Raw genomic sequence first — 64093 nt, 5'->3', positions numbered from 1 at the left:
TAATAATATATATATATATAAATTAAATTAATTATTATATATATATATAGTATATATATATATATATATATATATATATATTTAATATTTATTATCCATATTTTACATAAATCTAATATTTTATATAGAAAAATAAATAGAAAATTTAGAAAAAGATTTAATTGAATAAAAATAGGAAAATAAAAAAGAGATTGAAAAGACCGAAAAAAGATTCTTATTTTAGAAAAAAATTAGAAGAAAGCCTTTTAAATAATTAAAAAGAAAATGAATAAAAATAGAATAATTTTTTACAAAAAACACTGAACATTTTATAAAGTAATTAAAAATGGAATAAAAAGATCTCGAAATAAAATATTTTGAAGAAATTGAAAATAATAAAAGCCTTCATTTATAAATTTCTAAATTAGAGGCAGATTTTTAAGATGAAAAAAACATTCTTAATAAATAAATTTGGGAATTAAAATAAAATATCAATAACAAGTCTTTTTTATAAGAAAGCTAGAGGGAAATTAAGCTTGAAAAATAAGAAAATATACTACTCTCCTAAAAAAATGCATAATTATAAGCTCTATATAAAGAAAAGGAACTCCTATAAGATTAAATAAGGCAAATAAAATAAGAAAATGAAGATAAAAGTTCAAAAATATTAATTTTAAATTAAACTTATCAAAAGATACTTAATTTTAGGCTTAAATAAACCAAGAACTTGAAGAACTGAAATACTTTGTAAAAGAAATGAAAAAATAAAAAGAGTATATAGAATTATAATTACAAATGAAAATTTAAAACATACAAGAGAACGTATAATATATTCAAGAAATGTAAGTTTTTCTAAAAACCTAACAAAAACAATACGAAGAAATAATAAACGCAAAAACGGAAGAAAACAACTAAAAAGAATAAAAAATAACTGAAATATAAGAAAAACTGGACATTATAACATTCCAAAACTAAAATTTAAAGTAAAAAAACACCCAAAAAAATACCGAAAATGACCTTTTGAAAAAAGGAAAAGAAAAAACATTCCAAAAATAATCACAAAATGAAAATTTAATAAAATAATACGAAGAAAAAATAAGAATTTTGGAGTAAAATAATAAACAATAACTAGAAAATTTCCTAAATGAAATAAAAGCCTAAAAAAATCACAATTTCAATATCGAAGTTATACGATAGAACTTTAATAAGTAGATATAACACAAACATATATATATATATGTATATATAAAATAATATATATATATATATATATATATATGTATATATATATATATATTATTTTTTATATAGAACTATGATAAAATTTAATTGCTTATGATAGATAGTGAATAAATATATAAAGAACATTTATAGATTTTAGAAAAGAAATTTGTTTAAGATTTTCAATAGTTTTTAAATTAAACTACTAATAAAATTAAATTTTATATTCAGAAAAAAGACTAGATCGATCTCAAAGAAAAAGTTCTTAAAACCTTCAATGAATTTCTGAAAATAACTCCATAAATTACCGAAAAAGACGCCTAAATAAAGAAACTTTAACAAAAGCTCCAAAAAACAACTATTCAAGATTAAAAACCTCCAAATTAAACACCAAATGATGCCTAATTAACCTTATATTAACAAGAAATTGATAAAATTCAATTAGAAGCGAATAATATATAACACTTATTGGATTAAAAAGACTTACAAATCCAAGAAATGAACGAAATATCCAAAAAAACAAGCGAAAAAATCAAAAGCCTTCTCTAAACCTAAAAAAATATTAAATAATAAAACGAAGACCTAAAAAAAACCATATAAGAGCTCTTTAAATAGAAAAGCCAAGCGGAAAATACACAAAAAGACCTTGAAAATCAACTAAAAAACAAAGGAAAAATCCTCCAAAAAAAACTTCAAGAAAATACCCATTTAGAAAATTTCCAAAAAACAGAAGATTTTATCCAAAAAATTAATTTTTTACTTAATTTTCCTTCCGAAAATAATGACTTCTAAAAAATACTAAATTTCATAAAAAACCTCCAATAATAACAATAAGTACTAAACTAATAAAATATTCTCCTCTAAAACGATAGTCTTAGAAAAGACCTTTAAATTTAAGCTAGAAATTATCCATATATACCACAAATAAATACCTAAGAAAGCAAAAATATACTCGATATTCTGATTTTTTATCTAAAAAACAATCTCGATTTACTAATATAGGTACTCGGATATGAAAAATACTAATAAATATAAAAAGAACTAGAAGAAATCTAATAAAAAGGTGATTTTAAGACACTAATATAAGAAAAAATAGAACAAATAATACATTATAGGATATAACTAATATTTTTTTAAAATTGAAAAAAAAAAAAAATTATATATATATAGAATTATTAATATATATATATATATATAAATAAATGTTATTTTTGCATATTTTAGTCATAAAGTATACTTAAAAAATACAAAACACATAAATCTTAATTACAAAAAATAAATCAAAAAATGACTATATTATTAAATGATTATTATTCATAAGAATAGGATGTTAAAGATATTTAATTAAATATAAAATAAAAAATAAGATATTATGAGAATATATAAAATATTATAAAAGATACTATTTTACTATAAAAAGGTAATAAAAAGATTTTTAAAGGAATTATATGAAAAAAAATAAAGTATATTATATAATAAAATAAAAAAAGAAATTAATGAAATAAGATTTATTAAAATTATAAATAATAAAAAAAATTAAGATTTATTGTTTATCTTAGTAAAATTTAAATAAAAATAAAGAAAAATATTTAAAAATACTAAATTTAAAAATAATTTAATATCATTATATGAATATAAAATTAAATAATGAATTTTAAAAAATTTAATATAAAAATAAAATAAAAAAAAATAGTAATATTTATAAAAATATTTATTATTAAAAAAAATAAAAACAAAATTTAAAATTTAAAATAAAAAAAAAATTATAATTGTTATATAAAATTTTATATATATTATATAAATAAGTATATAAATAAAAATAATTAAATATAAACATAAATATATATAAATATATATGTATTTATATATATATATATATATATATATATGTATTAAGTTTTTTTTTTTATATGTTTTTATACACATAACAATAAATTATAAAATATAATTTTATAATAATATGCATACAATATATTTATTTAAAATTTATACAAATAATTTTTCTTTTTATGAAATTTATTATATTTTAATATTTATTTCAATAATTTAGTTTAATTATATATTTTTTTTTTCAAATGTACAAAATCTATATTTTTTTTTTTATTTTTAAAATTTAATATTATTAATTCATAATATCTATAATGATTTATAATTCATTCTAATCATAATTTTAATGAAAAAATATTTTTAATATTATTTTAAATATAATTCTAATAATAAATATATATATATATATATATATATATATATATATTTATATTTATATCTATATTATCATTAAAAATGAATGAATTGAATAAATATATAAAATTTAAAAAAATATATATAAAAATCTATATATGTATAATATTTATACTAATATTTATAATTTTATATTATTTATATAATATTTTTTACATTTAATTAATAAAAATTATACGATAAAAATAAAATATGGGAAAATTAATGCGCATGTGTCCCATGTAAAACCGATTTATAAATAGAAATAAAATCTTCTTAAACAGTAAAAAACAAAAAAAAATCATTTTCACAGAAAAAAAAAAATTCTAAGAAAATAAAAAAAAATAAAGGAATAAGTTGAATTACAATAATTATAAATAAAAGAAAATACTGAAAAAACATTAAAACATAATACATGCGATGAATAACAAATAAATGAAAAATATAAGGAATAAATAGATAATCTTCCTCCCCCAATCATCTCATTATAGACTGTTCAAAAAGATGAAAATATATAAAATTAAAAATTAATCATTGAACAAGAAGAAGAATAATAATCCAAAAGTGAACTCGAACAAAATTATTCGCGGAAAAACGAAAACTCTTTTTTCGAAATAATAAAAGAAACAGAAAAACAATCAGAAAACACAAACGAAAATAATATATGTGAAAAAAGGGAAAAACGTGAACCATATGTATTTAAAAGTGGAGCCATATATGATGGCGAATGGAAAGGTAGTATGAGAGACGGTTTCGGAATATAAAAATGGGTTGACGGTGCAAAATACGAAGGATAATGGTAAAACAATAAAGCGCATGGAAAAGGTAAATTCTATCATGTTGATGGTGATATATTCGAAGGCGAATGGTATTAAGATAAAGCTAATGGATATGGTATATATGTACATGTAAATGGTGCAAAATATGAGGGATATTGGAAAGATGATCTATAACATGGACATGGAATAGAAACATGGAAAGATAATTCTAAATATGAAGGAGAATATGTAAATGGAAAAAAAGAAGGCCATGGTGTTTATATATGGGCAGATTGGTAATAATATATATATATAATATATATATATATATATATATATATATATATATATATATATATATTTAGTTCAAAATATGTTGGTGAATGGCATGATAATAAAATACGCGGAAAAGTATATATATATCTATTTTTAGCAAGATATAAAAAATAAAATTTATAAATATTGTTTATTTGGGGATATATTTTAATTAAATTTTATATAAATTACATAGATAATAAAAAAATCTTTAATAAAAATTAATATATATAAAATTTATTTAACAACATATATATATATATATTTAATTATATTCTCTATTAAATATAGGGTATGTATTAATGGTCAGATGGAAGATAATATGATGGTGAATGGTTAAACAACAATATGCATGGTTAGGGTAAATATACATGGAAAGATGGTAGATCTTATGAAGGATAATACTTTAATGATAAAAAATAAGTATTTAATTTATTTAGAATTTATTTTATAAATATAAGTTTTTTTTATAAAGGGTTACGGAGTTTATAGTTGGGCAGATAATAGAAGATATAAAGGTGAATGGAAAAATGGGAAATAACACGGAAAAGGACGATATGTTTTAACTGATGGAACTATTAAAAACGGGATATGGGAAGATGGGAAAAGAATATAATGGATAGATGAATAAGATGAAAAAGAATAAGAATAAACATGAACATGAACATTTTTATAGAACATATATATAAAAAAATATAATATATATAATAATTTTTAATTTAAATAATATATATAGGATTATTTTTAAATTTTATTTTTTGTATATAAATAATTAATTTAAATCTTTCTAATATTTTTTTTATTTTAAATTTTTTTATTTTAATAAATTAATTAAATAATTTATATTATGTTTATAAATTATTTGATTATATAAAAAAGAAAAAAAAAAAATGGAAAATAAAATTTGTGGAATCAGAATTATTTCAAAAGAATTAAATACATAATAAGAAAAAGAAACAAATTAATTCAAAAAATATTTTGAATATGATGTATCTACATAATATTTGAAATTATATCATGAAGTTAAATAAAAAAACATTATTTTAAAAAATAAAATATAAGAAATAGAATAACTAAACAAATTTATTTAATAAAAAAACATATAATTATAAATAGTATAAAATAACTCTAAAATATAATGTGAAAATATAACAAAAATCATATAACAAAAATATAACGAAATATAAATTTTATAAGATAAAATAAATAACAAAATAATAAATTAATAAAAATATTAAATAATAATATAAATATGAATTATTAAAAAAAATAAAAAAAATAGATAAAAAAATAATATTGAAATAAAATATAAAATAAATATATATATATATAAAATATAAATATAATATATATATATATAATAATTTTATTTATTTTTTACAATTCATTAAATTTTACCATGACTAGTTTTTATTAAATTATCTAATATTGAGATTTTAGCTTTCAATTATGCAGTTTCTTGGGCATATTATTTTGTTTATCTTACAATCTATATTTTTTTTTATTATATTAAATTTTTTTCTATATTTTAAATACTTCATCTTATATAATATTAGCCTAATTTTATTTTGTTTCAATATCAAATAATAGCATTTCTTTTTTTTATTTATATTATTCATCTTTATAAAATAATTTATTTTATCTTTAAATCATTTCTTCCTTTACATTTAATCTATCTAATCTTTTTTTATTAAATTTATATAAAAAATGTTAATATTTTTATATAAATTATATATTATCTAATAATATATTTTAAAATGAAATTATTAATATAATACTCCATGCTATTTTATTCTATTTCCTATAATAATTTTTCACATTCTTATTTATATTTTTTTATTTCTTAAGGATCTTCTCTTATATATTCATCTTTTTAAAATTTTTATAAAGCACTTAAAGGTAAATCTTGAGAAATAGAAAGCAAACTTTCTATTTGTTTCTCTTTTTCAATTAATATATCTTTTTAATGCTATAAATATTTTATTTTTATTTCTAATTCTTTCGAACTTAATCTGTAGTTATTTTAAGCTTTTTCCTATTTTATTGATATTAATATATATATATGCAATATAAATTTTATAATATATAATATATATATATATATATATTATTTAATTATAAATACAAATATTTATAAATATATATAGTTTAATACTTATATCAAATTTTTTAAGTTTTTTATTATACTTTCTTATGATTTCATAGTCGAAATAATATTTTAAATTTAAGGTAATTAATCTCTACATCTTTATATATGAAAATCTTATTATTAAGAAGCTTCTTTAACTATTTCGATTTAATTTTTAATTTCTATTAAAATAAAAAAAATATTTAAAAGATTATAAATAATTACCTTCAGAAGCTTTCATTTATGATTCAATTTAAAAATAAGTATTTTTAAGATCTTAATAAATTTCTTATTCGAATTAAAGTTTGTTCATTAAGATTGCTAGTAAAAAAATTTAAAATTTACATAATAATAATTATAAATTTAAATATTATATTTAATTTTAAAATATTTTTTTCATTTTTATTAATATTTATTAAATAATTTTATTTAAAAAATTAAAATAAATTTGTATAAAAATATACAAATAAATAAATATATGTATATTAAATATATTTATATATATATATATATATATATATATATATATATATATATTATTTATTTTTTATTTTATAATTATTTTATTTACCTAACTTTTATTTTAATATATCTTATCCTTAATTAGTATTTTTAAGAACATCAATATGAATATGAATTTCATTTACGTCACTATTTCTTTTAATTTGATTTCTTAATTAATTGTTTTATTACTTATATATTAAAATTATTAATATATTTTAATATTTTTATAAAAATACTTCCAATGATTCGCATTCTTATCTTAGTTTTGACAAATCAAACGAAACAGTTTTATGAGCATTATTTAAAAATTATATTTTTTCTTAAACTTTAATATATTCTTCTTATTTTAAACATAATATTTTTTCTATTTTTTCACTTTTCTATGAAATTATTTTTATTAAATTTATATATATTTATATATTATTATATTTTATGTATTAATATTTAATAAAATTATTTTATACTTCTTTTATAATATATAAATCTTTTTCTAATGGGTCGTAATATAGATTTTATACTAATTAAATATCATCATTTATTTAATCTTAGAATTCATTTGAAATATAATTTATTTATACATGCACTCTTCCTATTTCTTCATTTTAATTATCAACATTATAAATCTTTAAAAAAAAATGATATAATTTATATATAAAAAATATATTTACTTATAAATCTTATTTTAATTATTTAGTTTCCCTTAACTAAGCAATCATTTTTGTTGTAAATGTAAATACATTTGTACCTATAACTATAGAATTAGTCTTTAAATATATATATATATATATATATAATTTAAAATATTAATATATAATTATAAAGTATATATATTTTTAAATTTATATATTTTTTTGTTTATTAAATACAATTAATGTCTCATTTGATCCTGGATCAATAAGTAATTTGGTTTAAAAAATTCCTATTTTCAATGTAATTCTTGAAGAAAATTATAAATTTTTAAATGTGAAAAGTTTTTTTTCAAATTCTGGTGTTTATGTTTTCGTTTATATTTCAGTTCTTGATTTTTATACTTTTTTGATTTAATCCGGAAATGTTAATTCGTCCAGTTATCCAACAATAAAATAATTTCCTTATTTTTTATAAATATTTTCTGTTTTTTTACATATATATAAAACCTAAAAATTTAAAATTGCAATTCATTATTAAAATTTAAAAATCCATTTTCTTAAAATATACTTATATATAAATATATATATATATATATATTATAATTTCTATTAAATATTTATTTAAAAAATATAATATATTATTTTTTTTTTAACAAAAAAAAAAGATTAATATAAATATATAAGACATTACATATTTATTTTAATATAAAATTAATATTAGTAATATCAGTTACATATATATTATAAATAATTATGATTTTTATTCGATAATTAAACTTACATTTGTATAAACTATAAATATATATGTTTATAAACTATAGTATTTTATATTATATTCATTTTTTCTTTTTAAATAAATCTTTAAGAGGATCAAAAGGATCTTCAGCTATAAAAATACATAAAAAAATATAATATAATATTAATCTTTAATATTATATATATAAAAAATACGTGCAGTCCATTTTTCTTTTTCCATCCTTAAGGCAACTTTCTTTCTTATGGTTTTAATTCAGGATATTTTTCATATTGTTTTCTGTCAATTTTAATGTTTCTAAATTTTAACCTTATCCGTAAATTTAATTACTAGTTTATTTTAAAGATTTCGTTATGCTATTTACTTACTGTTAATAAATGTATATATATATATATATATTTATTAATATATATATTCATATTAATTAATATATATATATCAGAATTACATCATTAACTTTCTATATTTATTAATCTATAGAATATAGTTTTGTCGCATCTTTTATATCTAAATTTTCAGCACCACCTGCTAAAAATCCCCAGTCTTTATACCATGCTGATGTACAATTTAACTCATTTTAAATACGTGCTATCCAGTTTCTATCATCGGCTACTGCATCTCCTCCTGTTTTTATAAACTTATTACCGGCTGCTTCTTTTGACTATTTTTTTTTTTTATAATTTCTTTAAAAAAATATTAAAAATTAAAATATTTTATTAATTTAATATGAATAACAAAAAAAATAAATAGCTTTTTAATAAAAAGGATGATGATTTCATATATCTCGAATAACTTTTATATTAATATTTAGGAAAATTATTAATTTAGTAAATATATATAATAAAATAAAAAGAAACATCTTTATTGTTAATATATGTTTAATTTATTTTCATTTTTTTTTTATTATATCAAACAAAAAAAATATATATAATACAAAAATAAATAATATATATATATATGTATAGATTTTTTTTAAAAATAACTCATGTATAAAATACTAAGAATATTAACACACATAATATTCCAAACAAAATAATAATTGTACAAATTTATCCATAGTCTATGTAATATTTATAAAAATATAAATATATAAAATTATATAGAAACCATTAGTTTAAAGTAATTCCCCTAATTTTTTTTATACAAAGTTCATTTTCGTTAAATTTTTATCTATATTATCATCTAAATCATTTATTTTCCTATATATATATAATATTAAATAAAAATAAATTAATTTCATTTATAAATACTATCCTTATTCATCTAACGCTATGTCTATTACTTTTACATTGTGTTTAAGCCTATTTGCTACATCATTTATTTCTTCTAAATGCTTATCTTATTCTGAAATCATTTCTTGATGGACGTTATACATTTTGACTAATGATTTTACTAATTATTATATTATGCTTTTTTTATTATTATAAAATTTATTTGATTTAATTTAAAAAAAAAATATATATATAAAAAATTATTATTATTAATATATAATTGATATATTAATTATATATACATAAATATAATTACATATAATTTTTATATATATAAATATATATATAATTATTTTATACTTAGACATTTTATATTTAAAAATTAAAAGTAAATTTATGGAAGATAAATAGAACGATTATTAAAAAAAAATTCTATTTAAAATAAATAGGACAAAAAAATATTTAAAATCTTATAATTTATATATTAAAAAGCTAATAATCTGTATTTTATTTAGTATTAGATATAAATTTTATCTTTTTAAAAAAATAAAACAAAAAGATTGACTTTTATTAATTAAAACATTATTTGGAAAATACAAAAAATGATGAAATATAAAAGTAAATATATTTTAATATAAAAAAGAAAATAAAAAAAAGTTATTTAGAAAATTATTACATTTCCAATTAATAATTCTTATAGGCTTATTTTATGGTATCATATATCTTAAAAAATAAAAATAGATAATAAATATTTTGTAAATTATTATCAGATGAAAAATTAATATGTAAGAATATATATTATAAATATATAAATGTAAATTTATATATAAATGAATATAAAATATGTATATATATATATTTATTTATATATATATAAATATATAGATATATTTATAAATATATATATAATTTTAGATATATAATAAATTGGCCAAATACTTGAAATATAATTGATAGCTTTAGTTGATATTTTTAATAAAAAAAAATTAAATTAAATAAAACAATAAATACTAAACACATAATAAATGTAATTAATAATAATAATATTTTATAAAATTATATATTATATATAAATAAGGTTCAATATTAAATAATTAGGTATTAAAAATAGTATTATTTTTATATATTAAAAAATATTTTTGAATAGATTTAATTAATGATTAATTTTCTCCAATAAAATAAAACAGATTGTCTAATAACGAAATTAATTAATTCGAATAAACATGTTAAAAAAAAATAAGAAAGATTAATTATAAAAAAATTGAAAATTGAAAAAAAAAAATTACTTCCAAATAAAATATATATTCAATTAATATTAAAAAAATAAAATATATTAATAAATTATACATTTAAAAAAAAATAAAACTTACAAACAAATAAAAAAATGTCTTGTCATTAAAAGTGTAAAATATAATAATTATAATTTCATACAACTTTTGGTTAAATAAACAGAGACTATCGATATAATAACAATTCAAAAAAGTATTTAAATATATATATATACATATAATTATAAATATATATATATATATATATTTATATTTATTTATTTTTAATTCCAAACTAATAGTCCTGATTACTAAAAAATAAGAGACATTTTATTTTAAAAAGGTAAAAGTTCTAGTTTATTATAATTAAATCCTCGCATAAACGATAATTTAGTTTTAAAAAAATAAATTTAAATGATACAAACACTTAAGAAATTTTTTAAAATCCATTATAAAAATATTTAATTACATATAATTAATATTATTGAAATTAAAAAAATAAAATATATATTTCATTATAATCTATATTTTAACATTTCCTCTTAATAATATTATTTAGCGAAATTATTAAGTTGAATTGATTCATTTGGACATTCTTTAAAATACTTCCAATCTAATAATTCACTAGCATTTGGCCTTTTATTAGGATCTAATTATAATAAAGCGTCTAAAACATCAATTAAATCTTAAGAATACCCTTATAAAATACTCAATTTAGATAAGTTTTTTGCATTACATTCCGTAAATTCAATCTTCCAAGGCAATTTATCATAACCTTCCCATATATCAGGGCTTGGTGTACCCCTTAAAGCATAAATTTTCTATAAAACTTCAGTCGAATTACCATTTATAGAGAAAAACAAATATTATAACTTCATTAAAATTTCTATAAAAACAACTCCGAGTGCCCACATATCACTCTTCGGGCCATATTAAGTGCTTCCAAGAATAATCTCAGGTGGTCGATAATTTACAGTGTATGTATTTGCTGTTAAAGCCCTTTCTGGAGAACCGAATTCTCTTGAAAGTCCGAAATCTGTAATGACAATATTTCCATCTTTGTCAATAAGGAGATTTTCCCATTTAATATCCTGAAATAATATATATGGAAATAAAATAAATTTATATTATTATATATTTAATTTTTATATAATATAATTAAAGATTATTTATATATTATTTATTACTCTATGTAATATGAAATTTTAATGAAGGTAACTTATTCCTTATAAAATCTATTTAAAAATAACTTTATAATCGTTTTCTTTAAAGTATTAAAAACATTCTCTTAATCTATCTATACTTATATAAATTGGCATAACTATCATAATATTAGTTATTAGTTTTTCATCTTTTTTATTATTATTGTTTTTGTTTTCTTATATTTTTTTTTGATCTAAAAAATATATCAACTGTCTTGATAATATATAAGAATAAATATATTATATTTATATATATATATATATATATATTATATAATTATATATATATTTTTCATTAAATACTTAAACTATATTAGGATGTTATAATAATTACATAAATTTAATTTCTCGAATTTAATCTAATTCTAATCCAGTTTAATTATGTTCATCTTTACTTTTGAATTTCTTTATTGCATAAATATCTCCTTCTTTTAATTTATGGTTTTATTTCTTAAATATTTTATCTAATGTGCATATATTATCTTAAGATTTTCCTTAATTTAATGTCTTTAATAATTTACATGCATAAACTTTTGCATATGCTCCTTATCCTAATGTACATATTTTTGCATATTTCTCATTATAAATAGTTTTAGGTTTATTAAAAGAAATCATTTTTTAATAGTTTTTATGAAAATATATAAAAATATAAATATATATATATACATACATATATAAATACATATATAAAAACATATATATATATATATATATATATATATATATATCTTTTTTCCTTCAGTATTATTACAATATTTCTAAAAAATTGTCTTTTTATATTTATTAAGCTAAAAAAAGCCAAATTTTTTTATAAAAATTATTTTCTTTTTCACTTTAAATATTATAAAAAGGTAAAAAATTCCAAACGTTTTCTAAAATATTTTAATAAAAACCTTCCGAATAGCTATTAATTTATAAATTCTTTAAAATAAAAACTAAGTTTTTTAAATTATTTTTCATAAAAAATATCACACTAACCTAAATCAACTCTAAAAACTATATTTTATTTAGTTCCAAGCACTAAAATATCTTAAAAGTTAAATAATCCTTAAATAAATACAAAATCTAATCAAAACTATTAAAAAATTCATCTAAATCCTTCATTTCTTCCTAAAAATTTAACATTTTTATTAATTTAATTTACCAAACTTCCTTTAAATATTTCTTTAATTCATATTTTTTACCTTTAAATTAAATTAAAAATTCCCTTTAATTTTCTAGACTATTTTCCTATATATTATTTTATATACTAAAATCAATATCATCATGTATAAATAATACATAAAATACTTAATTTACATTAATAATATATATATCTTAATTAAACTAAGAAACTTCTATATTTAATTTTAAATTTTCAATAAAAAACGACTTTTTTATAGTATTTTTTTTTATATTAATTAAATAAATAAAACTATCTCCATTATAAAAAACTAAAAAATCTTCATTTAATTAAATTATTCTATATATATGAGTATTATTTCCGATTTTTTTATAAAAATTATTAATTTAACACACTTATTTAACCTAAATATTATCAAAATTAATAAAATAAAGGACTCCTTTCTCCTCTATTGCATAAAACCCTTTCAAATTATTCTCTACGAACATTATTTTTTCAAAGTGTTCCCCTTTTTATAGCTCAAAGCTTTATTTTTGTTAATTTAAAATATTAAAAATATTGATTTTATTCCCAGAAGTTAAACAAATAATAAAATTCTAAAAAATATCGAAATAACTTATAAACTGATTATGAAAAATAAACGCTTTTTTATAATATTTATATTTTTCTTCAAATTATATATCTATATTTTATTTATTTCCTATATCTAAATATCTTATTTCTATTCTCTAAGGCTATATATTATTTAATTTAATATTTAATCCTTATTGAAGTTATTATAGATTTATTTCTTCAATCTTTTTCCAAATAATATATTTCTTATTTTAAACAAAACCATCTCTATATTCATTTTCGTTTAAAAAATTAGGAAAAGTTTCACAGTTTGTTAAAATTATATTTAAAGATTTTTTATTACTTGTTTATTTTAATTTCATTAATATTTTAATATATAATAAACAAAACTTAAAATAAAGATTTATATATATAAAAATTTATTTATATTTTTTCAAAAAAAAAAAAAACTAAATAAATATCTCATTTATTCTTATTATTTTCGTCATCACTATATTTTTTTTTATATATATATGTATACATATACATATATATATATTTATATATATATATTTTTTCTATAAATATATATATATATATATATATATTATATATAAATATTTAAAAATAATAAAATATATATTATATATAAATTTATTTATATACATGCTCTTTGTAAACCCGAATATTTTTTAACCTAATAATGAAAATATTTATTTGGCAACTTCTTTAGTAATATAAGTAACAAAATCATCAAATAACTACTTATTAGTCCAAAAGACTTAACTTTTAATATATTGTTAAATAATGACTGAGACGCCATTTAATCTCTATAAAAAATATATAAATTTATAGATATATGTATATATAAAAATTTTTAAATATATATATATTTATATATATGATTTTACTTTTAAGCTTGATTAACTTTTATAATGAATACACATTTTTAAATCTCTGAAAGTAATTTTTTCGAAATATAAAGGTGGTATAAATTATCCTTAACTATGGTTTATGTTAGATTTTTTCTGGTATTTATCAATAGTATTAGATTAATTATATTCACTGAAAAATATTAATAGAATGGCTCGTAAATATCTTCTGTTAATTTAACATTAATTTTAGGAATAATAAATCCATAGTTTTAATAAGATTTCCATTCAGTTTTATTCATCTATCCTGACACTTCAAAGTATGTATTTTCAACCCGAATCTATTATTCATTACTAGGATATTATATAATTTATTTATAATCACTTTCGTTATCTATTTCATATAAATTTAATATATTAAATTTCTCTAAAGTTGTTTTAAAATCTCCCTTTTTATAAAAAATATAAATAGTAATAATAGATATAAAAAATATATTAAATATAAATAAAAGAATATAAAAATATAAATATTTAAATATATAATTAGATAATATATATATATATATATATATATATATATTATATATAAATAAATTTATATATTTTATATATATATTTTTTATATTTATACTGAAAGATTTGAATATGTTCTCATTAAAATTTAGAAACCTTCCATTTATAAATTTAAAAAAGGCCTTTAATAATTATCAAGCATTTATAGACCACAAACTGAAATTTTATATTCTATATGTGTTAATTAATGTTTCTTTATAATTGTATTTTAATAAATTTATTTTTATATATTATTAATTATCTTCATCGTTCCAAAACTTTTAATTTCTAATTCTTTATTTTTTATTTATTACTGTAAATATTTTATTCTATTAAAAATGAAAAACATATATATATATATATATATTTATATATATATATATAAAATAATAATTAAATAATATATACTTATGTTCAGATTAAGTAAATAGAGAAATAAGTTCCATAACTTTATAAAAAGATTGAAAGCATTATGAATTCATTTTAGAATCTAAACTATCTATAATAAAACTAAAACCTTTAGACCTGCATTCCTATATAAATAATAATTATATATATAAATAATTTATATAATAATAATATTATTATTATTTAATACATCGTTCCATTTATATTACTATTATTATTATTCATCAAAATATCGATTATTATTTTAAGCATTATTTTATTATTATATATAAGATTTTGAAAAATTCAATATATTTTAATAAAAACTAAAATTTTTATATTAAATAATAACTTAATTAGCTTAAATAATATTAACTAAATTTTTTTAATTTTCTATCCAAAAAGCTTAATTACTTTAAATATTATTTACAAAGCAATCTAATTTATTAAAATAAATCGACCAATTTTTTTTTAAGTCTATATTATATTTATCAAAAGGCAAAACTTAGTCATTTATTATTATTATGCAATGTTAATTTTTTGAAGTTAAGATCATTTAGGCTTTTTTTTCTTTATAAAACAAATTAAATTATGGATTCTCAACTTATACTACCATATGGAGCCTATTTAAAAAGTTCCCTTAGAATTTCGCACTTTCAGTGTGCAGGTTTTTACCATGGAAGCTTTAATTATTAATATTTTATCCATTTTATTTACACTACTAATGCAATTACTAATAATACTATTAATTTAAATATACCACATTATTAATTAAAGTACTTAAATTAGAAAAAAGTAATAATTTACATCCTTTTAAATTAACAAAATTAGATATTTTTTAATTCTTTAGCATCTCGAATTAAAAATCGCCATTTTTAATGAAAAAATCATCCTCTTAAATTTTATTTTATTAATAATTGAGAAGTTCAGAAAAAAAGAAAATGCCAGAAGGTTCAAATATAAACTCTTAATTTTCTTATTTTAACTCAAAATCATTTAATTTTGCATATTTAAGATTATTTAATTCGATTTATTAAACTTAAGCAAATTATTTTTTAAAATTTTCCTATAATTCTAAATATATATCATATATATTTTTTTCTTAATCATTTTTAAAAAAATTCTTTAGTAAAATGTCATCTGCAAAATCTATAAAAATAGTATATATATATATATATATATAATATATATATATATATATATATATATATATATATATTATTTTATTTACCTTCCCTTTTCTTAATTTAATCGTAATCAATTTTTTATAAATCTCCTAAAGATTTAAAAATCAAACCAAAAATATATTTCGTTATAGATTTACAATTAATGATTTACCATTTTTATTTTTTTATAATTCTTATTATTAATTATGATTTATATTACAACAAAACTAAATGTTCTCGACTATAAACTAAAAACCTTTATTTTATAAATTATAATTGGTGCTATATATATAAATGTCAATATAACTATATTTAATTATATATAATTATATATATATACCTATAATTTTATCTATTTAATTATTTTCTTCTTCAATTTAGATCTCTTATAGTTAATTTGAGAATAAAAATTTTGGTTATTATAAAAAGGCTTATACATTAACACAAGATATATGATATAATATATTCTATCTTTTATTTTTCTAGTTTAAAAAAGTATTCATTGTCATTAAAATCAAATTAAAAAAACTTGTATTTTCGGATAATGATTCGTCGCCTATTTCTTATTAACTTTTTTGTTTCTTTGAAGTTTCGTCTTTTTATATAAAATCCATTTTTTTGCCAGAAACTAAATAAGCTGAATCATCTTCTTCATTATCTTCATTATCATCTAATAAATTCATATTATTTTTTTATTTTTTTATTCCTAATTTATATATAGAAAATGTATCATATCTTAATGAAGGTAATCTTTAAATCCAAATCATAAAATCCGTTTAATAATGAAAAATAGGAACTTCGCTAATTTTTATAAAATTTTTTAGACTCTTTTTTTTTATGAATTTAATATATATAATTTATTTATATTTATTTAAACATTTTCTTATTTGTCCTCACTATTCTTAATATTTTAAAAATTAACTTAAGGAAAGTTTATTTTTAAATTAATTTCTAATTTTTTAGATATAAAAAACATCATATTATTTAAATTAAGGGAAGCTTAATAATGATTTACAATTTCAGAATTCCATTATAAATCTGTTTCTATTTATACCTAAAACATATGGTAAAAAATATAATATAAATATGTTAAAATAATATATCAATATATCTTATTTTATTACTAAAGGAATCTTAAATACATAAGTTTCATGAATTGGTAAAGGATATCTTTTTAAATGAATATCTTAACAATAAAATTTAATATTATTTTCTTTTTAAATATAAATAGAATTTCCTATTGAGAACTAAAATAAAATAAAATTAACTATAAATAATTATATTGGGAAATATTACTTTTAATCCTTATTTAGAATAAGGGAAAATATCTGTTAATAATTTAAAATTTAATTTCGAGTTTTTTGACATTAAAATTTTTCCGTGATAAACTAACCTAATCTTATCCCAAAAAGACATTACATCTTCATTTTATCTACTTTCTTCTTCTATTCTTTCTAAAGATATATATTTTTTTTTTCTTTACTCTTATTATTATTTTTATTAATTGACGTTTTCAATATCTAAGCTGTTTTTTTCTACCTTTTTTTGTTTATTTTGGCAAATATTTTTTACTGAAAAAAGATTTTTGATTCTCTTTATTATTTCTAATATACCCGAAGATTAACATAATCCAAAATTAATATCCATATCCCCTAGATAACCAGTTATATTATAAAAAACTCTCAGACTGATATTCTATTTAACTCCTTTTAATTATCCAAAGACAAAAGTGCAATTGAGTTAACCTTTTTTAACAACAATTAGTTTATCTTCATAATCTCTAATTTAAGCTTAGATGTTTTCATAATATGTTTGACCTATAATATAAATATATATATATATATATATATATATATATATATATATATATATATATATATATATATATATATATATATATATATATATATCATTTTTTACAATTCAAAGATATAAAAGAATTATATAGGTGACTTTTTAAATTCTTGTCTGAATAAGAATCCAAATCTTAAATAAAATCTAAAATATCTTCAAAACTACTTTATTTATTTTTCTTAAACGGTTAAAATTCTATAGAAAATTCTTTAGCTGTTAAAAATAGTAAAGGAAATTATTTTTATTTTTTATCATTTAAATATAATATTGTATTTCTTTCATTATAACTCTATTATTTTGATATATATTCTCTTACAAAGCTTTAAAAATTTAAAATAAAAGAGTTCAATTAAGAATCTTATATAATTAAAACAGTGTTCAATAGTTTAATATTTAAAGAGTTTTTCATTATTTCTTATATTAAAGGAATTTATTCATTTAAATTATTTTATTAGTTAACTTTAATTAATTAAGATTATTATTCAACAAAAAACTAATAAAATAAATATTAATATATATATATAAATAAATATAAATATATATATATATATATATATATAATATATATATAAATATATATAATTTTTTACTTATTTTTTTAAAATTCTATAACTATTTTATAGTTCATTAAAATAACTTTTCAAATAAACTATTTTTTCATTGATATTAATTTACAAAGTTTCAGTAGAAATATTTTCTTATTTTAGTTAATCATTTTGCATTAATTATTAATAAGACATTGAATTACATTTTAAAAAATTTATTTGTTGATTATTTACTCCTATTTATATTTAAGTTCTTTTAAAAGTATAATTTTATTCTTTATTTTCACAATTCTCTACTTTCGAATATTAATATAGAACAATTTATAAATTTAATGATTATTTATTATCAAAAATGTAATTAAATATTAATTATTCAAAAATAATATCCTGTTTATATATTTATATTAAAATAATTTTAAAAAATAAATTACTTTTGAAATTTTATTATATCCTTAACTAGCCAAAGAATAAGGACTATTTAATTTCTTCTTTTTGGTTTCATAAAAATAATCGAATTCAAATAGAGAAATAAAATTAAAAACATCACTTAATTATTATTCTGTAAAGTTTGCATTTAAACCAATATATTGATCTTTTTCTATAAAAAAGAATATATATATATATATATATATATATATATATATATATATATATATATATATATATATATATATATATATATATTATATATATATATATTTATATAAAATACATAAGTATTCTTAATCTTTCTATTGTATAAAATAAATAATTTCTTAAACTGTTAAAATCTATTCATTTTTTTGTTTAAAAGTTCTCGTAAAAATACCATTTTTAGCCTTATACAAGTAACTATTATGTTATTCGTTTATCCTGTTTTTTCTATATATTAGAAATTCTCACATAAAAATAAATACTTATTTTATTCTTAATTAAAAAAGTAAAGTTCTAATAATTTAAATGAAATTTCTATTTAATATTTTTTATTTTAAACTTAAATTCTATCACTCATATTTATTATATCTAATAGTACTTTTTAATCTATATAAATATATTCAAAAAGTTTTTTATTTTAAGGATTTGCCAATTTTTTTTAAATCTCAGCAAAATACTTATCTAAATAATATTAATAAATTGAAAATTCGAATTCTAAATAAGGTCTTTCTAAAATATTTATATAATATTCATAAATCTATAAAATATAAGGATGTACTTACAATTTTGCAATTTCTAAAGACTATATATATATATAATATATATATATATATATATTTATTTATATATTTTTTACATTAAATTAATCTTATGTTTATTCTATCTTTAATGTCATCATATTAATTCTAGAAAAAGATGAAATTAAGGTTTTACGAATTTCTCCTAATTTAACACTTTCTTTATTTAAATTTATCTGAAGATTTTAAAAATCCACCTCAATTTTTTCCTCTAAAATATTTTCTTAAACATTCGTTAAATATGCAATATTCATATTATTAATATGAACTTAAACCTAATTAATTAAATCTTCTCTCTTTTTTTTATTTATCAAATTACTTATTTATTTTATCATAAGTTAACTCTTATTAATTTAAATAATTATTTTACTTGGCATACTATATTTAAAAGACTATTCAGACTTTAAATCATTTAATAGGTATTTATATATTTTACCTAAAAAAGTCTTATAATTCTATATTTTTTTAAAATAAAATTTTATAAATATATATATTAATATATATATATATATATATATATATATATATATTTATATATATATGTCTTTACTTTTAAAAATCTTATAATAATAAATGATTCTTTGTTAGCTTGAATATTCATTTATTAAATTTTCACTAAAATTTCTGAATTAATAATAGAAGTATAATTTGAAAAAGAAAAAGGAATCAAAAAATTAATATCTATTTCTTCTAATTCTATAAATTTAATTAATTTAAGAATCTATTGATTTTATACTAAAACAATAGAGCTTTTACTTTATATAGAAATCTCTAATTTTTCTTATTTATTAATAAAAGAACTAATTAAATTATCTCTAAAGCATAATTTCAATAACTTATTCATTGTAAAAAGCTTAAAAAGCTTATCAATTTACTATTCTTCTTCCTTAAATTATTAAATGACCTTTTCATCGTTATTTAAGATGCAATATATATTTAGTTTTTCTATTTAAAATTCGAATATTTTGAACAAAATCATCCACATGAAATTAAAAATTACTCCTTTTGTCTAAGAATGATATTGTTTTTCTCTTTTGTCCAAATTTTATTAGTCATTTATAAATTACCCTAATAACTAAATAAGATTATAATAAATTTAGCTTTTTTCTAATTTAGTATTGTTTTTAAAGCAATCAATTTATGAGTATTAATTTTTCTGAAAAAAGAAAAAAAATGATATATTATATATTATATATATGATATTTTTACTTTTAAACCTAAAAAAATCTTTAAAGTTTTTATTTAAATAATAATTTTTCTTCTCGATACAAATAAAATTTTAAAAGTAGGAATATATATTGCAATAGTTTAGAATAATTCATGCTTCATAAAGTTAAAAATGCTTAAAATTTCTGTAAAATGTGAATATTTTACAGTATTAAAATGAAAATAATGGGTATATTTATTAATATAAAAGCGGATTAAAGCAGGTATAAAAGCCAGAAATACAAAAAATAGAAGAATAAAGAAAAAAAATACATTTTTTTATTTTTTATAAAAAAATTAATTATTAATAATATATATATATATATAAATATATATATTATATATATATATATATATTAATTTAAATATATATTTTATATATATAATATATTTATTAATTTTTTTTTATGAAATTTTATAATATGTATATTTATTTATTTAATTTTTTTATATATAATATATATATTTTGATCAAATAAGCAATATTTTTATTTATTCTATAATAATTATAAAAATAACATAAAATATTAGCTTTTTTATACTAATTTAATTTTTTTAAAAATCTTCATTTTATTTTATAATGCTTATAAAAAACAAAAAAACAAAAATATATAAATTTTTCGAATTTATAATAAAAAGTATAACTGTATATGATAGTAAACCATTTATTTTAATAAAAAATATTTAAATTTTAATTTTTAAAATCCTTTATTAATAAAATAATGGTTAAATATATATATTTTTTGAATATATTAGTAATTAAATTGCTTATTAATATCATTTTTTTAGATAACTTTATAAAATATTGGTAAATAATGAGTTAATTCGGATATTATTATTATATTGTCTATAAAAATAGTGAAATTTTTATTTAATTTTATAATTGACTTATAAAAAAAATACAAAAAAAAAAAAAAAAAAATGTTTTCTAAAAAATCTTCAAAAAAAAATTAATAAATTCTAAAAATAAAAAAAAGTTATTCAAAATAAAATTGGATATTTTTTTTTTAAAAAGATTAAATATTTTCTATTAATTAGTATATTTTTGTTAGTTTTTTTAAAAAGAATTCAAAAATTTATAATTAAATAAAAAACAAGTATAAAGGTCTTTTTTTGATAAAAAACATAATATATTTAATCATAACTAAATAAAATAATTATTTTGAATATTTAATATATTATTTTCAAAAAAAAATATATAATAAATATAATAATAAAACTAAAATATATATTAATATATATAAAATAATATAAATATTTATTATATTATATAATATTGATAATATTAAAATAAAATAATTATAATATTTATTATATATTTTAGAATATACTACCATAAACCTTAATACTATAAAAAAATATATTCAATTAATTACTTATTTAATTTTTTTAATATAAATATATACATATTAATGTCTTTTTTTATATATAACTTTCTTAGAATAATATTTTTTTGAAATTATAGTAAATTTTTGTAGTAATCTATATATTCTAGATTATAAAAATTATATAATAAATATAGTAAATGTATATATTTAGCTGCAAAAGGAAAACATTTTATATAATAAATATATAATCTATAGGTATAAATTAGGAAAATTACTAATAAGGTTTAAACCGTAAATATAATAAAATAAGTTAATTTAAACTATTAATGATACATATTTTGAATTTCTAATAGGCGGAAAGGCTAATATTTTAATTTATCTTTATAAGTACTTTAAACATTATTATTTTTTATATATTTCAAAAATTACTTAATATATTATAAATGAAATAATATAATAATATTCAAAAAATTTATACATATTCATTATACCATTAAATATTAAAAAAAAATTGTTAAAAAGAAAAAAACCAAACAAACTTACAAATTATTAAAAAAATAATAAAAATAAATTCTATTTTTTAAAAACTAATAAAATATTAAGTAACAAATATGAAAGTAGAGATAGAAATAATTCTATTAAAAAAATATTTTAAATTATAAAAATATAATATATCAAAATAACAATGATATATATATACAATTAAATAAACATATATAGTTTAAAAAAAAAAAATTAAAAATATAAACAAAAAAAATTAGTATATATAATATATATTAAAAATTAAATATATGTATAAAATTATATATATATTTTATAAAAAAATATATATATAATTATATATTTATATTTATATATTTATATATTTATATATTTATATATTTTTATTTATATATAATTTTTTATTTTAATTTAAATTATTTTCTCCTATTTTTAAAAATTATAAAATAAAAATTATGTATTTTTTATTAGTATTATTTCCTATAAAAACATGAACAAGAATTAATTATTATTTATACATTAAATTTATATTTTATTTTATAAATAATAATTTTATAAATAATATATATATATATATATAAATATTTATTTTTATTTTTATTACTTTATTTTTTATTAATTTTCTTTTTTTATTTAAAATAAATTATTTACTTTATATTTAATATCATTTTTTTATTTATTTATTTTTTTATTCATTTTTTTTAAATAATTTAATTTTTTTAAAAAAAAATTTTATTCTTACTCTTTTCTTATATGTTTTTAAACATTTTTATTCAATTTTAATTAAACATATAATTTTGATATACAATAAAAAAATGTATTTATGACATTAATTTTTAAAAAATGATTTATGTCTATTTAAAATGTTGCTAAAATTAATATTATAAATTTAATTCATTAATAGATTTCTATTAATAACAAATATGTATATCGAATATATATTGATTTATCTTATATATATTTTTTTTTATTAAATACTATTTTTATATTATATAAAATTTAAATTTGATGATATAATTAATATTTTAAAAAAATTTAATGTTTTTATATATATATATATATATATATATATATATATATATATATATATATATTTATAATAAAAGTTATATTAATTGAATCGCTCATAATAAACTTACACAATTTAACTTATCTTTCCTTAGCTTTTTATAGTTAAATAATAGAGTCGAGTTGTAATAAATTTTAGCTTTATTATAATTAATGTTAAACTAATACAAAATAATTAATCTTAAAATTAAAGAATTACATTATTAAAATACAGTTTTAAAAGAAATATATATATATATAAAATATAAATATTATGATAAAATAAAAAATAATGAAAATTATAATATAAATTATAATTATAAAAAAATATTAAATTGGATTAATAAAGTAAAAATATTATAACTTTATATAATTAAAATTAGGATAAAGAAAATTGTTGGATTAAATAAAAATGTTGGTTTATAGATAAAGAGAATAATAATTTATATTTTTAAAAAGATTTTTAAAATAAATGAAATTATAATTAAGAAAAGTTATTTATAATAATTTATTTAAATAAAAATCTTTTAATAAATAAAAAATAGGGTAGTATAAATAATAGATATTAATATTAATATATATATATATGTATTTATATATAAATAAATATATTTTTATTAATTAATTATAAATATATATTTTAATCTATTTATATATTTTTTTTTTTAATCCTAATTAATTTATATTTTTTTTATTTATTATAAATATTATTCTTTTTATTTTTTTATACTTTCTCTTTTTTTTTTTTAACTATCTAAATTTATATATAAATAATAAACATAAAAATATTAATATCATTTATTTTTATCATATAAAAGTATAATTTTTTTTTTTTTTTTTTTTTGAATATTCTATTTAATTAATATTTCCATTTATTTAAAATATAATATGAATGAAAACTTTAAAATTTTACAATAAACGCTTATAAATCTTGATTTCCGAAAAGACCTATAAAAAATCGAAAAATCTTTAAAAGAAATAACCAATCTTTCTCAAAAAAAACCAAAATAACCCTCGAAATCGCTTCATCTATAAAATGTACTATTTGTTTTCTTAATATAGATTTAAATATTTACTAAAAATCCCAAATAATTGCAAAACTAGACTGCGATTGTCCTACTTATTACCATAAAAATTGTCTAAAAAATATAATAAAATAAATAATCCACAAAGAAAATATAATTGATGAATAAAAAATACATGATAATTTAAATAAAAGACTAAAATGTGAATAAAACTGTTAAAAACCAAAAATTTCCTTATAAAAACTCGCCCAAAAAATAGCCAAAGAAAACCTTTCCCAAAAACAAAAAGACCATAAAATCCTCTAATAAAAGCTATAAGAAGAAAACCTAAAATACACTTAAAATTTCGAATGTCAAATATGTTTAGAGTAATATACTTTTAACACAAAAACGGTTAAAATTCCACTTAAATAGGCTATAAACTCCTCTGTGGCTGCACTTTCTGCCTCGAATGTCTTACAGGCTACTTCGAATAGAAAATAAGCCAAGAACTAGATGTTATTATTGAAAATATAGTCTGTCCAAATGCTGATTGTCCCAAAAAATCATTAAATTTTATCGATATAGAAAATATTTTGACTATAATAGGTAAATAAGAATTATTAGATAAACTAAGTAATAAAGATATTTTATAAAAATACCAAAAAAAAGTAATAAAATCAAGAAACTTTTGAACAATTATCTCCTGTCCTGGCTTTTTCATATAATAAAAGGACTAAAATAAAAAATTCCTTACGTAAAAATAAATAGAAAATCTAAGATAAAATAAACCTAATATAGACCTAATAATAAATGAACAAAATGAAAAATTTGTAAATTGTTCTAATACATTTATCCATACTAGAGATAACCCGAATTAATATCGATATAGATTTAAAGACTGCCAGTATTTTTTCTGTTTAAATTATTGTGATACTACGCACGAAGGATATACTTGTTAATAATACTAGTAATGGAAAATAGATTAAAATAAAGACTATACAGAAGAATTGTCCAAATAAGGATTCAAAATATGTCCAAATTCTAAAGTTTTAACTTAAAAAATAGATGGATGTAATAAAATTATATGTAATAATTGTAGAAAAAAATATTGTTGGCTTTGCTTTTTTTAATCAGATTATAGTAATGAAGTCTATAATCATTTGAATTAAAAACATTAAGGTTATTATTGAGAATAAGAATAAATATAAAAAAATATAAATATTATATAATAAAAAAATATGTAAATATAAATAATATTTTTTATAATATTTTATAATTAATTTATACTAAAAAAAAAAAATATATTTTTAATAAAATATAATTAAAAAATAAATTTAAAAACAATCATATAAAATATGTATAAAAAATAAATAAATTAAATATATATATATTTATATTTATATATATATTATATATATATATATATATATATAAATTATACTTATATATAAAAAACATGATAAATCTATTTTTTTTTATTTTTATATATATAAATCAATTTATAAACTCAAATTTAATACATGACATTGATCCTTTTCACATTTATTATTTTTAATAAAATCCTATCAAAATATAATATGATTTTCTTTAAAAATAAAAGTAGAACTATCCAAACGAAGATTTCCATATTGTTGAAAAGCCCTCAATAATCAAATCTCATAAAAACTCAATTCAAATATTAAACATGATTGAACTCGATGATTATTTTTATTTCTTAAAAATACTTTAAAATTTCCAAGAAAACTATTCTAAATATTCTCTTACACTTAATTATTTCACTCTCGAATAAATAACGTTAAACCCTTCCCAAAAATCCTTTGGAAAATAAGAAAAATCTATATAAACCCATAAACTAAACCAAAACTACATCCTATTAACCTAAACTAACAAATAAAATACCAAAAAGTACCATATAGATAACTTAAAACTTCATTTTTTTACATTATACTCATAAATAAAAACCCGAAAATTCCCTTTAACATCCCTATAAGCTGAAATACTGAATTCAAATAAAGTTATACTTTAAAAAATCAATAATAATTTATTAAAAATTAACAATAAATTTTGCCTTATAAATTCTTTCCTATATATAGCTTCATTTTCCCCTTTTATATCCTATTCCCATAGAGGTTATATTTAATGTTCTGAAAACTTATTTATTACCTAAAAGTAAACTTTTTAATTTTTGTTAATTTTTAAAAAATAAAATAAAATATATATAAGTGCTGATTTTTATAGTTATGATTAATTTATTCATACTATTTCTTAATAATAAATTGATAAATTTTCGTATCATACAGTTTATAGATTAAAAAGTATACATTCGTATATAAGTCATGCTTTTAAAGAAAAACAAAATATGTTTTAGAATAAAGACTATGATTTTTAAGATTATTAAGGACATATCTTTTCTATTTTAAAAGTAATTTTTATTGTAGATAGAAATTCTATGATAAAAATTGTAGATATTAAAAATTTAAAGTAGATTTTAGAAGAAAATATACCAAAAAATGATGAGATAATAAATTAAATTATTAATTTTGGAGTAAATTTTATTAAAAAAGGAGAATTTTTAAATAAATATCTTGAATTATAACAAGTATATAATGAAAAAACAGGTTTTACATTATTAACAATAAATTAAAATATATTTGAAACTATATATGAAAAAATAAAATATATATTAGATATAATATTAAAGTTTTTTATGGATAAAATAATATGAAAAAAAAAAAAATATAATTTTATAATAAAAAAATTTAATATTAAAAAATAAAATAAAAAAAAAATTAATTAATAAAATAAAATTATAATATATATATATAAAATAATATTTTATAAAATATAAAATATATATATATATATATATATATTATATATATATATATATATATATATAATTCATTATCTTTATATTTCTTTAATTTAAACAACATTGCAGTTTTTACTAAAAACTACTATTTTCCCTTCAAAAATATAACCTTTTAAATATCCTAAAAAGAACAATTTTCCCAATACACAAGCTGTTTCCTCTCTTGTAAAATCTTTTTTACCTGAAAAAATAAAGCCTTTTTAAAATACTTCCAAAGGTATTTTATTTCCATATTTTTCTTTACATATTAAAATGATTTTTTTTACTAAATTTCTCATTGTAAAAAGCTTTAATTAATCAATCATTAAATAAATACTTCTTTAAATCCACAATTTTTTCCATTTATCCCTTTAACATTCTAATTTATAAATATCCCCTTATAATATTGCTTCACTTAATTCCAAATACTCAAATATTTAATACTCTTAAATTAATTATTTACTCGGGAATTTTCCACATATAATATTCACTGGAATTAAATACTTCAATATCTCCCTTTTTTATTTAAAAAAAGGACAAAAATTAAACGCAAAACAAAGCGCCTCTCTACTTTTTTCATATTTTTCTTAAAAAATACACAATCTTCCGAAAAAATACATAAATTTTATTTGTTCCCCTTTTGGTTAAGTACTTAATAATTATTAACTATTTGAGTCTTAATAATCTTTTGTCATATTAAGTTAGGAAATACAATTTCTATAATTAAATTTATAAAAATTAAATTCTAATTATATATTAAATGTTTATAATAAAATCCTCTTTTTAAATTCTAATCCTTCCTATTTAGAAGATCTATTAATTAAAGATGAATATTAATTAAATTAATCATCTATTAATTTATATAATTTTTCATCTTATTTACCCTAATTATATATAAATGTTAAAATTGTTATTTATGGTTTACTTTTCTTTTATTTTCTTTTATTATTTTCTTTATTTCTGTTTTAAAAATTAAAAATACACCAGATGTTAATTTTAATAAAGTCTCATGCTCTTTTTACATTTTCTCAAATAAATTTCTAAAAATGTTTGACGTTTATATAAATTATTAATAATCTTCGATATTTTGGAACCATTATATTATATTATTTATAAAGTCAATAAAACAATCAATTAGTTAATTTTATGTTTTTAAACTATTCAAATATTGTTCAATTGATTTACAATAAACATATTTCTTATTTATTTTTTAATTAATAATTATATTTATTTTTATATTATTATAATACTTTTATTTATAATTCTTTTATATTTTTTAAAATATTCTCATTATCTAATTATTAAAAATCTTATATTAATTTGTCAATTATAATTTATAAATTATTATTCATTTTTATTTCTTTTATATGTATTTTCTTTATTATTATAATCGAATTAAATTTATATTATTTATTATTTTATATAATATAAATATTATTAATAATTTCTTTAAAATATTTATAAAATCAACTGTTATTCAATTTTTATGATTAATATTAATAAAGATATATATATATATATATATATATATATATATACAAATAATTATTATCTATAAACTTATATTTTAATTATGAAAATCGTATTTCTATTATATTTTATTAATTATTTATAAAAATCTATAGTTTTATAATAGAAAAATTTAAGATAATAATAATAATTAATTAATATTAAAAATATTAAAATATTAAGAAAAAAAATATTATATTATTGAATAAATTTTTTTTTAAATAAATTATTTTTAACTTAAAAATTTTTTATTATTGAAGTTATTTAAAATTAATATAGGATTTTATAAATAATAAATATAATGATTATAATTTCAAATCAATTAAATAAAATTAATAATATTCATTTTAATTAATTATTACAAATAATTTTGATTTAATAATAATAGTTTTTTGTTAATAATATAACTATATATGATTTTTATTGAATTTATAATTTTAAATTTAATAAGTTTAAATAAAAAATCTAGAAAAAGATAAAAAAAAAATATTTATTAATATTATTTAATATATAAAAAAAATTCTATATTATATGTAGAATTCAATAAAAATTATTAGTAATGTTTCCAAATAAATAAAAATAATTAATATTTTATATATAAATATAAAAAGCTTATGATTACTATTTTCTTTTGTAATATTTTTAAAATATATATGATTAAATTATATTTCATTTAAGCATTAAATAAAAAAAATATTTATATATATACAAAATAAAAAAATAAAAAAATATGATATATTAAAAAGATATAAAAAAAATAAAAATAATAGATATAAAAAAATAAAATAATAATAATAATAATAATAATAATAATAATAATGATTATTATTATAATTTTTTTTAGATAATAATCATAATAAAATAATTATAATAAAAAAACATTTTTATCAAAAATTTTAAAATATAAAAAATATAATTAAAATCATAAAAATTAATAATATTACTAATTTATATTTTTAGTTTGTATAATAATAATTTATTTATTTTTATATTTTTTTATATTTATTTAACGATTTATTTAATTATTCATTTATTAATATATATTTATATATTAATAATTTTAATTATATTTTAAAAAAATTATATATATTAATTTTATATAAAAATTTAAAATTTTATAATCTTTAATTGATAAATTCTTTCAAATCTTTAGTTTATTATTATCTTTAAAATATTCTATGATAAATTTATTAAAAATATAGAAATATAATAAGTTAATAATAAAAAATAATTATAATTATAATTTAATATCTATTCTTATTCTGTGATAATTTTTATTATTATATAATTATATAGAGATATAGAAAACATAAATAAATATATAATATAATAATTTTTTTTAAATATATTAATATTAATTATAAAGAAGATTAATTTATAATCCAGTTTACTAAAATATAAATTACAAAATTTAGAAAAATTAAAATAAATATTTAAAAAATTAAATTTGCAAATAATAATAAATAAACTATTAAATATATAATTATAATTTTAATATAGTTAATAATTTATATAGAAAATTCATTATTTTTAATTTTTTAACTAAATAAAAATATTGAAATGATTAAATATTATTGTATAATAATTTAGAAAATAATATAAATATATATGTAAATATATATATATATATATATATATATATATATATATATATTATATTATTATATTAATTAATATTAATTTTTTTTTATATTATTATATTAATATTTATATATATCTTTTGTTAATAAAATATTATTATTATATTTTGTATTCTAAAAAACTAAAAAATACATATTTTTATCATATAAACTAACTTCAACAAAAATATATATATGATTTAAACCAATGAGGATTTAATTGATTTTGAAAAAGAAGTTGAAGAATATACCAAATTTAATTATGTCTAAAATATAGAAATCGTAAAATCAAATATAAATTAATGCGAAATGACTATAACAACACTTGATAAATTTAAATTACATCTTTTATGTACTGTTTCCGAAGGAATAAAAGTTATATTTAATTTTAATTATAAATTTGAAACAAAAATAAATTAAAAGGTATTACCTGATAGCAATAATTTATAAAATAAAACATAATTTGAATCATTTGATACATTACTTCATGTATATTCACCATTATACAAATAGAAATTTAATAATGATCTTTTTATGAAATTATAATAACTATAATAGCAATAAGAACATGAAGGAGAATATTGAATATATATATATATATGATATAAAAAAAACAGATTAAATTTAAAAATATTAAAATTTAAATTTAAAAATAAATAAATATATAAAAACATATAATATATTTAGATAAAATTCTATATTATATATATTTTTTATTATTAAATATTATTAATTTATTTTTCACTTTTATTTTAATTATATATATGAATATATATATATATATATATATAATAATATATATATATATATATATATATATATATATATATAATAATATATACATATATATATTATTGTTTAATAAATTTAATTTAAATATTTTTTAGTATAATAAATAATTAGATACATTCATTATATTTAAGATTATAATTTTGTTTTATTTAATTCATATAAATAATCTTTATTATTTTTTTAAATAAGATATGATTTCATAAAAATATTTCGATTCAACTATTTAAATAGTCACAATATCTTTTATATCTAACCATGTATTATCCAATATTTTCAACAGGTATTTTTAACTTAAATTTTGCTATTTACTAACTTTAATTATTAATTATAAATTCATCAATAATAGCCTATTTATTTACTAAAGGAACATTTTCAATAGAAAATACTTATTCCAAAGTAATTTCATCAGCAATAATATTAGTATCCTTTTAATAGAACTATATATATTTAAATTTAAAATTAAAAAAATAAATAAATACTAAATATTTCATTATCTAAATTATAATGTCTTTATTTTCAGATTTCAGTCTCTAAATTATAATTTATCTTACAAAACTTAAATATTCTTTCGGTATTTCATATTTTCCATCAAAATATAGATAATATACTAAGTTATTTATTTATAATTTCTAACTAAGTATAATTAAAATCAAAGTCTAATAGATTTTCATTTATTTTTAAAAATCATAATTACCTATAGATTACTAAATATTATTTTATTCTTTAAATTAATTTATAAGGTTCAATGAATTTTTATAAGACTAAAACAATTACTATAATAAAAATTATAGTTCATTTTGAATTATTAAAAATTATTCGGAAGACATATATTTTTTTAAAGACTAGTAATTCGAGCAAAATATTACACAATCTTCATATATAAATTTTAATGTTTATTAATTATTATTATTCTTTATTTATTAATTATATTAAATTAAGTTTTTCTAAAACTTATATAGCTATAAAAGTAAAAGATTTTTTTTCTTATTTTCTTCGCTAACTAATTTAGAAACTAAACTTCCAATTATAATGATTGCGATTAATATTTACCCGAACATACTTTATTTTAAAAAAATAAGGTTATATAAAATTAATTAAATTTTCTATTAATATATATATATTATTAAATATTATTAAAATACAAAATAAACTATACTTATTATGTATTTAAAGAGAGATATTAAAGATAATTTATAAAAATATAAACAAATAACGTAAAATAAAGTAGGTTTTTATAGAAGGTAAATAAATTTTTAAATATTTTTACAAAAATTATATAACTAATTTTTTATTAAAAAAAAAATTTTATATAAAGTTTTAAAATCTAATATTTAATTTAAGAAAATAAAAAGTATTTTTTATTTTAATTTATATATAATAATAATATTCTATTTTAATATAATTTGATTTTTTTAAAAAAAATACATTAAATTTTGCAATTAGGTTATAAGTAAAAAATATGTATTATTTTTTTAAATAATAAAATAATTATTCTTATATATATATATATATATATATATATATATATATTTTGTAATTTCATATTTATTTTATATAATATAAAATATTATAAAAGAATATAAACGTTATTAAAAAAATTTATTTTTATTTCTTTTATATATTATTTTATTTACTATTTTTTTTTTTAATAAATAATTTTATCATATAATTATATTTTGTATTATTTATATAGTTTATAAAATTAAAAGGTATTATAGCCATTTTAATATAAAACAATAAAAGTTAAAAAAATTGTATAAAATTTTATTTTTTAATTTCATTATTATTTATTTATATTATTAGCAAAACTATTTAATGATTTTATTTTTTATAATCTGTTAATGACAACTTCGAAAAAAAAAAAAAATATAAATAAAAATTTAAAAAATAAGTTATAAAAAATCTAAAAAATAATAATAATTATTTTTTTAAATTACATTATTTTTAATTTTCTTTTACTTAGTTTTCTATACATATTTTTTTAAGTTCAATTTACATTAATATATTTTTTTCTTTTTCTTATTATTTTAATCTATTTTTAAAGTAATTTTTTATTTTATAAATTAATAAGAATAATCATAATAAAGTTATATATTCATTTTTGTTTTACTTATTCATTTTAATAAGATTTATTTATTCAATTTCTTTTTTTTATTTTTATTTTTTAATTTTTCTATATTCTATTTAATTTTATTTGCTATTTATTCAGCTTTTTATATACTTTTAAAATACTTATTTTAAACTTCTTAGTCTATATTCTTCTGTTTTTCTTGAGTAATTTAGTATTATTGTTTAAATTTTTCTAGTTTTTCTTTGTTTTTTAACGTAATAATACTTATTAATTAAAAATAATCTTAATGAAAAAATAATATATATGATTTTAATTAATTTTTATATTATAAAAGAGACTTTACATTTTTTTTTTTCTCAAGAGAGTCATAATTAAATTCTTTAATATTTTCTAAAGATTAGTAAAGTTTTTTATTTTTGAATTCTTAAATTTTGGTTGGAACAAAATTGGATGCCAATTATTTTTATTTATTCCTTTTTATAAAAATTAATAATTATTAATATAAAATAAAACTAAAATATTTTAAAAATACATTCGACTTTATTCCACAAATCCATCCCATAATTTAGAATCTAAGAATTATTTTCTTTTTCTATGTTTTTCCTTTACAATATAATACGCAGGATCTTCACCGATCTTATTTTTGTTTATTATAAAGCAAATTTTTTATATTGTTATTTTACATTTAAAATATCTTCTTTAGATAAATTTTAGCATATTATTTTAAAAGTATTCATTGTTTCTATATCCTCATTTTTATATTAAGAGTCAAATATATATGAATCGTCTATTTTTTCTTCGCATTTTTTAGAATAAAGAGTAGGATAAAATTCCCCATTTTAACAAGAGGAAAATACAAAAGGTTTTTTAGAAAAGTTCTTTTATTGGCATGATTATTTATATGATTTACTACGATATATAATTTAATTTTCTTTCTAATTTTTTACTTTTTATTGAAATTCAGATAATTTGCTACATCTAAAATTCATATTTTAATCTATTAATTTTATTACTTTTGCTCTTAAAGTTCTTTTTTTCAATCTTTTTTTTTTTTTCCCATAAAAAAGAATATTAAAAAAATTAATTTTTTAGTTAAAAAACCTTTCAAATACATTATTTTTCTTATTATATTTTATTTTAATACTTTTATTTGATTTTATTTATCTTTTACTAATATCAGTTTATATGTTATATTCTTATCCTATATATGGTAACTCTGACATTTTTTTTATTTTTAATATTTATGAATACATATAATAATTATTAGATTTATAAATACTGTATATTTAACTAGTAATAAAATTTAAAAATATAATAATAAATAAAATATATATGCATATATATAATATTTAATGATAGTAGTTAAATTTAAAATGTTTGTTATAGAATTTTTCTATTTATATTATTATTATTTATAATAATAATTTTCATCAAATTTTCTTTGTTTTAGAAAAAAAAAAAAAATATAAATTTTATTTTTCAAAATAAAATAAAAAATATATATATACAAAAAATAACAATAATGAGTAGAACAAATATTTAAGAAATATTATCATAATAAGAACTAAATGACGCTTTATTTTTATTTGGAAAATATGATATAGACGAAATCGATTAAATAAAATTAAAAGAACTAATGACTATTTTAAAAAAGATTTTCAATAGAAGTTAATCCACATTTTTTTTGTTTTATTTACTTAATTAAATCTTAATTACTCTTTTGTTTAAAAAAAAAGGTGTTGGCTTAAAAGAAATTAATATTAATGAAAAAACTGATAAAGATACACTTATTAGTAAATAACAATATTATAAATACATAAAATTGATAAAAGTATATGAAAATTAGCGCAAAAAATTTTAGTTAATAAATGAAGAATTGTAATAAAAATAAAATAAAACAATATAAAATACACATAAATTTTATAGTTTAGTAGATAATTTTGAAACCTTTGAAATTTAAATATTTATTAAAGAATGGAAAAAAATTGATAAAAATTTGAAAGCTTATTTAAGTTATGATGAATTTTTAAAAGTGCTTATAAATGTTTTAGTTTAATATAGATGTAAAAAACTTATTATTATTCACAAACCTATATTATTTATATATATTTTAAAACTGAATTTTACATATAAGATTATGATCAACATTTAACAAAAAATATGAGTTTAATATAGTTTAATAAATATTAAAAAAATAATTTAATAAGTTATTAAAATTATATGGTTATTATTAGCGAATATGTTCATAGTAAATGTTTAAAATTAAAAGTAAACTTTTGTAGAGATTGTTAGATTTTTTGAATAACTTTTATTTTTTTAAAAGAAATTTAATAAAAATAATTAAATTTAATAAAAATTAATTAAATATATAATTTAGTAAAAATTCATATTTTATTTATTTTATTTTAAAATACTAAAAAAAAATTCATTTTTTTTTATATTTTCAAAAAAAAAAAATTATTTTCAAAAAAAAAAAAAAAAATGTAAACTTAAAAAAAAGAAATAGTTTTTAAAGAAAATAAAGACTTTTTGAAAAATGAATTATTTACGACTCCAAAAATTAATCACTATAATCCAAATTTAATGCCAAAAAAATCATCTTTGAATGTTTCTTAAGTTTCCGTTTCAAATTTAAATAGGCTAAATTCAAAAAAATCAAATTCAAGAGTAAAAATAAGCACATCAAATAAAATTTAGGAAGATTCATAAAATTAAAGGTAAATAGAAGAAATAAATGTAGAAAATATATATGAAAATAGGATTTTAAATCATATAATATATCTTTGTGAATAAGAATTACTATTTGAAAAATTAAGATAGTAAATATGTTTATTTCCTGACTTTGAACCCTATAGTTGTTTCAAAAGAATTGACAGAAATAATAAAAAATGTATATAAAGTTAAGATATAATTAACTTTATGAAAGATTTGGACATTAATATAGATTTAGATTAAGCCAATTAAATTATTTGGTTTTACAGCAGTTCTTAAAAAACCGCTGATTTTCTAAGTTTTGTTGAGTATAAAAATTAATGTTTTTTATAATATTTTTTTTTTTTTTTTAAGTTTTATGTCTCTTCTTTTGACTACTGAAAATGATGATTTGAGAACAAAAGTGGCATAAAGACCTATTAAAAATATTAATAAAGAGAATTTCTTAAATATGGAATTAGAAATTATGATAGGAAAATTAATAAAAAAGTATTGCCTTTTATTATTTATATTAAAATAAAAAAATAAATAAAGGTAATTAGATTTTTATGAAAAAATCGAATAATTAAGGTAATAATTAGAAAATGATTTTGAAATAAAAGAATTCGAATAAGCTTTTAATTATTTAGACACTTAAAAAAATAACGAAATAGATGAATAAAATATCATAGAACTTTTACAAAAATAAGGCTATTTAATATCTGATATATAGTCAAAAAATATAATGAAAAACTTCAAAGGAAAAAACTCTTAATTTATAGAAAAAGACGAAGATGAAAATATAATTGGAAAAGATGAAAACGGATAACCAATATATAAAAAGTAAATAAATAATAAATAGTTTGTAAGATTTATATTACCTGATATGAATAAATAAGTTATATATAGAGCATTAAATTTATTTCATAAGAATATTAATAAATTACCTGTTAGGAAATAATATACTTTCGAAGAAAGAAAATAGTGGCTCTATTTATTCAAATAAAGAGTCGAAGCTGAAAAAAAAATAGAATTCGCAAAATAGAATCTTTCCATTTAAAAAGATTTTAATATCTACGATATATATTATCTTATTAATAAAGATAAAAACTAATATATAAGTATTTAAGAGTTCGTTTAAGTTTTAAGAGAAATGGATGTTTTAGCCTATAAAGATGAATTATTTTTATTTTTTAGAAGATACTGTAGAAATAAAAACAAAGGATTAACGTATATATATATATATATATATTATAGCATTTATCCACAAAAAAATATTAATTTTTTATATAATTAGATTCGAAGAATTTTAATATGCTATTTTGCCAACTTAATCACTATATGAACGTGCTTCAAAACATAATTAAAAATCAATATGTGAGAATACTTAATAAAATATAAAAGACGTTCTATTATTTAAATAGAAAATAAATTTATTTATTTAATATATAAACAAAAAAAGATACTTTTGCCAGAAACATTAGCGAAATTTAAATAATTAATGATTGAATTATTTAAATTTGAACTAAGGATTGAAAGAAATAGCTTAAAAATATCTAGATTAAATAGGTTTAATTATGATGAGTTTTTCGAACTTTTTGATCCTTAATTTAGAGGATATTTTAATATATAAGATGTACTTTTTTATCAACTAAAATAAAATAAAATATATTTTATAAAAAAGGTTAGAACAACTTTTAAAGAACATTAAATTGATATTACAGAGTCAGAATCGAATTTCTTATTTGAAAGACTAGATTGTAAATAAAGAGATTAAATTATTAATTATATTGAATTTATTAATGAAATATAACCACATTTGGCTAAAAATATGGTTTTAAATAGGTTTACGTAACAAGATAAATAAAAATAAATAAAGAGCATGAATAATTTAATAAATACATAATTGCAATTATAATCGAGATCGGAATTATCTAATAATGACTTTACAATGTATAATATATCTAAATTCGGAACTCTAAATAATATTAAATGAAAATAAAATAAGATTAAGTTTTTATTAATTTATTAAGAAATAAAAAAATAAAATAAAAATATTTATAAATAAAAAAAAATATAATAATATATATATATATATATATATATATATATATATTAACAAATATATATATATATATAAATTTTATTTTAAAAATTTACATATCTATATAAATAATATTTATTAATTTTTTTTTAATATATATAACTAATATTTTTATTTTAAATATATAAAAATTATTTTTTAATTATAAAAATTCAATACTTATTCTTTTTTTTTTTCTGTTAATAGTTTTTATTATTTCTTTTATAATAAAAAAAATAATTTAAGAGTAATATAAATATATTAATAAAATATTCTTTGTTAATATTTACATAATTATTTATCGTTATTTTAATTTTTACTAAATTTATAAAATTTATGAGATTATCTTAATCATTATAGAAAAATTTGTAAAAAAAGATTTCAAATAGGGAACATTTTATTTAATTATAAAGCCCTTCAATATAAAATTCATAATTAATCAATAAAAATTAATATAATGAAACTATTTTAAATTCAAAATAATCTAAAAAATAAGAATACTAAGCTTTTTCTTCTAGTATACATTAAAAGGCAGTTAATATTATTAAAAATTCTAAGTAACAAAATAATATTTTTATTTTAAAAAAATAATAATATAAAGAAATAATTTAAAATAAGAATAAAATCAGTTAAATGAATAGAGAAAAATAATAAAAAATTAATAAATTTAAATTTAAATGCTTTTAGAAAAAGTAAAAAATATTCAATATTTTATTATAATTGTCTAATATAGGAAGTACAATTAAGATAAAATCTTTAAAATTTATAAAAATTTAAAGAAGAAAGACTAGAAGAAATAATATAAAAATAAATAAACGAAAACTTGAATTAAACTTTATAAACTTAATAAGAAATAAACTAAGAAATAAAATAATATTAGTATTAAATAAAGGAAACAATACAATAATAAATAGAATATATAAAAGAAATACAATTAAAATATATATAAGGAGATACAAATTTAAATACAATTAATAAAGATATTTTAAAACAAATATAGGAATCCCAAAAATAAATAAATAAAACTTTCGAAAATTACGAATAATAAACGAATTCTAAAATAACAAATTTATAAACTGAATTTTATTAAAAAATAAAAGATATATAGAAATAATAAGAATAATAAATAAATATATATTTCAAATAAAATGACCCTTTAAAAGAACTAAAAGAAGATTTAGACTAAAAATATGAGAATTTTTATCAAAAATAAAAACAGTATATATATTAATTATTTGATGAAATAAATTTAATTGATAAAAAACAAAAACTAAAACATGAATTTATTTAAAATATAGATTAAAATTTAATCTAAATAATAAATAATTTAAATATTTTTCAATAAAGACATGGAATAAACTAAAACAATTCAAATACTGATATAATAAAATAGTTAGTTTGGGAAAAAATACAAAAAATTTAAATACAATATAAAATACAAATAAATAAATCTTCATAAATACTTCAATAAATGCAAAAATAAATTAGAATTTTAATATAAGAAAATTATAATTTAAAACATTACTATAATAATAAGAACCGAAAGTAATTAATCCAGGAATTAAATTAAACACATTCGAACCAAAAATAGTTCATTATGAAATTAAAATGACTCCAAAAAAGCCCAGAATATTTACTTTGGCAAATTTTTAATCTCCTATTATTCGTAGTACATAAAATTAATAAAAAATAAATTTATCTTAAGTAAATTTATAATAAGAAAAAGTGGGGGTAAAAGATGGAAGTATATTCAGAAACAAATCCTCATCTTATTATAAGTTTCCTTAAAGTACTGAAAAATTATTATTTTCTTAAACAAAATCAAATATTCTAAACCCAAATTTTATACTTCCAATAGTATTTTAAAATGAGGAAACATTAAGAACCGAGAATAAATTTTAAACTTCATTTTATTAAAATCAAGAATTATATAAAGAAAACGAAAAATAATAAAAACATTGAAACTATCGGGAAAAAAAAATAAAAAAATATACATATATTTATAAATAATTTAAACAGAAATTAAATATTAGTGTAATCATTTTTTATATATTTTTAAATAAATATATATGGACAATTAATCCAATTATGTATTTTTTTATTACAAATACTCGGCATATATACTTAAATTATCCTATAAACATTATTATTATGTGCATATAGAGAATGTATATTTATGTTTTTAATTAGTTATACCATTTAAAATTAATAAATTACATTCATTTAGTTTTATATTTTAATAAAGAATATGGTCACATGTCATAGTTGACAAAAAGACAGTAAAAATAAAAAAATATTGAGTATTTTTTGTTTTAATTGTTTTTAAATAGAAAATAAAATAAAATAATTTCTTATTAATTTTAATTAAAAATATAACTTTTAAAATAAAAAGTTAATTTTATTTAAAGTAATAAAAGAGACTTATAGTTTAATATATTTTTCCTTTATTTAAAAATTCATTTTTTTTTGGTTATAAAAATTCTTATTTAATTCCTTCTTTTTAACAAAGAAAATTCGAAAATATTCTCAATTATTAAATTTAAAACTCTTTTAAACGAATACCATTAATCGAAAATTATTTTTAATCTTTTTTTTAGCATAATTTTTTCTTATTTTCCGGCTTTTTTGTCAAAAGAATATATAAATATAGAGTGAATAAACATATATATATATGATATTTTATATTCAAAAATAAACTCAAAAGTACACTATAATAAACAATTCTTTATAATGTTTTATTTGAAATAACTTCTTTTATATCAGCTAGAAAAAAGTCTATATTTTAATTAAAATATATTATTTTTAAGAATATCTTTATAGTGTAATTTAAAGTCTTTCTTATGAAAAAATTTAATATTGTTTATTCTAAAAAAATTATATTACTTCACATCTTTTTTATTTTTATAAAAAAAGACTAGTCAGCTAATAGTTAATATATTCATTGTTCTTCAAATTATAATCCTTTAAAGCTATTTTTTATCGATTTTTTATATTTAATATACTATAGAGTTCAATTTGATATTAAATTATTGTCGATTTTAAAGTATTTTATATAAAATATTATGGTATTATAACATGAAATGAATTATAATTATGTATATATGGACATTTTTTAATTAATTAATTATAATTTATTTTTATTTTTGTAAATAATAATAATTTTTATATTTAAAAGAAAAAAAATATTATTTTTTTTCATTTGTTTTAGTTCAAAGTTTAATCATATTCTATTTTCAAATTTTATACTTTTTAATTCAAAATTTGACTATTAATACTAGCTTCTTTTAATGATTATTAAAAACCGTCTTTTTATTATTTTATTTAATTCCATCTTTCATATTCTTATTTTTCAATTTAAGATTTATTTGATTATAAAGAATTATAATTACTGCATTTCATTTATTATAACTATTTTTTTTCTTCTTTTAAATATGATATTTCATCAACTATTTCTTTTATTTATTAATTTTATTAGTTTAATAGATTACTATCATATTACTATAAAAAATATATAAAAATAATGAAAGTAAAAGACTTATAAATATATATATATTTATATATATATATATATATATTATTTATATTATTTATATTATTATATTTACATATTTATATATATTTTTATATTTAAAATAACTACTTCGTTTTAATTTTTCTAGATCAATATTTGTTAATCATTCTATTTATTAAATTTCACTAAAAGTTCTATCAAAAAAATTAAAATTTTAATTTATAAAATAATATACCGTTATATTATAATTTCTAATTATGAAGTTCTTCATTTAGTTTTAGTTTTTCATTTAAAATTTCATTAAATTATTATATTTATTTTTATTTTTCCTATAAATTTATATATAAATTATATATAAATAATATAAAAAAGTTTTTAACATTTTTAAGTATATTCTAGAAATTTTCTTTTTCTACTTAAATTTACTAGTTTTTTTCCTAAATTTAATAATATAACAATTCTAATTCTTAAACAATATCTTTTTGATTCCCTAAAGTATCCAAAACCCTTTATTTATTTTAAAGAATTTCTATTTCTTATTAAAGTCCTTCTATTTAATTCAAAAGTTCTTTTTCTTTATTTTAAAGATGTTCTAAATTACTTTAAATAAAGACTTCGTTTTTTTCAAATTCGTGATTTTTTTAAAAAAGTTCTTTATTTTAATAAATTAACTCAAAGTTAATTTTCTCATATTAATCGATTTTATTTTCTTAGTTTTAAATTTTCAAAAAGCACTAATCTTTTTCATTTTCAATTTTTTTTAATTTTCCTAAAATTTCTTTTTTTTCTTATTCATAAAAAATAATGATTTTTTCGTTCTCTTCTTTCACAAAAAGACCCTCCTGATATAAATCCTTATATTAAATTTAAAAAAAGTTCGTCTTTTCTTCCAAATCAGTTATTTATCTTTCCAAAAAAACTTTTTGTTCCTAAAGCAAATCTATTTTATCAAACAAATCTTATATTTTAGAATTTTTTTCATTCAATTGATTTTCCAATTAGTCTAGTCTATGCAAATTTATTTCGTTTTTATTTTTTAAATCTTCGTTCGAGTTTTTAATTTTTTTCTATTCCTTTAAAATTTCTAAAATCTCCTTTTTTAAATTGAAATTATCTTCGCATTTTTCGTCCAGTAAATTTTGAATTTCGTCCTTATTTTTTTCTTGATCAAAAATAATTTTATTTTTCTCGTTTATTTTTTCACTTAAATCTTCCTAAATTTTCCTCAAATTTACATTTTCTTCCCGATAAAAATTTTTCTCTTTTTTTCCTTTAAAAAAGTACACTCAAATTTTTCTTAAATTTCCTTTGAAATCTTCTCTTTATTTTATAATAAAATCTATAATTATTCGTTTTTTTTTCAATTTATTTCATTTAATTATCTTTATTTTCTATAAAAAATCTCATTTCTTTCATTTTTTCTTCCCAAAATTATATTTATACCTCTTTTTATCCTAATTTTTATTCAAAATCCTTGTTTTTTTCCTCTAATAATATTATTTTTTCTTCCAAAAGTTTAATTTTTACTAAATTTTCATCTTTTTCCTATTATAAATTTTATATTCTTTTCTCTATATTATCCTTTTCTTCCAAAATATCATTTTTTTCTTTTAAAAATTTACTTTTTCTTCTTTTTCTTTTCTTTCATTTTCTTCCTTTGAAAATCTCAATTTTTCCTCTAAAATTTTCTTCTCTAAATTTTCCTTATTTTCCTTCTCGGTTTTTTCCTTTAAAAAAAATCTATATTTTTCTTCCAAAACGTCCATTTTATTTATAATTTCTTCCTCTTTTTCACATTTATCATCATATTTTTTACTTAAACCTACTATTTTTTCTTCCAAAAAAGCTCTATTACCCAATTCATTCTATAATTCTTATTTTAAAACAAATATTTCCTCATCTTTTACCTAATAACTTTTCTATAAAGACTCCAATTTAGTTTTAAAGAGTTAATTTTCTCTCTATAAATGCAACTTTTCATCCTTTTATTATTCCAAATCTTATTTTAATTAAAAGGCTTAATTTTAAAGGGCTAAAATGTCCTATTTTAATAAAAAAGCGTTTTATTTTTATTCCGAAAGTGCAATATTTTCCTAATTTTTTTCTTCTAATTTTTCATTAAATTCACTAAGAATTTTTTTGAGATTTTTGTCTTAATTTTAAAGCTAAAAAATTTCTTCATTTAAAAAATTTATTTTCTATTCAAAAGATTAAATTTGATTTTGTTAATTTTTTTTTTCTTCATTTAAATTTTCTTCCATTTTTTTCAATTTAATATGCTCTTTTTCCAAAAAAACTTATTTTTCCAAAATTTCGGTTTTTTCTCTTTCCAAAAAATAAATTTTCTCTTATAAATTTACATTAGTTGCTTTTAAAAATTAAATCTCTTTTTTATCTTTTTCAATTTAAAATATTTTCTTATCTTCTTCGACTTTTTCTTCATTTTATTTCATCAAATTTTATTCACTATGTATTTATTCATTTATTTCATCCTTTTTTTTAGTTCTTCTTTTAAATTTTAATATTAAATATTTATTAATTCTTCGTTTCTTTTTAAAACATCTATTTCTTTCTTATAAATACAAATCTTATTTTATTATTTCTATATGTTTGTTTCCAATTCTTATATTTTTATTTCTTTATCCTTTATTTCTTAAAGATAATCTGATAATTTATTTAAAGTCTCATCTTTACTTGATTTTATATCTTCAATTAATTAATTAAAAGCTTTTTTATCACTATAGTAAGCATTTTATATTTATTCTAGTTATATTTTTTTAAAAATATATATATTTTTTAGTTTATTTTATAAAATATATATGTTTCTTAGTTTATTTTATAAATTATATATATTTTTTAACTTTTTTTGTTAATTATATATATTTTTAACTTTTTTTGTTAAATATATATATTTTTATAATTTTTAAATAAATATATATATATTTTTAATATATATATATATATATGTTTTTATTTTTTTAAAAAAATATATAATTTTTACCTGCTTTTTCTCCATAACTTTTCATTTATTCGTTTATTTATAATAAATTTTAAATAGTTTAATTTTAATCTTGTAATTTTAATTCTTTTTATTCATTTTCTTAATGATATATTTATTATTAATTTAAAATTTAATTAATTTCTTTTTAATGCTTTTTTATTTTATTTATAAAACAAAATAATAATAATAAAAAAAAAATACATCATATTTTAATTAATTTTCTCTTTAAAATTATTATTTTTACATATCATTAATTTGCTATTATAAATTTTCATTCTTTTAATTCTATATATGAATTTCACTTTTAATTGAAGATATGTTTCTTTTATCTATTTATAATTAATCTAATTCCTTGTTTATTTTATAATTTTCCTTAGTTAAAAAATCTATTTAATTATTAAGAACTTCTATCTTATTTTATTATTATTAATTAAGATAACTTTATTTTATTTTTTCTTCATTAAAATTTTCTCCTTTTTTTTTAAAAAAAAATAAATAAATAAAAGTTGTAATATACCTTTATTTATTTGCATTTATAAACGAATTATTTCTTATTCTCTATTCTTTAATTAGTCTTCTATTTATTTTATTTTTTATTCTAATAAATTCTTGTTTTATTTTAAATCATTTATTTATTTGTTTTATTCATTTAATTTGTCCTCCTTTTATTTTATTTATTCTAATTATTAAGTGTTTTCTTTATTTCTCTTTATATAAATTTAATATTAAATATAAATCATTAAATAAAAGTACCATATTTTATATATTAGCAACTTCCTATTATAATATTTAGCTTAACTAAAAACTATTATTATTATCTTTTTTATTAGAATTCATAAAATTAGAATTATTTAAAGGCACATTTTCAAAATTATTAATACCTGTTTTATCTTGTTTAAGTAAAAAACACTTTTTTTTATTTTTTTAATAAAAAAATAATTAAGTTAAGTATATATTTATTATTTTATTTTAAACTACCTCATTTTTTAAATTTTTCAAATTGTTTTCCTTTTATTATAAAGTAAATTTATAATCTTTTATTTAACTTTCGAAAGAATTTTGAATAGCTTTGAAATTTTCAACTTAAAATTGTTCACTTTCTTTAACTTTCATTAAACTCAAATGTAATTTGTTATTTTCTTGAATTAATTTAGAATTTTCAAATTTTAAAGATTCTATTAATGTATTATCTTAACTTTTCGGATTATTCATTTGTTTTTTTAATGTTTAATATTTATCGGTTGTATTTATTAAATCATTAAGAAGCTTTTATACTAAATTACTTGATTATTCATTAAACGGAAAGTTGTAGTTTAATGCATCTAAACGTTTTTTTAATAAATTATATTTTTTTCTTATTAACTTTACATTTTTTTTTTTTAAAAAAAAAATTATTTTTATTTTATTAAAAAAAAAAAAAAAAAATATTTATTTATACAAATATATTTATATTTATTTATTATAATAATTTCAAATATAAATTTAAATAATTAATATATAAAAATCAATAAAATAAATAAATACAGAAATTAATTTTATTTAATTAAAATATAAACTTAATTAGTTAATTAAAAATTAAAAATGTTAATTTAAAAATATATATAAAGAAATTTGTATTTATAAAATGTTAACTAAAGAATATTATTTTTAAAATCAATATATATATATATATATATAACATTTGAAAAAATACAGTTATTGAAAATCGAAAAAAATTTCAAATTAATTATCTTAACAACAAATAAATATTTTTTTTTGTTTAAAAAAAAGCATAATTATAAAAAACCAAAAAAAAAGAAAAAAAAAAAAATGAGCCAAACAAACATAGAACCAAATAAAGAAAACCCTGAAAAACTAAACCCAAACCCCGACCATAAAATAGTCGAAGAAAAAATAACTCGTAAAAACGGAGAAATAATAATGAAATAATACATCAAAGGAAAGCTTTTAGGTAGAGGTGGTTTCGCAAAATGTTATGAAATAACCTCAATAGAAGGAAAACTAACATTTGCTGCCAAAATAATCCCCAAAAACACTCTAAAAAAAAGCCGTTAACGTCATAAGCTAATTCAGGAAATAAAAATTCATAAAAGCCTTTAACATTAAAACATAGTATAATTCGAACATGTATTTGAAGACCATGAAAATGTATATATTTTACTCGAATTATGTCCATATTAAACTTTAAACGAATTAATAAAAAGAAGAAAGCGCATAACGGAATATGAAGCATAAATATATATAATGTAAATGGTAAATTCTTTAATACATTTGCACAACAAAAAAATAGTCCATCGTGATCTTAAACTAGGAAATCTTTTTTTGGGCAAAAACATGACTTTAAAATTAGGTGATTTTGGCTTAGCAACAAAAATAGAATATGAAGGCGAAAAGAAGACGACAATATGTGGCACTCCAAATTATATAGCGCCTGAAATTCTAGAAGGAAAAGAAGGACATTCATATGAAGTTGATGTTTGGTCTTTGGGGGTTATTATTTATACACTTTTAATCGGAAAAGTAAAAAAAATAAAATAATTTTATCTATATATATATTTATATGTATATATATATATGTATTAATATATATTTATATGTATATATATATATGTATTAATATATATTTATATATATATATATATATTTTAAATATTATACACCTATATATATTTATTTATAAATTTTTATATACCACTTTAATTTATTTAAATAAACTTAAATATAGCCTCCTTTTGAAACTAAAGACGTGAAATAAACTTATAAAAGAATACGCTTAAATAAATATTCTTTTCCTGAAAATTGCACTATTTCAGAATAGGCTAGATCTCTTATCGTTTCAATGCTTATACTTGATCCCTCTAAAAGACCTACAATGGAATAAATACTAGAGCATCCTTTTATGTCTTGTGTAGATAAAAATCCTTAAACTCTACCTGTTTCTTCATTATCAGTTCCTTATAAAGAACATTAGAACCAAAATTAGAATTAGAATTAATAATAAATAAATTAAAATTAAAACAGGTAAACATAATCATTATCGAATTTCCGAAAAAGCACTTTAAACGAAAAAAACACTAATTAAATTATCTCTTAAAACACATCAAATGTAAATTATAAAAGCCAAAATCAAAAAAACTAATTCAGAGAAAATATACCTCCACCAGATTTATAAAACAGATAATAAGTAATTCCCCCTGCTACTGAAGTTTGGGTTGTTTCCTGGGTAGATTATTCAAATAAATATGGACTTGGATATTGTTTATGTAACGGTGCCTATGGTGTTTATTTTAATGACTCTTCTAAAATAATATTAGACTCAGGTGAATGTTATACTGAATATTATGAAAAATAATAATCAAAATAAGACGAAATTATTTCTTTTAATATAAATAATTATCCTTCCTAATTAAAAAAAAAAGTTACATTACTTTAGCATTTTAGGAGTTATTTATCTAAAGAAAGATAAAATTTTGTTAATAATATTTAGAAATAAATAACAAATTAAGTTTATGTTAAAAAATGGATGAAAACAAAAGATGCGATTATATTTAGGCTATCAAATTAAACTGTACAAGTCAGCTTTTCTGATAAAACTGAAATAATCCTTAATAGCCATAAAAAAATAGTAACTTATGTAAATAAATAATAATAAAGACTCAATTTCCATCTTTGTTAATATTTAAGTTAATATAGCTAAGATATGTAAAAAAGAATGAAATATACTAAAGATATTCTTACTTAAATGGTTGTTAAAACAAAACCAAAAGAATAAATTTTCTAAAATAATATTAACGAAAATAAATTAAGTACTCTTAATTTTTAATAAAATATAATTCTTAGTAATAAAAATTGATTTTGTTATTTGTATTTTTTTTATATATCTTTTTGACAAATTTTAATATAATTTTTCTTTAATATTGAATTATATTAGAAAATTTAATTTATAATATGGAAAATATATTTTTTATTAATTAATATTAAAGGTTTTTTATATTATATATACTTTTAAATGTAGTTATTATATTTAATTATGATTTTTTCTTTTGTCAAATATTTTTTAATTATGAAGATGATGAATATAAAAAATTATTATATTTTATTATATAAAAATGAATTATAATAAAAATATTAAACTAAATTTATTTATTTAAATATATAAATATATTTTATTTTATATAAAAAAAAAAAATTATAAAAAAATTATTAATAATTGTAAATATTAAAAAAAATAAAAAATTATAATATATATTTAAAAGAAAAAATATTAAAAGCAATAAATCCAATTGAAAGAGAATTTTTTATTTAGTTTAAATATTACTAAAAATAAATATATAAAATAATAATAATAATAAAACATGTAAGTATGGTGAAAAAATAAGAATTATATATGTTTAATGAAAATTCATATGTTTTATAAAAGTTGTAAATATATATATAAAAAATAAATATTAATATAAATAAATTATATAAACAAATATATATAAAAAATATATATTTATATTTTTATATATATATATATCTCGATATAAATCTAAATATATCTATTTATTTATATTTTTATATTTTCAATTAATCTTTATATTTTTTTTATTTATTTATAATATAAATAATATATTTAAATATACATATTAAAATTCATTTTATATTAGAAATATATATAAATTTTACAAAATATATATCTTTTAAATTTGAATAGTTTTATTTTTACAAAAATAAAATAAATTATACAATTATTATATATATAAAATAATTTATGTATATAAAATTAATATACTTACTTATATTTTTTTTATTTCAGCTAAATTAATTAATTTATTTTATATGAATAAAAAAAAACATAATAAAAATAAAAAAAATTCAAATAAATAAATACACAAATATATAAAATATTTAAAAAATATTAATATGAATTTACAAGAACCAATAATAAATATTTTAAATTAATCAGAGAACTTACATTAAGATTTAAGATAAGGTCATTAATATAGACGTTCTTTATTATCTTCTAAATCTGGTTTGATAGGTTATTCCAAAAAAGATATTGAAGATGAAAACTTATCAAATAAATTTTCAGTTTCTGGAAATTTATCAAATCGTAAATTTTTCAGATAAAATAATTCAAATAATAGTTTAGCAAAAAGCATAAATATAAAACAGCATTTATCACCTAGAATGATAAATATTGAAAATTAAATTAATTTGAATTAACCAAATATATTTTCTCCAAAAGATACTGAAAGAGAAAAACTTCCTTCTATAAATGTATTATAAGAATAATATGAAAATTAAGTAAAAGATTTAAATGAATAAAAATAATCTGAACAAATAAAGAATAGTATGACATAAACAACAACAGTTGTAAAAAGTTTAAGTAAAAAAAGGGAATCTTAACTTCCTTCGGTTTGGTAATTAAAAGGTTTAAAAATATTATTTTAGGTAAGCAAGTTTATCGCACATTTAAAGTATATAGCCCCTAAATATAAATTTAGATAATTAAATGGTGATTAGTTTAACATTATCGGGGATAATGTAAGTTATCATAAATTTTATAAATATGAAAATTATTTAAATGTTTAACCTTCATTTTATAAATTATTTATATACGAGACAAATAAAAAACTTTAAAACATAAAAAAATACCAGTATTTTACTTAAATAATTTTAAGTATTCTTAATAATGATAGCATAATTTTGTTTCCGGATTCTTTATTTAAAAAAATCTGGGATTGTCTTTTACTTTTTTTACTAATAATTAACATATTTTACATACCTTTAAATTTAGCTTTTAATTTGGCAAGTAAAAAATAAATAAAAATAACAAAAAAAAAATAACCAAAAAAGGTTAATCTTATCTTTTCACTTACATAATGAATGTCTTACCTGGTTGGATTTTTTCAATTGATATAATATTACATTTTAATACGGCCTACTATTAAAAAGGAATAATTGTAACAGAAAGGAGAAAAATAACACGGAAATATTTATCAGGATAGTTTTTTATTGATTCCTTTGTAATTTTGCCTTTTTTAATGGCCTCATATTTATAAATATAATACTTACAATTAATAATACTTTTAAGGTTTAATAAAATGATTTAAATATCAAATGATTTTATCGAATTTTTTAGTTTAAAAAATAAACAAATAGCAAAATACGATTTATGTAAATTAATATTTTTAATCTTATTTATAGCCCATTTATGTGGTTGTTGTTTTTATTAATTAACGAAAATAGAAATCGAAAATAATATCAAAACCAACTGGCTAAAACGCTTTTCCACTACTTCTGACATTTAAGAGACCACAAACTGGTATTCGCAATACATTTTATCTTTCTATTGGGCAGTTATAACTATGATAACAGTAGGATATGGAGATATTTATCCAGTAAATGATTACGAAAGGGTTTTTGTAATAATCATAACAATGTTAAGCTGTGGTGTATTTGCCTACAGTGTAAATTCTATAGGATCTATAATCTAAAATATAACATATAAAAATCAGTCTTTTAAAAATAAGATGATGCTTCTTTCATAACATATGAATAAAAGAGGAATGAACACCGAATTATAAATGAAAGTGAAAAAATATTTCGAATATTTAAATGATGAAGAACTCGAAGATAATGAATAAGGAGAAAATATGTTAAATCAATTAGTCGGATCTTTAAAAATGGAAGTTTATTAAGACATTTATGGTAAAATACTGAATTCAAAAAAAGTCTTTAAACTTAATTTTTCCCAGAACTTTATTTCGAAAATTGCTCCTAAATTAAAGGAAAAAAGATTTGGACCAGAAGAAATTATATATAATGAGCATGAAAATAATTCTAAGCTATATTTTTTAATGGAAGGTGAAATTAATTTATTTTTAAATGTCAAAAATTATCAGTAGAATCAAAGTGTTATTAAATAACTTTCATAAGGAGATAATTTGGGCGAAATATCATTTTTATCAGGAATGAAAACCGATCATGGGGCTATTACAGTTAATGTGGTGAGCTTAGTTTATTTAAATATTGAAGATTTTCTTGAAATTATTAAAGATTTTCCAGAAGATAGAGAAAAGTTTTGTTTATTAAAGGATAACTATTAATTATATTAAAGTTCAAGAGGATTAGGTATTATATTTTTATCTAAATACATTCATATATTTATCTTATAAAATACAAAAAAAGGAAACTAATGTTAAGGCTGTGGAAAATATTCACATTAAATATTTAATTGTCATTTTGTAAAATATATTCCAAATAAAGATTAAATTATAAAGAGATTTTTAAAATAAGATTTGTATTAATAAAGAATAGAATTTACAAGAAATCGAATTAAATATTATAATACTTGGGATTGTTTAGAAGATATTAAATAAGCTGTAGTTGAAGTTTTAATTGAAAAAGAAAAACTAAATAGTTTATTTGAATTAGAAACTTTTATTAATAGATTAAGATAAATAGAATAAAATTAGGTTTTTGAGAGCGAAAATAATAGTACTGACTTATAAAAATTAGATTAAGAAAATATTTAATAAAGAGTTCAATAAGTAATAAGGAAAGGATCAAGAAAGTATTTTTTTTTTTTGTCAAATAAAATAAACTATTTATTTTATATAAAAAATAAATAAACAAAGTAAATCATATAGAAAGAGTATTGTTCAAATTCATCACCAAGTTTCTATAGAAGATAATACAATAAGAAATTCTTAAAAAAAGATTTCTTTAAAAAAAGAAAATGATTAAAAAAATCAAGAAAATAATAATTAAGAATTTATAAATTAAGAAAATGAACGAAATATTTAAAAAATAAATAGAAGAAGCTTAAATTCTTTAACCAAAATTTTACCAAATTAAAATGAAAATATTAATAACTACAATCTAAAGCCTATAAAAGAAGATGAGGAATTAGAAACTCTTACCGCAAGTCCGTAAAAGATAACTTTAAATAAGAAATTAATATAAGATTAAAATTATATGAGAATGAGTAATTCTATTAGGTTGTAAAAACAAAATTAAGATTAATTATAATAAAAATAGTAAATTTAATTGTAAGAAGTTCCATTAATTGAATCTTAAATTAATATTCATGAATAGATAAAAAAAACGATTTTTATCATTTAATATATTTCGATAGACTTAAAGATTATAGATTTTATTTTCCTAAAAACAACTCGATGTATATTTTTGAGAATTATAACGAAAAACAATAAAAAAACCTAATTTAATAATAAAGAATCTATAAAATTACTCATAATGTTTAGAATAGGCTTATAAGTTTTTTAAATAATATAAAAATAAAATAAAGTTCCTCCAAAAATTTAAAGAAGCTTTCTAGAGATTTAGTTTTGTAAATAATTTAAAAAACTAATTATTTAATATATATAAATATAGAAATTTCAGAAAAAGTGCAGATGCTCTTAGAAGCAAAAAAAACAGTCAGTAAAATGTAGTTTAATAGGAATGAAAAAAAAAAAATGATTTTTATAAAAATAAAAAAAATGATTTTTATAAAAATAAAAAAAATGATTTTTATAAAAATAAAAAAATAACCAATATTAAAAAATCTTTACATTTATTATATTAATTTTTAGTTTAGTAAACAAAAAAATGAATAATTATTAATCAAAAAAAAAAAAAATATATATGAATAAAAATAATAAAGGAAAAAAAAAAAAAAAACATAAAAATAATATTTTAAAATATAAATAATAAATAAAATAAAATGAAAACAAACGTTTCAAAAATCGATGTTAAATTCTAACAAGTGTTCGGAGATAAAGCTTCATCCGAAAAAGTATCAGAAGAAGATATTATATCAGCTTTATCTTTTGATAAAACAGGTAATTTAATATCCTTAGGAGACCGAGCTGGTCGTCTAATAATTTTCGAGCAAATCCAATCTAAATCAAAACGTAGTGAATTCCAATACTTAACTGAACTCCAAAGCCACACTAGAGAATTCGATTATTTGAAATCAACAGATATAGAAGAAAAGATAAACTAAATAGTATGGTTAAGAAACTCTGGAAAGAACCTCTATATCATTACAACAAATGACAAAACAGTTAAATTATGGAAAGTATCAGATAAAAATATCAAAAAAGTCGTCAAAAGTAGTGGAAAAGACTTAAACATGCCCAAGCTTCAAACTTTAGAAAGCGGCTTAATGCCTACAGTAAAAAAAGTATATCCTAATCTCCATACTTATCATATAAATTCTATATCTACTTCCCAAAACGAAGAATTTCTCCTATCATCTGATGATTTAAGAGTAAACCTGTGGAGTATAGAAAACACAACGAAAGTAAAAATAAAAAATAAAATAAAAAAACAATAGACATTTGTAGCTGTAGATTTAAAACCAGACAATCTAGAAGAGTTATCCGAAGTAATAACATCTTCCTAATTTCATCCTCAACATGATAATATGTTTCTATATACAACTTCTAAAGGGATAACTAAAATCGGTGACATGAGAAAAAGTGGTGTTTGTGATAACACTGCTTAAGTTTTTTTTGAAAAAGAAGACCCATCAAAAAAAAATTTTTTTACAGAAATAGTTGCCTCAATTTCAGACGCTACTTTTTCAAAAAACGGAAGATATATATTCGCTAGAGATTTCTTAAACGTGCGAGTTTGGGATGTAAATATGAGTAATAAACCTGTAGTCACAGTTCCCATTTTCGAGCCTTTGAAGAGCAAATTATGTGAATTATATGAAAATGAGTGTATATTTGATAAGTTCTCGATTTCTTCTAGTCCTGATAGTAATCATTTTGTTACTGGGAATTTCAATAGTACTTTCCATGTGATTGATAGAAATGGGGAATGTAATAATCAATTCGAACTTAACTTTAATAAAAAAACTTTAAGTAAACAAATTCCTCCAAAATATTTCGAAAATCTTACTTCGGCTTATGATTTTAGTAGAAAAACCTTAAAATCTGCTTATTCATAAGTTAATGGAACTATTGCTATTTCTTGCTTGAATTGTTTGTATTTTTATTCGTCATCAACGTCATAATGATTTTTTATAATTTAAATATTTATATATTAATCTTTATAAATATAAATATATATTGAGATATAATATAATCATTAATTTTATATTCTTTTTGTTATTATACTAGATTTAAATATAAAAAAAAATATTAATAATTTTGTTTATTATTTATACATAATTTATTATATAATATATATTGAAAATCTTTTTTTTTTTTTTTTTTTCAAATATCTATTATTTTTATTCTATCACTATGATTTTTTATCATAAAAATACTACAAATATATCCAATTAACATATTAATCAACAAATAAAATAATTAAACTATTTGAAATAAAATTATATTCTGCTCTATTATAATTTATAATATTATCAAAACTAAAACAATAAAAGAGTTAAATAATTCTTAGGAATTCAATACCATGAAATATTAACCTTATTCTATATTATTTGTAACAATCTAATTTTAGAATATATATTATTTTTATTTTTATTTTTTTAAAAAAAAAACTACCCATAAAAGCAAATATATAGGAGACAATAAAAAAGTAAATGGAAACAAACTGCTTTAAATAATAATAATAGATTTGTTAAATGGACTATAATTTTATATTTCATCGAATGGATCAATAAAAATTATATAAATAGTGAACTTTTTATAAAAAAAAAATACTTTTTTTTAACAAAAAAAATTTACCAATTTAACGATAAAAATTAAAAAGAGAATAATTTTTAAAACAACAGGCTTCGTAAAAACCGAGTCTTTAACAATTCTATAAGTAACAAAAATAGCTTTAGTTTAACTACACAATTATTTAATATACATTATGATTTCTTTAAATAAAGAAACTTTATTTTCTTAATTAAATTATTAATAATTATCTTCTTAAAGGAACTCGTTTTCATTTTATTTTTTCTAAGCTTTTTACTTGAGAATTTTGAAATAGTCTATATTTGATTAACTTGTCCGTTTAAGTTATTAATTGATATTATTACTATTATTTTAATATAAGAAATCACATTCATTCATATTTTATTTAGAAAAAATAATCGAAATCCTATATTCAAAATCATCAATATATTTTCTTCTTTTATAAATTTATTTTAGAAGTGATTATAATTCCTGTTCTTATTTACTATTTAGCTTTATTTTATTTGGAATAACTGTTACATTCGAAATTTCTTCCTAACTATAATAATAACTATCTGATCTGTCTTTTTTAAAACTTTCTTTATCATTATTATAATATTATTCCCCAACTTTTATTTTATGAATGCAAATCTAAGTATAAGTACTAAACTTATCAAAAATGCAGTTGTTTTATTAAAAAAATTTAATGAACTTTAAAAAATTTTCATGGAAACTTCTAAACTTCAAGCAAAAATTAATAGTTCTAGAAAAAGCATTGAATCTATTAAAAAATTCCTAAACCTCTTCTAAGTCTCTTGTACATTCTAAATTATCGTCTATAGCAGATTATAAATATGCATTATATTGTAAATTTTTATTCTAAAAAATTCCAGAAGCAGTATATTCACTAGTCGATTAAACATTTTCATTCTCGTGGTTTTAAACAAATGATTCAGTGCGACTACTATTACAACTATGATTAATAACACAATTATTTTTATTTATCAAAGGATTAATATTCGCATTATTATATTTATCCGGATTTTCCTGGGGTTTGTTTAACTAAAAAAATTCGGGATCTTTTTAAGATTTTAAATAAGAAATAAGCAATTAGAACATAGGATCTTAAACATTAATAAGAAAAGGACTCATAAAGGAACCTTTCCCTTATAAGACGAACTAAATCGGCATTTTGGACTCAATACTCCACTAAAGTTCTGTTTTGCTATAATCCACAATATCGAAAAAGGCTTAAGTAAGACATTCACTACCAGTAAATTTGATAAGCAATTAAGAATTCTAGATTTTTAGTTCGTTAATAAAAGCCTAAATTTTATTTTTTAATAGCTCAAATTTTTTATATTTTAAGAATTTCTAATATTTATAATATGCAAAAGGGAATAAATATTTTAACAAAATAAGTGATATTATTTCATTTTGTTTATATTTGCATAAATCATTTAAGTCTTACCAAATATCTTTATTAACAATATTGTTTTTTTCTTTCACCTCATCTTCTTGTACAACTTCTTCCTAATACGAGTTTTCTAGTTTAGTGAATCCGAAGTATTTCTATAGTTATTTTTGACTTTCCTAATTGATAACCCAAGGCTTCGAATCAGTATTTTCTCCTTCTAAATAAAGTCTAGTTTCATGAAAAGGAATATCTTCGAGCATAAATTCTACTTTTCCTTTATCTACTTATCCAATTTACATAATATTTTTTAAACAGACTTTTTTTTTATTCTTTTCGAAGAAACAATATAAATAATTTAAATTAAAATTGATGAAATGAACACTATAAGTCCATAAATCATATTTTCCCCTCCTATTAACACCATAAAATACTCTCCATTGGTAAGACATAACTTTTGCGAGTTTTTAAAAACAGTCCTATATTAATTTTTACATTTATACTCACAAATTGGTGATATAGGAATCTCATTTATAAATTCGACATTTTTTTAAAAAGTACTAGTACAGTCTTTACATTATTCTAATCCTATACTAGATTTATAAGTGCCTAATGGACATTTTTCGCATATAAACTATCCATTTCTCGGCTAAAAGCCTGGTTTACATGGAGTTGTCATAAATGTCCCATTTTATTATTTTATTCTTTTATATTAAATAGTTTCTTCAGCATCCATTAACTTAATATTATTTTCTTATAGTATATTTCCTTAAAATACTTCAACTTCTATACTATTATTTTAGCTTATAAACTCTAATTCTTAAATACTCATAGTGAACCATTCAATTTGATTTATTTTTATTCTACCAGCTCCTCCTTCACCTCCTTAAGCTAATTAATCGCCTCCATTAGCTTTAATAACTCCGTTTCCTGTTATTTATTTCGCATGTATTTATATAGAACCGCCAGAACCTTATAGTAATATAATATGTTTATATATAAATGTATATTATTTATACCTGAACCTAAAAAATTGTAATTTTTGTTAGGAGACCCACCACTTGCATCCACTTTTCCTTATAAAAGAAACTAAAAAGCTTCTATATATATAAATCCTCCTCCAGCCCCTCCATATAATTAAGTTTATTCAGAACCTTTTTAATTTACAACATGTCCTCCTCCTCCACTTCCTTCGTAAATTGGATAATCGAGATTTCCATAAATTTCTTTACTTTCAATTTGTGAACATAAATAATTATAAGCTTCTTTTTAAGATAAAGGAGAACCTCCATTAGTACTATGAGACCCTCCTGCCCCTCCACATAGTAAATCAATGCTCAAAGGGATATCAATATTACCTCCACCTAATCCTTTAGAGCCTTAACAGCCTTAAGCTTAGGCCGAAACTGTTGAATTAGAAGAAACTTAAAAATCTTTAGCATATATTCCTATATTACTAGCCATTATATCAGAATTTATGATTTCTAGAGTTTTCAAAGCAATAATAGCCGAGGTAAAATTGCTACTAATAGCCTAAAAAAGAGTTGAAGGATCTAAAAGTTTATAATAATCAGCTGTTTTTTAAACATCAAAATTACCATTTTATTAATTTCTTAGCAAGCTAATTACTTATTCATATTCTTCTATAATAAATTATGATTTACATATTTTTTTATTTGCAAAAATTCTCGATTCCTTAATCTATAAAGTATTTTCGGCTTAAATTAAATTAATTGCACTTTCCAATTGCAATTGTTTAATAATAACTTCTTTACTAAATAATTAAAAAGCATTACTTACATTAATAGAAGCGTCATCTAAATTAATAATAGGAGAACTTAATGATAAATTATTAATAATATTGAATTAATTTATCTAAATTACAATCTTTTAGTTTATATTTAACTCGTTTTTGCTTTTCAAACTGAAATTCTGTTCTAGAGTTTCACTATTATTCAAATTATATATTTCGCATTCTTATAAAGTCAAATTATCTTCAGATTTAATAATTAATTTTTTTCCAATACTCAAACTGCTATTAATAAAAAGTAATTGCTATTATCCATTTATATTTACTTCTTAAGCACTTATTTAAGTATCTTAAATTTATGATTTCCCAAACTAATCTATCTATATTTCCAAAAAAGTACTTATTTTACAATTCTAAATTATTGTTGATTGTAAGCTTATAATATTTAGTTTACCTTAATAATTATTTTATAAATTAATTTATATGTTTTCTAGTGTGATTTTCGCAGCTTAAAACACAATTTAAAATTTTTCATCTTTATTTTATCCATTTTCTATATTATTTTATGTGATTTATATATTTTAAAGCTTTATTTCAGAGTCTGAGGTTGAAAAACAAAATATTAGTTAATTTTCTTTTATATTAGATATGTTTATTTCAATTGCTTCTTGGCTTTAGCAATTGTTTTCTTTGCATTCTATTTTTTATATATTTGATGTCTAATATTTACATTACTGAAGATTGTTTTATAAAACCTAAGAATTTATATTGGATAAAAAACTATAAATTATAAATAATTTATATATTAAATGACCAATAAACATTAAATATTTGTTTATTATATATATCTATTTAATAATAATTTTTTTTTATATTATAAAAATTTTTTGATTTAATTTAATTAAATTATTTTATTTTAAGAATATTTTTCTAATAATAAAAAATATCTAAAAGTAAAAATGTTTATAAATAATTTTATATTTCAAAACTATATAAAAATAATAAATTAATATGAAATAATTAAAATTAATTATATTTTTAACTAATATTAATTTAATAAAGTGAATAAAAATATTTAAAAATATAAATAATATATTTATTTCTGGATTTACTTTTTTATAATTATTAAACATTTTTTTTAGATAAAGTAAAATAGTTGATTTAACTAATATTTTTTAGTTTATATTTATATTAAATATATCTTTTTTTAATTTTTATCTAAAATATTTTATCTTTAAAAAAAAATTAATTTAAGATAAATAACTTTTTTTAAAGTGTTATTTTAATGAATTTTTTTTATAATATATTAAATTTAAAAATAATAATAAAATTTTCAAACGATTATTTATATGGCAACTTTTATTGTTATTTGTTTAATTTTATAAAATAAAAGAAAGATAATCTAATTTAAAATACATTTATAAAATGATTTTAAACTATATAATATTATTAAAATATAAGACATATAAATATTCATTTTTTTAAAAAAGAATATTTAATAAAAATTATGTGCTTTTAATTTTCTTAAATATATAGAAATTATGTAAAAAATAAAAAATTAACTAATATATATATAAAAATATATATATTCTCATTATTCCTATTCTTCAGGTAAGTTTTCCAAATCAATATCTTTTCCAGTTATTTTTTTGAACATACTTAAAACAAGTTCAGTTTCAGGTTCAAAATGACTAGAAGGATCAAAACAGTTACTTACAAAAACTTAATCTTTAACACCATCATCGGCTGCTACATATTGATTTGAAACCTTTTTTTTATTTATTTAATTAAATAATGTTATTTTTAACAAAAATAAATAAAGATTACTGTAACAAACATTTCTTTTACAGGTCCTATTAAATCCAAAGCTGGCTATATTTCTTATTATGGATTACTAGTTTCTACTATTGTAGATACAATTGCAATATAATAACCTTTTAAGCAAACATTATGTACTCCAGAAACCATCATAACATAAATATCTATATTTATATATAATTATTATATTTAAATATTATAAAAAATACCATTTTGTCTATTAATTTATCTTTAAGGAATAATAATTTGGACTGAAGGAACATCTTTAGTACCAGGAATAGGATGATCTGTAATACAAATACATCTAATAATTTTTCCTATTTGCTTTACTTTATGTTAATTTCCAGTCTTTATAGCATAAGAAGGATCACAAACTACCATTTTGCATTTAGCAATTTGGTCTCCGCTTTTTACTCCGCATACCTTACCGCTTTCATCATAAAGGATCTATTCAATATCAGTATTAAGCATAAATGTACCTCCTTAAATAGCACTCATACGTGAAAAACCTTCAGGGATACCACCTAATCCATAAATTGGGTAAATAAAAGGAGAGTCACCATATCTTCCAATAGAATCCATGTATAATTTAATTTTTTCAACTGTTTCAATAGCAGGTCTTTTTAAGAAACTATCATTAGGAAACAAAGCTACTGCGTGTCCAATGAAATCAATAGTGTTAGATTCTAATTCAAAATATTCAAGAAGTTATTACATAGTCATACTATATAAATTAAGTCCTTTTGTTTAAAAAAATAATAATTAAATTATATAAAATATAATTTAAATACCTTTGTAAGTCTATGAATCTTTCACATTGTAATTAGCTACATAGACAAAGAAGTTTTTACATCTTCTTTTTTCGAAAATTCCCATCAAATCACTTGATAAGGCTTCTTTATCAGTAGCAGGTACTTTTTCAATTTTAGGGCCTCCAGATGATAAAAGTCCTCCTTTTTTCATTTAATATACATAAGTGCCATCAATAGCTTGTTTTTATTTTGTTTTAAAAAAATATATATTTATATATTTTATTTGTTTAGTTTAGTTTACATTTCCACTCGAGATATGAAGCGACTCTTGTTTTCAATAATATTTTGACTAATTTACCATTTGATATTATATATTTAGGAACTAAATCAATGTTCCAGTCTCTATTTTATCCGAATTATTTGGGAACTTCTTAATTTGGACGGAATAATTTCCACATATTTGTTAAATTAACTGAGGCTCCTTCTCCCCCGTAAAAACCGTTTCTATCTATGTGTAATACTTTTTTACCTTCTAAAGATAATAAACCAGAGAGAATGCATTCAATAAAGCCTGTTCCGCAAACTACAACGTCGTAAGAATCGTCCATTTTTTTTTTGGTTTTTTTTTTTTTTTTTTCTTTTATATAAATTATTATTTATATTTTTTTCTCAAGTATATTTATTTATTTATTTAATAATGTTCCTATATTATTTTTTTAAAATAAAAATAATTATATTTTTTTTCATATACAAATTATTATATTTTTTTATTTTAAATTTAATTTAATTATTCATTATATCTTATTTTGTGATATTTTTGTTTACCAAATAATATAAGCTAAAAAATTTAAATAATATTTTATTTTAAATTATAATTAATTATATGATCTTAATTATATAAGTTTTGATAAGTTTGTTTATTTTTTTAAATTAAAAATATATATTTAAATTATATTTTAGTTTTCTAAATGAGTCTATACACTTATAGGAAAATAATTTAATAAATTAATATTTTTTAAGAGTAAAATTAAAAAAAAATATATATTTTATATATTATATTAATTGAAATAAAAAATATCAAAATTAATAAATTGATATTTAAATGAAATTCACCATATAATTGCAAATAATTTATTCATTTAAAATTAACAAAAATATAATATAATATATAAAAAATATTATAAAAAGTTATATTTAGATAGATTTTTTATATAATTTTGCTTATGATGATTATTATAAAAATTTAATTTTTTCTATTTTTTGCAATTAATTATGCAATACTTTTTTTTAAAATATTAAAGTAAATCAATGTAAATAAAAAAAACTTGATAATAAATATATATATATACATTTATTTTAATTATAAAAATAAACAATTAAAAAAAATAAAAAATTCAATGGAGTAAAAAGTTCCATAAGAAATAATTGATTATTATTCTCCATATCAAAATTAAAAATTAAACTTAAAAGTGACAAACGTATTGAATGCTTCTAAATTTGAAATGGATGAAAATTACACGATTATAGATTCAAGTATACAATTTAAAATTTATTTTTATTAATTTATTTTTTTATTATTCACTTAAAGTTGGATAGGGAGCTTATGGAATCGTGGTTGCAGCAAGAGATTAATAAATAGAAGATGAAGAGAATAATTTAGTAGCAATTAAAAAAATAGAAAAGGCTTTTGAGCATAAAATATTTACAAAAAGAACTTTGCGTGAATTACGGCTTTTGAGGTTACTTAAGCATGAAAATGTATTACTAATTAAATTTAATATTTTATTCTATTAAAAAAAAAAAAGATTATAGGCATAAATACATTATTACTTCCTAAATCAAGAGAAGAATTTGACGATATGTAAATATATTATTCATTTAAATAAATGTTTCAAATATTATAATATTTTATTATGAATAATAATATTTATAAATTATAAACATAAAAATAAATATATATAAATATATATATATATATATATATATATATATAAATATATATATTTATATTTATAATATTTTTTAAGTTATGTTGTTTCAGAATTAATGGAGACCGATTTAGCTTC

At 16.2% G+C, this 64093-nt stretch overlaps 11 protein-coding genes across 11 annotated transcripts in view, besides 123 other annotated features; 6 read left to right on the top strand and 5 right to left on the bottom strand. All coding sequences in view use genetic code 6, as the record gives it.

The window, feature by feature from the left end:
- Nucleotides 1-5: 5 nt before the first annotated feature.
- Nucleotides 6-81: a microsatellite.
- A 239-nt stretch (nt 82-320) lies between these two features.
- IMG5_137830 (hypothetical protein) lies at nt 321-1164 on the bottom strand. Its single transcript, XM_004031776.1, has one exon. The coding sequence runs from the start codon at nt 1022-1024 to the stop codon at nt 638-640; it is 387 nt and encodes a 128-aa protein (XP_004031824.1). The 5' UTR covers nt 1025-1164; the 3' UTR covers nt 321-637.
- A 40-nt stretch (nt 1165-1204) lies between these two features.
- Nucleotides 1205-1276: a microsatellite.
- Nucleotides 1277-2995: 1719 nt separating this feature from the next.
- Nucleotides 2996-3056: a microsatellite.
- Nucleotides 3008-3050: a microsatellite.
- Nucleotides 3040-3089: a microsatellite.
- Nucleotides 3090-3420: 331 nt separating this feature from the next.
- Nucleotides 3421-3472: a microsatellite.
- Nucleotides 3473-3537: 65 nt separating this feature from the next.
- Nucleotides 3538-3592: a microsatellite.
- A 195-nt stretch (nt 3593-3787) lies between these two features.
- On the top strand, nt 3788-5151 carry IMG5_137820 (hypothetical protein; the record flags this gene model as incomplete). The annotated part of the gene is made up of 4 exons (XM_004031775.1): nt 3788-4474; nt 4544-4589; nt 4785-4916; nt 4969-5151. Coding segments are annotated over 4 exons (1047 nt in total), but the record flags the coding sequence as incomplete, so codon positions are not given.
- Nucleotides 4481-4539: a microsatellite.
- A 136-nt stretch (nt 5152-5287) lies between the features above and the next one.
- Nucleotides 5288-5316: a microsatellite.
- Nucleotides 5317-5639: 323 nt separating this feature from the next.
- Nucleotides 5640-5666: a microsatellite.
- Nucleotides 5667-5693: 27 nt separating this feature from the next.
- Nucleotides 5694-5767: a microsatellite.
- Nucleotides 5705-5738: a microsatellite.
- Nucleotides 5706-5836: a microsatellite.
- Nucleotides 5784-5856: a microsatellite.
- Nucleotides 5795-5854: a microsatellite.
- Nucleotides 5800-5857: a microsatellite.
- Nucleotides 5800-5858: a microsatellite.
- Nucleotides 5811-5853: a microsatellite.
- Nucleotides 5859-5877: 19 nt separating the features above from the next.
- Nucleotides 5878-9883, bottom strand: IMG5_137810 (hypothetical protein; the record flags this gene model as incomplete). The annotated part of the gene is made up of 13 exons (XM_004031774.1): nt 5878-5982; nt 6030-6174; nt 6272-6528; nt 6649-6803; nt 6847-6942; nt 7193-7505; nt 7590-7748; nt 7794-7889; nt 7992-8061; nt 8706-8875; nt 8957-9169; nt 9653-9707; nt 9759-9883. 13 exons carry the CDS (start codon nt 9881-9883, stop codon nt 5878-5880), a joined length of 1959 nt encoding a protein of 652 aa, XP_004031822.1.
- Nucleotides 5987-6027: a microsatellite.
- Nucleotides 7073-7157: a microsatellite.
- Nucleotides 7096-7158: a microsatellite.
- Nucleotides 7529-7571: a microsatellite.
- Nucleotides 7895-7945: a microsatellite.
- Nucleotides 7906-7956: a microsatellite.
- Nucleotides 7932-7976: a microsatellite.
- Nucleotides 8324-8356: a microsatellite.
- Nucleotides 8889-8947: a microsatellite.
- Nucleotides 8892-8947: a microsatellite.
- Nucleotides 9413-9460: a microsatellite.
- A 94-nt stretch (nt 9884-9977) lies between the features above and the next one.
- Nucleotides 9978-10072: a microsatellite.
- A 438-nt stretch (nt 10073-10510) lies between these two features.
- Nucleotides 10511-10627: a microsatellite.
- Nucleotides 10584-10633: a microsatellite.
- Nucleotides 10592-10648: a microsatellite.
- Nucleotides 10649-11209: 561 nt separating this feature from the next.
- Nucleotides 11210-11261: a microsatellite.
- Nucleotides 11262-11499: 238 nt separating this feature from the next.
- Nucleotides 11500-12770, bottom strand: IMG5_137800 (protein kinase domain protein; the record flags this gene model as incomplete). The annotated part of the gene is made up of 2 exons (XM_004031773.1): nt 11500-12078; nt 12711-12770. 2 exons carry the CDS (start codon nt 12768-12770, stop codon nt 11500-11502), a joined length of 639 nt encoding a protein of 212 aa, XP_004031821.1.
- Nucleotides 12425-12478: a microsatellite.
- Nucleotides 12771-12825: 55 nt separating the features above from the next.
- Nucleotides 12826-12917: a microsatellite.
- Nucleotides 12918-14280: 1363 nt separating this feature from the next.
- Nucleotides 14281-14314: a microsatellite.
- Nucleotides 14315-14388: 74 nt separating this feature from the next.
- Nucleotides 14389-14529: a microsatellite.
- A 166-nt stretch (nt 14530-14695) lies between these two features.
- Nucleotides 14696-14766: a microsatellite.
- Nucleotides 14704-14762: a microsatellite.
- Nucleotides 14767-15190: 424 nt separating the features above from the next.
- Nucleotides 15191-15262: a microsatellite.
- Nucleotides 15220-15266: a microsatellite.
- Nucleotides 15258-15352: a microsatellite.
- Nucleotides 15292-15361: a microsatellite.
- Nucleotides 15330-15366: a microsatellite.
- Nucleotides 15367-15635: 269 nt separating this feature from the next.
- Nucleotides 15636-15672: a microsatellite.
- A 150-nt stretch (nt 15673-15822) lies between these two features.
- Nucleotides 15823-15873: a microsatellite.
- A 963-nt stretch (nt 15874-16836) lies between these two features.
- Nucleotides 16837-16894: a microsatellite.
- Nucleotides 16895-17141: 247 nt separating this feature from the next.
- Nucleotides 17142-17176: a microsatellite.
- Nucleotides 17177-18659: 1483 nt separating this feature from the next.
- Nucleotides 18660-18751: a microsatellite.
- Nucleotides 18752-19206: 455 nt separating this feature from the next.
- Nucleotides 19207-19276: a microsatellite.
- Nucleotides 19277-19850: 574 nt separating this feature from the next.
- Nucleotides 19851-19946: a microsatellite.
- Nucleotides 19947-20457: 511 nt separating this feature from the next.
- Nucleotides 20458-20503: a microsatellite.
- A 427-nt stretch (nt 20504-20930) lies between these two features.
- Nucleotides 20931-20993: a microsatellite.
- A 974-nt stretch (nt 20994-21967) lies between these two features.
- Nucleotides 21968-22048: a microsatellite.
- Nucleotides 22049-22846: 798 nt separating this feature from the next.
- Nucleotides 22847-22933: a microsatellite.
- Nucleotides 22850-22915: a microsatellite.
- Nucleotides 22882-22976: a microsatellite.
- Nucleotides 22902-22950: a microsatellite.
- Nucleotides 22977-23707: 731 nt separating the features above from the next.
- Nucleotides 23708-23755: a microsatellite.
- Nucleotides 23739-23849: a microsatellite.
- Nucleotides 23747-23882: a microsatellite.
- Nucleotides 23747-23885: a microsatellite.
- Nucleotides 23749-23840: a microsatellite.
- Nucleotides 23749-23859: a microsatellite.
- Nucleotides 23810-23881: a microsatellite.
- Nucleotides 23811-23881: a microsatellite.
- Nucleotides 23831-23900: a microsatellite.
- A 120-nt stretch (nt 23901-24020) lies between these two features.
- Nucleotides 24021-24050: a microsatellite.
- A 79-nt stretch (nt 24051-24129) lies between these two features.
- Nucleotides 24130-24188: a microsatellite.
- Nucleotides 24153-24189: a microsatellite.
- A 342-nt stretch (nt 24190-24531) lies between these two features.
- Nucleotides 24532-24585: a microsatellite.
- Nucleotides 24586-24777: 192 nt separating this feature from the next.
- Nucleotides 24778-24818: a microsatellite.
- A 1090-nt stretch (nt 24819-25908) lies between these two features.
- On the top strand, nt 25909-26232 carry IMG5_137790 (hypothetical protein; the record flags this gene model as incomplete). The annotated part of the gene is made up of 1 exon (XM_004031772.1): nt 25909-26232. The coding sequence occupies one exon, from the start codon at nt 25909-25911 to the stop codon at nt 26230-26232; it is 324 nt and encodes a 107-aa protein (XP_004031820.1).
- Nucleotides 26233-26741: 509 nt separating this feature from the next.
- Nucleotides 26742-26797: a microsatellite.
- Nucleotides 26798-26834: 37 nt separating this feature from the next.
- Nucleotides 26835-26881: a microsatellite.
- Nucleotides 26882-26919: 38 nt separating this feature from the next.
- Nucleotides 26920-26990: a microsatellite.
- A 1277-nt stretch (nt 26991-28267) lies between these two features.
- Nucleotides 28268-28347: a microsatellite.
- Nucleotides 28285-28355: a microsatellite.
- Nucleotides 28342-28431: a microsatellite.
- Nucleotides 28349-28439: a microsatellite.
- Nucleotides 28440-29632: 1193 nt separating this feature from the next.
- Nucleotides 29633-29662: a microsatellite.
- Nucleotides 29663-29896: 234 nt separating this feature from the next.
- Nucleotides 29897-29929: a microsatellite.
- Nucleotides 29930-30582: 653 nt separating this feature from the next.
- Nucleotides 30583-30675: a microsatellite.
- Nucleotides 30583-30692: a microsatellite.
- Nucleotides 30610-30692: a microsatellite.
- Nucleotides 30610-30703: a microsatellite.
- Nucleotides 30657-30720: a microsatellite.
- Nucleotides 30721-30746: 26 nt separating this feature from the next.
- Nucleotides 30747-30776: a microsatellite.
- Nucleotides 30777-30796: 20 nt separating this feature from the next.
- Nucleotides 30797-30836: a microsatellite.
- A 660-nt stretch (nt 30837-31496) lies between these two features.
- Nucleotides 31497-31567: a microsatellite.
- Nucleotides 31516-31617: a microsatellite.
- Nucleotides 31618-32276: 659 nt separating this feature from the next.
- Nucleotides 32277-32371: a microsatellite.
- A 1435-nt stretch (nt 32372-33806) lies between these two features.
- Nucleotides 33807-33841: a microsatellite.
- A 2864-nt stretch (nt 33842-36705) lies between these two features.
- Nucleotides 36706-36748: a microsatellite.
- Nucleotides 36749-36820: 72 nt separating this feature from the next.
- Nucleotides 36821-36859: a microsatellite.
- A 2247-nt stretch (nt 36860-39106) lies between these two features.
- Nucleotides 39107-39164: a microsatellite.
- Nucleotides 39148-39212: a microsatellite.
- Nucleotides 39165-39254: a microsatellite.
- Nucleotides 39255-42691: 3437 nt separating this feature from the next.
- Nucleotides 42692-42783: a microsatellite.
- Nucleotides 42693-42775: a microsatellite.
- Nucleotides 42703-42785: a microsatellite.
- Nucleotides 42786-42997: 212 nt separating this feature from the next.
- Nucleotides 42998-43033: a microsatellite.
- A 524-nt stretch (nt 43034-43557) lies between these two features.
- Nucleotides 43558-45361, bottom strand: IMG5_137780 (hypothetical protein). Its single transcript, XM_004031771.1, has one exon. The coding sequence runs from the start codon at nt 45118-45120 to the stop codon at nt 44080-44082; it is 1041 nt and encodes a 346-aa protein (XP_004031819.1). The 5' UTR covers nt 45121-45361; the 3' UTR covers nt 43558-44079.
- Nucleotides 45362-45438: 77 nt separating this feature from the next.
- Nucleotides 45439-45667: a microsatellite.
- Nucleotides 45509-45616: a microsatellite.
- Nucleotides 45569-45638: a microsatellite.
- Nucleotides 45569-45640: a microsatellite.
- Nucleotides 45572-45631: a microsatellite.
- Nucleotides 45668-46997: 1330 nt separating the features above from the next.
- Nucleotides 46998-47051: a microsatellite.
- Nucleotides 47037-47085: a microsatellite.
- A 392-nt stretch (nt 47086-47477) lies between these two features.
- On the top strand, nt 47478-49521 carry IMG5_137770 (protein kinase domain protein; the record flags this gene model as incomplete). Its single annotated transcript, XM_004031770.1, has 2 exons — nt 47478-48188; nt 48394-49521. 2 exons carry the CDS (start codon nt 47478-47480, stop codon nt 49519-49521), a joined length of 1839 nt encoding a protein of 612 aa, XP_004031818.1.
- Nucleotides 48214-48312: a microsatellite.
- Nucleotides 48214-48359: a microsatellite.
- Nucleotides 48217-48312: a microsatellite.
- Nucleotides 49522-50091: 570 nt separating the features above from the next.
- Nucleotides 50092-50131: a microsatellite.
- Nucleotides 50092-50163: a microsatellite.
- Nucleotides 50097-50169: a microsatellite.
- A 323-nt stretch (nt 50170-50492) lies between these two features.
- Nucleotides 50493-50534: a microsatellite.
- Nucleotides 50535-51005: 471 nt separating this feature from the next.
- IMG5_137760 (hypothetical protein) lies at nt 51006-53398 on the top strand (the record flags this gene model as incomplete). The annotated part of the gene is made up of 2 exons (XM_004031769.1): nt 51006-51465; nt 51510-53398. 2 exons carry the CDS (start codon nt 51006-51008, stop codon nt 53396-53398), a joined length of 2349 nt encoding a protein of 782 aa, XP_004031817.1.
- Nucleotides 51479-51508: a microsatellite.
- Nucleotides 53357-53394: a microsatellite.
- Nucleotides 53399-54122: 724 nt separating the features above from the next.
- Nucleotides 54123-54205: a microsatellite.
- Nucleotides 54206-54381: 176 nt separating this feature from the next.
- Nucleotides 54382-55822, top strand: IMG5_137750 (protein phosphatase 2a regulatory b subunit, putative; the record flags this gene model as incomplete). The annotated part of the gene is made up of 2 exons (XM_004031768.1): nt 54382-54963; nt 54997-55822. 2 exons carry the CDS (start codon nt 54382-54384, stop codon nt 55684-55686), a joined length of 1272 nt encoding a protein of 423 aa, XP_004031816.1. The 3' UTR covers nt 55687-55822.
- Nucleotides 55823-60306: 4484 nt separating this feature from the next.
- Nucleotides 60307-60359: a microsatellite.
- A 575-nt stretch (nt 60360-60934) lies between these two features.
- On the bottom strand, nt 60935-62650 carry IMG5_137740 (rab gdp dissociation inhibitor, putative). Its single transcript, XM_004031767.1, has 5 exons — nt 62329-62650; nt 62067-62264; nt 61485-62015; nt 61285-61439; nt 60935-61225 (listed from the first exon to the last, which is right to left on the bottom strand). The coding sequence occupies exons 1-5, from the start codon at nt 62633-62635 to the stop codon at nt 61049-61051; spliced, it is 1368 nt and encodes a 455-aa protein (XP_004031815.1). The 5' UTR covers nt 62636-62650; the 3' UTR covers nt 60935-61048.
- An 88-nt stretch (nt 62651-62738) lies between these two features.
- Nucleotides 62739-62796: a microsatellite.
- A 598-nt stretch (nt 62797-63394) lies between these two features.
- Nucleotides 63395-64093, top strand: part of IMG5_137730 (protein kinase domain protein) — a 2015-nt gene continuing 1316 nt past the window's right edge. Inside the window, exons 1-4 of the mRNA XM_004031766.1 lie at nt 63395-63560; nt 63616-63785; nt 63833-63888; nt 64055-64093. The exon at nt 64055-64093 is cut by the window's right edge and continues 112 nt beyond it. Of these exons, the coding sequence (XP_004031814.1) occupies nt 63425-63560; nt 63616-63785; nt 63833-63888; nt 64055-64093 (401 nt within the window). The 5' untranslated portion in view covers nt 63395-63424. The remainder of the gene's footprint in view (nt 63561-63615; nt 63786-63832; nt 63889-64054) is intronic.
- Nucleotides 63950-64030: a microsatellite.
- Nucleotides 63980-64046: a microsatellite.

The sequence above is a fragment of the Ichthyophthirius multifiliis genome, assembly GCF_000220395.1.
Source record: "Ichthyophthirius multifiliis unplaced genomic scaffold scaff_1120509251069, whole genome shotgun sequence".
Classification (NCBI taxonomy): Eukaryota; Ciliophora; class Oligohymenophorea; order Hymenostomatida; genus Ichthyophthirius; species Ichthyophthirius multifiliis.
The sequence above is the reverse complement of the archived record's forward strand: the minus strand, read 5'-3'. Positions and strand labels throughout refer to the sequence as shown.